Source organism: Chiloscyllium plagiosum, unplaced genomic scaffold (assembly GCF_037043375.1).
Source record: "Chiloscyllium plagiosum isolate Xiang-an unplaced genomic scaffold, Cpla_swu_hap1 HiC_scaffold_5, whole genome shotgun sequence".
Taxonomy (NCBI): domain Eukaryota; kingdom Metazoa; phylum Chordata; class Chondrichthyes; order Orectolobiformes; family Hemiscylliidae; genus Chiloscyllium; species Chiloscyllium plagiosum.
In genome coordinates, this window is record NW_028270143.1 from 74,931,960 (window position 1) to 75,004,048 (window position 72,089).

Consider the following 72,089-nt stretch of genomic DNA (forward strand, 5'->3'; position numbering starts at 1 on the left):
TTTATCAGTACCAGTGGGTTTCCATGAAAAAAGTAAAATATCTTTGTATATTTTGAAATCGTTGTTTTCTTTCCTATTTTAAATAAGCAGGTGCAGCAATGAAGGGCTTTTGCATCCTAATCTTCATTGTTTATCTTCAACTACAATAGGTCACTCCTCATTTGTAACTCTCTAGTGTACAGCCTGCTAATCAATTAAGCTTTTTCTAGTACTGTACATTTTGGAATGTACTCACCCAGAAAAATAGCTATTCCAGCATGGAAGCATGAACTTGACAAACTTTTTGCTTCTTGTATCTGGTGTTTGTAAGATGTATGCTGCGAATTCAATTCATATTTTGATAGGTTAGCCAATACCTCAGGAATCATCTGCACAATCTTTTATCATCCTTGATGTCAGTGAGAAATCCAGTGCAACCATAAGGTAATGCTTTGTGGACACTCCCACGAAACTTTGAGATGTACAGATGATCATAGGCCATTAGAAATTCATGCAGTGCTTTCCTTTGCTGTAGAAATTGTATAAACGCTTGAATGGGCACTTAGGCATGTGCAGTCATGTTGCTTTGTACCATAGGAGTGCCACATCGTTAAAAGAAATACTGCATACTTCTTTGGTACTGCTGAATCCTAGTACTGAATTTAATGAAATGTAATATTCAAAATATCAAAGAATAAGAAGTTGTGGTATATGTCGATGTCTCACATCCATAGTGCATTCCAACTCAGACTGAATACGTTACTTTAGACAGTAACAGTTGCTGTGTAAACAAACAGCAGAATCAATTTATATGTGAGATCCCATTAATAGTAACAGAGATGAATGATTAAATAATTTGGTTAAATTAAGAATGCTGACCAGGATGTTAAGAGAAATCTTTCATCTTCTTTGAATAGTACAAAGATTCCTTTTCATTGGTCTGACTAGGCAGATGGTTCCCCTGTGTAATGTCTATTAAAAAGAAAGTATCACTGACAACAAAAAGGTCCTCCCCACTTGTAAGGGTGTCAACCTAGGTTATGCATCTGAGTTCAAAGGTGGTAGTCCTTAACAATTGAACCATGCAAGACAGACCATTTTGTTAAGGTATTGACAATTACTAAACCAGAAACTGGCTTCATCCTGTTCACTTCTCCTGCCCAAATACTTAATTGCAGGCCGGTTCTGTTTTGGAACTGGTCAAATGGTATAGGGTTTATGACCACTTTTCAGCAACAACTACAATGACTTTAATTTATTTGACACCTTTATCATATTTTTAATTCATTCAAGGGATGTGGGCTTGGCTGACTTGTCCAGCATTTATTGTTCTTTCCTAGTATCTATCTTCATTATAGTTAGTGAATAGAAGTTCATTTTTACATCAGATTGACAACTGAAGAGATGTAAAATCTTTGAATGAGTTTTATGAATGACAATGTTTTCAGAATGAAAATACTCCACGTATGAATCAGAGCTCTCTTAGATAGTTAAAAACTGTTTTTTTTAATCCTTGAGTGGAATCTGCAGTCTGTCCATGGTAGATACTGGCTGAGTGACCACACTGTTGCCATAGTGTTATGAGCTTACGTGGTGTGGCATTGGAGTATTGGGAACATGGAAGTGGTGTTGAGGTTCAGAGAGGTATGATGATAGCATAAGGGATATGAAGTGGGATGGGTCGGGCAGAAACAGGAAGAATGAGGGCTAAATGGTTTAACATCCTTTCATAAAAGTGGATCAAGACAGGCCTTCTAACCAACCCCCACCTACCTCCAGCCAACATGTGCCCCCCACCCCCACCCCAACCCTCCCCGCAACTCTCCTGGGCACTTGCCTACATCCATGGGTGCTTCTGAATTATGGTAGTCGTGGGAGTCTTAACTTGATCACATCCCACCTCATGGAAACTGAGGCAGAAGTTTCCCAAATGGAACTTCCCACCTTCATAGTGAAAATCTGTCCCTAATTGTTCACTTGAAATCTAACACATAGAGAATTCGGTCTCCCACATTCCCTCACACTCCAATCCTTATCTTCCTGTAACCCTCATCTGACTTCCAACCCTGGTTCATTGTATTCCAGAAGTTTCATTACTTGAAACACTTCCTCCCAAATTCTTACCTCCCAATTTGAAAGGGAACTGACACTTTTTATTTGCCAGTTAGATTAAACTTGACTATTACTGAAATTGATTTGTTGCCCTATTTCCAACATTTCTATAAAACATTCAATCAAATATACAAACATTGTTTAATGCACCTTATGATTTTTCTCCTCTGTTCCTTACAGCAGTGTTGTGAATATTAGTCCTCAATTCCTGGATGCTCTGAAATAATTCCAAAGGGTTGGTAACTTGACTAGTAATGCCCACCCTTTCCCACCCCACCGTAAATCTTTAAGTTGCAGTAGTCTTGATTATGTCAATCTATGCTGTGTTAAAATGGGAAGGAGCTTTCCCAGCTGGCTGAAAGTAGAGCCTGAAACCAGACTAAATGTTACTGTGATGATGCTACGGGTTAATTTCTAAATGCTCCGCATTGGTTCAGTAAGCGATTCAATAATGCTCTAATCTAAACCACATGCACCATTGTCATCCTCCTGGGGGCTAAAACAGCAGATTTAAAATGGACAACACATTTACAATACAGATTGTAATTATACGTTTCTTAAAGGTGGACTGAAAAGTTATATCTCATCCATATACAGAGGAACCTCGATTATCCGGCATTAGATTGTCCAAATATCAGATTATCTGGCAAGATCACAAGGTCCCAGTGCTTGGCTAGACTATGTTATCCGTCATTTGATTATCCCGCATTCAACTAACTGAACAAAATACTCCCCATCTTTTGGATAATTGAGGTTCCTCTGTAAAGCTAAGGAGGTAAGGTTTGCTGGAGAGTAAATTATGGATGCTTCTACAATATTGAGCCAGATTTTGTAGTGAACAATATTTCATGATATTTGCACGTGATCAAATAATTCTTTTATGAACCTTTATGGAGAACCTACCTTAAAACAGTGACCCAACTGAACCAGCATCACCTAGAGGGCATCTGGAAATTTTCCAGAAAGGACAATATATTTTCTAATCAACCTGTTCAGAGATATTATTACACACCTTAGATGGGACATCAACCTGGGCCTCCCACCTCAGAAGTAGGAACTCTACCATTACGTCACAAAATGCCCCCTTCCAAACAGGAAAGCAACTATGTATCTTCTTAATCAATCAGATTTAAGGACATTAATGAGCAGCTGAACCAAGATGTGTTATCAGGAATACTTACTTCAATGTCATATCAAGTACAGGTAGTGAAATAAGAGAAAGGCAAAAACGTTGGATTGATGAAGTAGGATGAAATGGATAAAAAGGAGAGAGGTTTTCTACAATAGTAATTACTATATGAAAATTAAGATTCACAATTATTTAATAAAATCAATGACAGAGAGGCTATATAGTAGTAACTTAGACTTAATCACACTGATAACTGGATCCTTAAGTTCTAATGCTTACTTGTGTATTTAATCACTACAATTCTATGTGCATGAAGAAGACTGTTTGCAAGATACCAGTATGGAATAGCTGCTAGAGGAGTAGAACACTTCAGACAGCAACTTCCAGATTATGCATCAGTTTGGAGGATTTAGCTGTTTTTATCTGCACTGATACTGCCTACGTGACCTGCTAAGTGTTCAAACATTTTCTGTTTAAATTTCAGATTTTGAACATCCATTTTTTTTATGAGTGTGATTTTCTTTCCTTAGAGGTTGTCAGATATGGTGAGAAGGGGAAAAAATGGGGCAAATTGGGCTTGGAGAGAAACTCACCCTGTCAGTCCAGTTCACAAATTAAATTCTGGGTGAGAATGTTCATGGGCAACCTTCTTGACTTGCAAGCAATTTAAAAATGTGGACCAATATCACCCCATGTTAGTGGAAAAGAAATGAACACTGGCAGATGCTATACAAAAAGTATCTTAGTGAGGCAAAATATCGGCTTTAGAACAAGGTACAGTGTATTCAATTTTTATTTACAGTTGTTGCAAGTTGTTATATAATACAAATTAAGTTTACCTATTTTGCTTCAAGCAGACACATATTCTCCAAATGAATAATTAATTAAAATCTATATCTCTCTGCTTTTCAATGTTTCTCTGCAATCTCAAGTAGTTCCCTCAAGGAGTGAGCAATTTTTGTGTTTGGAATAGGTGTGAAGTAGGACGTGTTATTTCCTGCACTCACCTTAGTTCCAAAGCAGATTGGTCTTGAATACTCAGGCAAAGAACCATTAGACAGAAGGAGTTGTGAATTTTACAGGAAGTAGGATTTGTGTAGAAGCCACAAGTCAAAGATCATCAAGAAACTAATAGCAGTTCACTGGGCCCAATTTTAATTTTGTGCAAGTGAATAGGCTTTGAATGAATAAAAATCTGGTGTAGTGAGGATGATTTAGTTCATTTCTCAAGTGACCTTCTGGCTCCTCAAGCTTTAGATGATGTACTTGTGGCTGGGTAGTCAGAATACTCTGAATAAAGTGATGAGACTTGTAGTTATAGACCTCTTAAGTCAGTAGATCTGATCCAATTTTTTCTCCACTTCATTGATGAAAGGCTCTTCTGGAGGCAAGTCGTGATTGTGCCACACAAATAGTTAGTGCACACAGGAACTGATAATAACTCAGCTTGATCTGGTGTAGTGTATTCCAGGCATTCTGAACTCATCAGTGTCAGGGACAGTGGGCGTAGGGGGAGGGAGTTACAGGAAAACAGGGGTGGGGGTGGGGGGGGGGTTGCACAATGCAACCGGTGTTGACCCTGTCTCAAAAGTAGCATTCTCAACCCTTAGTCAGATGATTGTTTAATTAAAGTCCTATGCCTGATACTTTAGTATAACCTCTTGTAGCACTTGAACACAGGAGTAAGGAATTGTTCACCTGTCAAGTATATCAACTTTTCAATGAGGTCAAGTCACCACAGTCTTACTAGATCATAGGCTGCTCTCTCTTTAGAGAGATGACTGGTAAGGGAAGAGGTAGAGAAGGACAACCCTCAGCCAGTGCAGGAACTGAACCCACACTGTTGGCATCACTCTACATTACAAAGCAGCTGGCTAACCAAGTTAATACATTATAACAATGACCACTCATCATGAGTATTGAGCTGGTTATGAAGCACTCTGGGATGTTCTGGAGTTTGAAAATATCTAAATAAATTCAAAACTGTACTTCTAATAGCTCTACTGTTTTGTCTTGGGGTCTGTTTCCGATCTGTGAAGTACTTTAGGATAATAACTACATTTATGTCACTGCATAACGACTTTGTTGTTTAAGGTGCAAATTCACTCTGTGGCTCTTTGTTCTACATAATGCTTTACCAAAGGACCACTATATGTGTCAGTGCCAATAGGTAGTGTGTTCAGGAGGCATCACAGAAGAATCTTCTGTTGTATTCAGTCTTCACACATTCAGTCTTTGCTAGAAATGATTGAATAATGATGACAAGCAGGGAGCTCCAATTGATATTTATCCTCTTCTGTGGACACATCCTATTAGCGTCATCCTATTGATATCAATTTTCTTAAAACAGACAGCAGATGAAATCTGGGACCTTTCCGGTCACATTAATGTTAAGTCCAGACCTTATCAATGTTCTGCAATTTGTCATAGTTCCAGATGGGATACTCCAAATTGTTAACATCCACATCAATTTAAAAAGTGCATCCTTTTCTTGTGGATACCTTTCTCCCAGACCCAAATGAACTTGTGTTTTAAAAGCAGCCAATTTAATCAGACCTTCTTGAGTTAACTATGAGTGAGCTTATTTATGACTAAATGCAAAAACAATTGTACACACAGATTAGAATTAGAGGTGAGCACAAAATGAGAAAAGTTAACAAAATAACAAAAAAAATTGATATCTGGATTAGACAGAGTCACAGAGATGTGGAAACAGACCCTTCAGTCCAACTCATCCACGCTGACCAGATATCCTAAATTAATCTAGTCCCGTTTGCCAACACTTGGTCTATATCCCTCTAAACCCTTCCTATTCAAATACCAAACCAGATGCCTTTTAAATCCTTTAATTGTACTAGCCTCCACCACTTCCTGTTGCAGCTCATTCCATATAAACACCACCATCTGCGTGAAAACCTTGCCCCTTAGGTCCCTTTTAAATCTTTCCTCTCTGACGTTAAACCTATGTCCTCTAGTTTTGGTCTCCCCTACTTTGGGGAAAATACCTTTACTATTCATCCGATCCATGCCCCTCATGATTTTACCTCTATAAGGTCACCCCTCAGCCTGTGACACTCCAGGGAAAATAGCCTCAATTCATTTAGCCTCTGCCTATAGTTCAAGCCCTCTGAATTGTTTGTGGAAACTGTTGAACATTGCAGCTGATGCAGTGGACCTTATCAGTAATGTTGACATGTATAGTAGATCAGTTGAGTTCAAGATTCTTTGCTTTGCCAGTTGGTTAATATTCTGTTGTTCTGATTCCATTTACCTATGATGGAGTTGCAGCAGCATTCATAATGAGAGAGTGGCGGGGGGGGGGGGGTGGAGAGAGAGAGTTTGTTTGTTGTTCTGATGCTTTTTGTCTGGCCTACTAACTTACATGCAGAGTGAGTGACATTTACCTGCAACACAGGGATGACAAGGGGTTAGTTCTTAAAATTGATTTTCACAGCATGTTAATGCTCATGCCCAGGTTGATATACACAAGTATCTAAGCTCACTGATACACATAAGAGCACTCAGTCCTACAGGCACATGAGTAGAACTGAAACTGGCTTTTTAACCCTTGTTCTTGTGTATTGTTCAAAGGAAAAAAAAAAATGCACATAATCTGCAGTGGGTTTGTTGCAGTTGAACTGTGGATCATCATCTCTTTTATGCTTTTATTGTCACAAAAATAATAGGCCATGCTGTATTGACTTCCTTTTCCTTTTTTAAAGTGCCCTTCTTGTCTTTAGAAGAATCCTTTTCTCTCTTAATTTACCTTTGCAAACTCTTTTGGCTTTATTAGCCCTCTTACAAAACACATTTTGGAAGTATGCCCATTGTATTTTGAATTTTGTCCCATGGTCATGACACTTATAGATTAAGTTGCTGGCAACATGTGCAGGTGCAAACATGTCAACTTTGGGAGAAATGTGGCAACATTCAATGAATCCATGGTCATAGTTTCATTTTCAGTGTACATGTGTGAGCCACAGAACTTTTCACTGTTCTTGTGATGCTCATTTAGTGCTTTCTAAATGGTTACAATGATTGAAACATTTTCATATCTATTTATACATATCAAAAAGAGAACTTAAAAAGAACCAGCAACAGGAGAACTAATGCGAAGAGCAGGCGATTGTGGGAACATCACCTGAAGTTGGAAGTTAGAATAGATCCTGAAAACTCATAAACTCAAACATGTCTATTCAAACAAACCTTATAGTTAGACTGTTCCAGAGACTTTTGATAAAGAAGGTAAAATGCCTTTTTGCACTTCTGCTCTTCAGTTTAATTGTTCTTATATTTGTTCTTTAAAACCAACATTTTAATCATAAGAGGCACCTTGTTCATTTTGTCTTGTATCTGAGAACATTGCCTTTCTCTTGATAGAATCACCTATAGCTGAATAAATGAAGTGCTTTAATATTACCCTCGCTGACTTGCTACCTGAGGGAGGGGCAGAAACAGGAACTGTTGGAGAGAGGAAAGAAGGATAAAAGAAAGGGAATAAAACGTATTCAGTAACACAATGTAAAATACCTGTGTATAAATGCTCGCTTTATAGTGGAAAGTTGAAGAACTCTGTTACATTGCCATACCGGAATGTTTGTGGATTCATGATTTATTAGGAATTCTCACACAGTTGACAGCAATCAATTTGAATTCTGTACAGCCACTACTATTTGATGGATGTTGCAGTAAATATGAGTGGATACTTCAATTATTATTAGGTTCAGGGGAGAATTGGAGTCGTCATTACACATAGTTTTGCAGCCAGAGAGGTCACATGAGCCCTATTGTGGAAATGACTAAGAGCAATCTTGCTTACCTAGCCATCAATCAGCCACCTTGAGTGCCTGGGAGTATCAGACCGACTGGATCTTCAGCATCAATCTTGACAATAATAATGGGTTTACCATCCTGTCTGCACAGTGATGGATTAAAAACGCCGACTTTATGCCTGTCTTCCCAACACTTCCCTGCGGGTTCCACAACAAAATAACATATCGCCTTACTTTGAGTTTGGTGAGGTTGTTCTTTCTCTTTTAAGTCTTCACTGTGGACTCCAGTATCACACATTATTCCTGACCAAAGTGGAAAGCCAGCAAGGTGCTTCCAGGCCTCTGCTGAGCTTCCCTTATAACAGTGCATGACTTAAATAAATTGCCTTCCTTTTTCCCATCCTTACCTGCAGGAAAGCACTTGATTTTCCCCGGCCTTCTCCCCTCATGATGAAGCCGAGTTCTGGGCTCAGCTCTGCGTGCTGAGCTTCAAACCTGCTGTTTGAAGAGGTGTGGGCAGGAACCACAATCTATGGTGGGCATGTACTGTGGTGCTGCTGCTCACTGCTTTCATTAGTTACCTTATCAAACAGCACGTTATTCGACATTAGGTTAGACCATTAAAAAAAAGTATTTTGTAATACATGAATAAGGAATTTTCAGGGCATTCTTTAATTGCTTCCTATATTTGTAAAATATTTCTCCCAAGAGATTTGGACAAATGCAATTTTGGCATTGGAGCTATAATAACTCTTTGAATTTTCTGACACTTTGGAGTATTACCTCCCCTGGGGGTAGCATAGCAGCCTGGTGATAATGATTTCCTGTCCTTTAAAGTTCTTTAGATAACAACCAGAGACCCCATGGCTTCTCAAGAACTCAACCGCATGGTCAGATTGCAGGCCACAGATTCTGTTAGCCATTCTTAAAGAACAGCATCAGTCAGATATTGGTGACATTCTCAAGTACTCAAATGGCTTTGATATTATTATACAGGCACCAGGTTTTCAGTATCTTCACAGTACTCTGTCTTTGATTTAACTTATAACTCATGTTTTATCACCCCTATTCTTTAATGACAGATTCCGACTGGCCTTGAAATCTGTGAACTACAATTAAACAATTTAACAATTTGTGCAACTGATATTTCTCATTTAAAACGCCATCACTGTAAAAGTTGTGGCGGTGTTCTTTTTAACTTAATTTTCAATTTTGAAAATGGCTTAGTGCCATCTACTTGGTATGATGTGATGTGATTACACGTAGCCTAGCTACTGCTGGAGAGAGACTCATCATGGGATGTTGAAGCTGCAAGAATGAATAAAGTAAGTAACTAGATTCAAGGAGCTGCAGTTCATAAATTCAGCATTGTATTAACCTCTTTGAACCTCAGAGACTTCAGTGGATACATTCACATTGAGCCGGGTATTGATTTTTTTCATCTTCATCACACAGCTGCAATCATCCTGACATTTTATAAACACCTTTCTAGATTTCGGATTGAATGCACACAACAACCATAGCACCAATGCACAGAATACTGACAGGGTACTGCTTTCTTTCCAAACTTTGTCAGCATTTCCTTTCTATCTTCACGGTTTTCACAAAAAACTCTTCTGAATGCTGCAAAATGGGATTATCCAAGCACATAAAAGAAATTCCTAAGTCAGTTTTTTTAAAATTCAACTATAGGATGTAAGCATTGCTAACAAGGTCAATCCCTCACACCTTTGAGAAGGGGAGGGTGATGAGCTGCTTGAAGCCCTGCAGTCCGTATAGTGCTGGCACATGAGTAGGAAGGGAGGTCCAGCAATTTGGTCCAGCCGTAGTGAAAGAGTAACAAGATGCTCCAAATCAGAATTGTGTGTGACTTGGAGAAGAACTTGCAGTGGCTGCTGTTCTCATGAATCTACTACTTTGTTCTGGATGGATGAAATCACAAGTTTGGAAGGCGCTGTCACTGCACCTTTTGCAAATTGATGCAGTCCACTGTATATTCGGCACATCCTGCTGTCAATTTGTGCCGGTGGTGGAGGGAGTAAATAAGGTGACGGGGATAGAGTGCCACTCAGAAAGGCTACTCTGTCCTGGATGCTGATGAGCAAATCTTGGTAATCAATGTGTAACTGAATGTATGCACCAGGAATAGAGATTTAATATTTAAACAGAGATTAGGAGAGACATGATCTGATTGTAAATCAAGGTCCTTTTACCTTACTCCTGATTCAGATGGGTGAACTTTTACACCTTGAATATCTGATACATTTATTGCAAGACTAAAGTAACAATTATTTTTCAAAAGCAGTAGGCCTTCGCATTTGAGTCAACATCCGGTAGCACTTGGATGCTGTGGTGAATATTTTCCTCTTTGTCAGTTATATTTAAAGAAAATAAATCATTATCAGACTATCTGCCAGTCAGTAAAACTGTCAGTTTATTTCAAAAACCTGTTTGGACGGGAGTCCAAAGTTATTTTTCCAGATTTACCTGGGGAATAATAGTGGCAGCACTTAACATTTTGTGCATTTGAGTTATGTACTGTTGGTGCCCTTGTTGTGCTTTGGGATGTATTGGAAAGCTTATATGCGAGTTCATAATAATTTGAATATTCACACAGATTCCTAACAGGTAGCGACAGAATAAAGCAAGATCAACCTTGTGATGTACAGTACCTGTATAATTTATAACACATGTTGATTTAGTATTGACCATTCATTCGAAATAGAAAAAATAGAGTGTAATCTTGGGCTTGATTTTTAAGTTTGCAGACACAAAGATTGGTGAAGTTGTGGATAGTGTAGAAGGTTGTCAAGGATACAGCAGGATATAGATCAGTTGCAGATATGGGCAGGGAAAAGGCAGATGGAGTTTAAGTGTGAGGTTTTGCACTTTGGGAGCATTGGGTATTGCGTTCAATTCTGGTCACCACATGACAGGAAGGTGTGGAAGCTTTGGAGAAGGTGCAGAAGAGGTTTACTAGGATGCTGCCTGGAGTAGAGGGTAAGAGCTATACGGTGAGTCTAGAAAACCTTGGGTTGTTTTCTCTGGAGTGGCAGAGGCTGATGGGAGAATTGATCAAAGTCTAAAAAATTATGAGATGCGGGGGTAGGGTTGACAGTCAGAATCTTTTTCCCAGAGTTGAAATGTCAATATTAGATTAGATTACACATAGTGTGGAAACAAGCCCTTCAGCCCAACAAGTCCACACCAACCCTCCGAAGAGCAACCCACCCAGAACCACTCCTCCACATCAAACACTACGGGCAATTTAGCATGGCCAATTCACCTAACTGCACATTTTTGGACTGTGGGAGGAAACCGGAGCACCCAGAGGTAACCCACGCTGACACGGGGACAATGTGCAAACTCCACACAGATAGTTGCCTGAGGCGGGAATTGAACCCAGGTCTCTGGCGCTGTGAGACAGCAGTGCTAACCACTGTGCCACCGTGCCGCCCACAGAAGGCATTCATTTAAGGTGAGAGGGTAAAGTTGGCACAACATCATGGGCCAAAGGGCCTGTTCCTGTGCTGTGCCATTCTATGTTCTATGGATATTAAAAGCCCCTATCAGATGTGATTTTTGGCCAGGGGACTTTTATCACAGACCAGCATGCCACCTTCTTGCTCACCCTGTCATACACAAGGTGGGAAGGCACTGACAATGACATGTGTCATTGACATGACATTATCATGTGTAAATAAACAATGAAGGGTCATGTGAGCTTACTGACAGAACCTGACACCGGATGCCCATGGGCTCTAGGAACTAGGAACTGTGAAATTCTGGGGCAACTATATTCTTCTTCCTGCAGTATTGACAGTGCCCATAACTGAGCTCTGGTGTTGCTAGGAGTGATGGAACTGCTAACCAATCAGATTGGCCAGTAGCACTTAATGGTGGGACTTCCTCCTGAATGATAGGACATGACACCAGCAACCAATTTAGCCCACTCTCAGTGGTGCCAGACAGGCTTATAAGAAGCAAGGCAGCTTCTATCTGCTAGTCCTTCAGGGTAGGAGGGGTGCATTTCCCCTTCCTATCAATAAAATTCTTCCCCTCGTTCAGCAAATTTTCATTGATTGCTGTTCCTGTCCTTCCTGATCCCAAAGCAGAATGTAATAATTATTTGGAAATTGCCCAGACATGAATGTTATTTTTAACTTATCAATCTGAGCCAGTGTTGCAGCATATGTGGACTGTTTCATAATCTGAGGACTGATAAATGGCACTGAATACTATATTCATCATTGACTATCATCACTTCTAATCCTGTTGTGAAAGGGCATTGATGACAAAAAGGTGAAGATGGTTGGCTAAGACTCCCTCAAGTAGATTAGTTAAAGTGAGACTGAGGTCAGTGAATCTGCAATGAAACATAATGTAGCACTCATTGCAACCTCTGGAACATGACACAATTATCAATGGGATGATAATTGGGGGGAGTGAACTAATTAAACACCTGTTAAACTGTTTGTGGCTTTAATGGGCAAATTAAGGATTTTCAATCAGCAAAGAGGATGACAGGTGCAGAGTCAACAGGGCAAATGGAGGTACCAGTCACTCACACAGAAGATGGACATCAGTTGTCCACCCAGAATTATGGAGCTATATTGTTAGTGATAGGTGGCTATCTCTCACTACTGAGTAGTCAGAAGCCCCCAGAGAGTGTCAGACTGCTGTCTTTACCTGGGCAGCATAGGAAACCATCAGTAGCTCAGGTACTGAGGTGGGAAGATGTTGTCCCTTGATATTGGGAAGAACAGGGAGAAGCAGCCTCAACAGAGGACTTCCCTTGGAGGAGGTTACAGGAGCACAGAGAGAGGCTGCAGGGAGAAGAAGGCTTTTCCCCTGATGTTTGGTAGATTACCTAACAGTCAGCTCCTTTATTCTATTTCCATGAGATGTGGGTGTCACTGGTCTTAAACTGAGTGACTAAAACTTCATTGCATCACATTTATCCAGCATATAAGATATTGTTTCCATTCAGGTGCACATTGAAGGAGACAAGAGTTGTAAAACCTGCTTTTTTTCATGTTTGATAATTGAACTGAGCTAGGCGCCAGCTAATTTGAAAAGGGGTTTGGTACTGATTTGGTGAGCTGCCAGAGGCACCAACCAGACAATAAATCTCAAATGAGCAATACCTTCAATGGCCTGCTAGAAAAGTGATCATCCAATGACAACCTAGCATGGCAGCGGGCTGATTGCAGGAGTAATTATAACCTGTAGAATACTAATCTAGTTATACAACTACTGGCTGTTTTATTCTCTGTACATAATAGTCTGGCATTATTCACGAGTTAAAAAAAAAAGCACAGATTGTGAAAAATTGCAATGAAACAATAATGCTGTTGTATCTAGATTGGCAGAACATGGCATCTCCCATTTTAAATTATTTTCATACTAGGTGCACATCTGTTATCAAGTTGCTCCATCTGTCTTTACAAATGTCACAAAAACACAGGGTTCTAACATGTGATTCTTTTAACTGTGAGGCACCTGACTCAGTCCTTTATGAAAATAATAGGATACATTGATGTTGTTCTTACACCCTCCAGACAAGGATTTATCAGTTTCCTTTTTTAATGGTCTTTTTGGTGTCACTCTCTGTCGCTCACAGCCATTAGGTTTTCGTCAATTTGAAACCAACGATTTTGATCTCAAAGGATTACAAAAATCCATTGGATAAACCTTCAAGCAGATTTCAAACCAAGAGAACCACCTTATACACAAATTACATCCATCATCTATTTTGCAAATGGTAACTGCTGAAAAATAAATGCTCAGCAGCCAACTTGTTACTGCCAGTCAATGTTATTCAAGAACTGCCACCCTATTTCTTATGAATGTAGCAGCAAGAAGCATGTATAAATGTGAAGCAGCTGTTAATGTGGAATTACTGTATCCAGAGAGCGGGACACAAAATATGAAAAATGTCTAGCTGAGACTTCGTCATAAGCATGTGCCAGCAAAACAAATATGGATGCCTGAAATGTAACATGGTTATACAAGCTTTTAGCTAACTCCATGTGAACATATGAATTAAAAGCAGAGCTTGGCCATTTGGCCCTTCAAATTTTCCCTACCATCCAATAAGATCATGGCTGACCTGTTTGTGGTTTGAATTTCATGTTCCCATGTACTCCCAATAACCTTTTATTTCCTTGACTGACAAAAATATATCTATCCCCTTTGAAATAATCATTGAGTCTCAACTCCACCATCTATTGAGAGAGAGTTCCAAAGTCACACATTTTTCGAAGGGAATAAATTTCACATTTCTGTCCGAAAAGGCAACACAATTTTAAGACAATGCCTCCTAGTTCTGGACTGATCCACAAGAGAGAGACCTTTTCCATGTCTACATTGTCAAGGCCATTTAAGATCTTAAACACTTCAATTCAATCATTTCTCACTCTTTTCAACCCCAGTGGAAATAAGCCCAGCCTCTTCAACTTTTCCTCATAAGGCAAACAGCTCATTCTAAGAATCAATCGAGTGGGTCCACTATGAACCACGTTTAATTCATTATCAACCTTTGTTAAATAAGGAGACCAAAACTGCACGTAAGATTTAAGATGTGATCACATTAATGCCCTGTATAACTAAAGTGGAACATCCCTACTGTTATATTCAATTCACCTTGTAATACTCCAAGTAGTTCAAAAATATATATCTCTATGTTTTTTATGTTGTTTTACTATAATTGTATGAATTCTGCAATATTGTAGATTAGTAAGCATTTGCCATAATTGTTGGAAATGATTGAAAACAAATAATGCCTGACTGTAGCAAAAAGAATTGAGCTGTCATGTAAGTATCACAGAATTTCATTAATCATGCTGAGAAAACTGTGTGGAGTAAGCTGATGCTTGCTGTTTTCCAGGCTCAGGTTCTCAGATGATTAAACTTTGATGAGTTCCTGCAATGCCTAGCATTGCCAATGACTGAAAGTTATGGGCTATTGTTTATTCTGTATCTTATCAGTTGCTTATGCATTGAGTTGCTCGCGGGCCAGTTGTCCAGTCTGACTGTTGTACTCATTTATCAGACTATTTTAACATGGAATGATACACAAAGTGTACAAAAACAGCATCCCTTCTATTTGTGCACACTAATTAGCTAACTATGAACAAACAAGTTGGTTAAACAAAGTGAAAAGTAAATCCTGGCACAAATCTATAATTTAGATACCTACTCTGCTACCATGTATGATCTGGCCAAGTTGTGGCTCCTGGGCTATTGGTTTCCATGAAGCTGTGACAATTGTCATTTTTCAAAATAGTTATTCTACTTTCTTTTAAAAACGAAACCTTTCAGTATCAATCTAACTTGTTACCTTACCCCAGACCTTATAATTTACCTTATAAATTATCATCTATAAATATTCTAGAAAATTTCTAAAAACTGCCAGAAACTTCTAGAGTTCACAAATATACAGATAAATGAGGAAATTTAGAAATTGCTGTCAGTAATTCCAAGCTTCCCTGGTCTCTGTTAATTGTAATTGAGTAGAAATCACAGAACTGACAAAAATAAAAATCAGCTTTTTGTGCTATTCATCTCATTGTAAAGAACCCTTGAATAGTTGAACTATATTGAGTGAGATGTAACTCGATTCTCAATAATGTACTAATTTTATTATTTCTCCTAAAACCTTTTCTGGCTCTGAAAAACTAATGTTATATTTAAAGTGTTTTCTTCAAGGTTGAATGGCCAAAACTGTAGTTTTGGCACTGTTTGCAAAATCCTGGCAATTATATTAGAATATTCAATTTATCAGCAGTACAATATTTATGTAGGTACACAGTCAATTAAATAAGTCCACAGCAAAAACAGCAGGCTGAGTCTTACCATATTCTGGCAAAATGTCATTTTTGTGGAATTTTTTCTCTCCCTGAGGTCTAGTGCATTTTCTCATGCTATTTCTCAAACTCACCTCATTAAATATCTACCACGCTCTTATGGTGCTCCTCAGTGTGACGTTAGCCCAATTCTCCTGCTTGCCGTAGCCAGCATTACTTGCCATGGTGGGAATGGCCAAGAATCTCCACCTTCAACACCATGTTTGGACTGATGTTTTGCACTAAGTAAGCAATGGGAATCCTGAAGGACTGGCTGTACATGTATTTGGAAAGGCAAGGACTGATTAGGGATAGTCAACATAGCTTTGTGCATGGGAAATCATGTCTCACGAACTTGGTTTAGATTTTTGAAGAAGTAACAAAGAGGATTGATGAAGGCAGAGCTGTAAACATGATCTATATGGACTTCAGTAAGGTATTCAACAATGTTCCCCATGGTAGACTGGTTAGCAAGCTTAGATCTCATTGAATACAGGGAGAACTAGCCATTTGGCGTGAAGGTAGAAGACAGAGGGTAATGGTGGATGGTTATTTTTCAGATTGGAGACCTGTGATCAGTGGAGTGTCACAAGGATCGGTGCTGGGTCACTGCTTTTCATCATTTATGTAAATAATTTGGGTGTGAACATAAGAAATGTAGTTAGTAAGTTTGCAGATGACAGCAAAATTGGAGGTGTCGTGGACAGCGAAGAAGACTACCTCAGATTACAATGGGATCTTGATTTTGAGTGGCAGATGGAGTCTAATTTAGATAAATGTGAGGTGCTGCATTTTGGGAAAGGAAGTCTTAGCTGGACTTATACACTTAATGGTATGGTCCTAGGGAGTGTTGCTGGACAAAGAGACCTTGGAGTGCAGGTTCATAGCTCCTTGAAAGTGGAGTTGCAGGTAGATAGGATAGTGAAGAAGACGTTTGGTATGCTTTACTTTCACTGGTCAGAGTATTGAGTATATGAGTTAGGAGTTCATGTTGTGGCTGTACAGGATATTGGTTAGGCCACTTTTGGAATATTACATGCAATTCTGGTCTCCTTGCTATCAGAAGGATGTTGTGAAACCTGAAAAGGTTCAGAAAAGATTTACAAGGATGTTGCCAAGGTTGGAGATTTGAGCTATAGGGAGAGGTTGAATAGGCTGGGGCTGTTTTCCCTGGAGGTTGGAGGCTGAAGGGTGACCTTATAGAGATTTATAAAATTATGAGGGGCATGGATAGCATAAATAGACAAAGTCTTTTCCCTGGGGTTGGGGAGTCTAGAACAAGAGGGCATAGGTTTAGGGTGAGATGGGGAAAGATATAAACGAGACCTAAGGGGCAACTTGTTCACTCCAAGGGTGGTACGTGTATGGAATGAGCTGCCAGAGGAAGTGGTGGAGGCTGGTACAATTGCAACATTTAAGAGGCAGTTGGATGGGTATATGAATAGGAAGGGTTTGGAGGGATATGGGCCAGATGCTGGCAGGTGGGACTAGATTGGGTTGGGATATCTGGTTGGCATGGACGGGTTGGACCGAAGGGTCGTTTCCGTGCTGTATATCTTTATGACTGGCTGAGGATTCCATGACACATCAGTGACTGCCTGATCCAAGGTTGCTCTCCATGTCAATGTGGTTTCAGCCATATTGAGGAACACTCAACAGTGTGGGAAGAAGTTCAATGATTTCTCTGTTCTACTACTCTCTCTGCTACATCACATTTACTATATCTCTGCTACTGCATCCATCTTTCATCAAAGCCCATGCTCTTCTACTGTCACCATTGCCTGCAGCGTCTTCTTTCCTTCACTCTCACCTACCTCAAACCATGAGACTACTAAACCTGCATGCCTTCTGCACTGCCTATTGACTCACCCTTTACCACCATTCACCCATTTGTACCAGCTTTAGCATCTGTACCACTCACTTCATCTCATTCATCTCTCCCTTTATCTCATTCCAGGAGAAAATAACTCACAATAGGACAGAAAGAGCCAAGGCAAGTGGGGTGCCCGAAACCTGGTTCCTCACCTACCATGACGAGGGGAGTCTGACACTAACCTGCACTGAGCATCCAAATGACCATGCTCAAACCTGTGGACTGATGTCAGAAGCCCCTAATGCACTATGCTCAGACGTCTGACTGATGGCTACCTCCCTTGTCTTTACTGAAGACTTCTGCCCTTTACCTTTGAGAAGTGGCCATTTGATTAAAGCACATGCAGTGTTTTTGCTACTTATGCTCTTGCCGTATGGTTAAAGCATGAGATTAATATAGCACAAGCCTTATTTTTTAAAAATGTATTCATTTGGAAGATGTGAGCATCACTGGCTAGGCCAACGTTTATTACCCACCCCTAATTGCCCTGAGAGCCGTTACAAGTCAACTACATTGTTAAAGTCTGGAGTCACATGCAGACCAGACCAGTTAAGGATGGCTGTTTCATTCCCTAAAGGACATTAGTGAACCTGATGAATACTTTTCCAATAATCAGCAATAGATTTGGGTACATCATTAGACTGTTAATTCCAAAATTTTACTGAATTCAATTTCAAACAATCTGCCATGGAGGGATATCAGCCTGGGTTCCCGAACATTTCCTGGGTGTCCTGGATTAATAGATTAGCAATGATACCACTAGGCCAGCATTTCCCCCATATTGTACTGTAACATGTCATAGAGATGTACAGCATGGAAACAGACCCTTCAATCCAACTTGTCTGCACCGACCAGATATTCTAAATCAATCTAGTCCCATTTGCCACCCTTTGGCCCATATCCCTCTAAACCCATCCTATTCATATACCCATCCAATTCTCCTAGTTGGAGGCTAGGACAATTAAATGTTGTAATTGTCCTAGCCTCCAACACCTCCTCTCGCAGCTCATTCCATACACGCACCACCCTCTGCATGAAAAAGTTGTCCTTCAGATGCCTTTTAAATTTATCCCCTCTCACCTTAAACCTATGCCCTCTGGTTTTTAACTTGCCCACCCCAGGAAAAAGACCTTGTTTATTCAACCTATCTATGCCCCTCATGATTTTATAACCTCTAAAAGGTTACCCCTCAACCCCTGACGTTCGAGGGAAAACAGCCCCAGACAATTCAGCCTCTTGCTCTGGCTCAAACCTTCTAATCCTGGCAACATCCTTGTAAATCTTTTCTGAACACTTTCAATTTTAACAATATCTTTCCTATTGAAAATGACCAAAATTGAATAGGGTATTCAAAAGGTGGCTTCTCCAATGTCCTGTACAGCTGCAACATGATATCCCATCCCCTATACTCAATGCATTGACCAGTGAAGGCAGGCATATCAAATGCCTTCTTCACCATCCTGTCTCCCTGTGACTCTACCTTCAAGGAATTATGCACCTGCACCCCAGGTCTCTTTGTTCAGCATCATTCCCCAGACATCTACCATTAACCATTTAAGTCCTGCCCTGGTTTACCTTACCAAAATGCAACACCTCACATTTATCTAAATTGAACTCCATCTGCCACTCCTTGGCCGATTGGCCCATCTGACCAATGTCTCGTTGTACTCTGAGGTGATCTTCTTCACTGTCCACTATACCACAGATTTTGGTGTCATCTGCAAATTTAATAACTATACCACAGCTGAATAGGCTTCCTGGCTTTCTGTCAAGTCAGAAGTACTGTGTACGTGTTAACTCTGGCTGTAAGTGTAAAGAATGGAAAAGAGAGCAAGGCAAGTCAGCGATGCTGATATCCAGGTGAGCAATAAGTGACTGAAGCTATGAACAAGTGAGCAGCTCTAAGATGTATCTTGCTCCAATCTGTGAGCTGTGTGTCTATGCCTGTGCTCAAATTATCCTTGGGAAACTTTCCAATGACAATCACCAGCATGTTCCAATGTGTAACATTATGATACGGAAACATTCTGTAAATGAATCAGATGATGATGCAAAGAGGTTGGCATGGGTGGATGGCAGCACCCGTGGATGTGGATTCTGTGTAGCTGTCTTGCAAGTGTGTATGAGACTTTGGTGTTCAAGATGGAGATCTAGAGCAGCATGCAGTGAGCTGATTCACCAAGTACCTCAGCCTGATTTTCATGTTGGGAGTTCTTAGCAGCTAGTTTCTATCTGGCGGGTAATAGAAAAGAAGTGTGCATATTAGTGAGGCAAGGATAAATAATAATGATGGTAAAAATCTATAATTATAGGCCTCTCACTGCTCACAAGCAAGAATCGCATCTTGATGACCGGATAATAGTTGGAAAATACAACTTGTTGCTCCTGATGTCAGGAAAGGACTTCTTTAAATTTTTATGTGATTCTTCCAAATTTCTCATCACAACCCATGTTGTCCAGGGCCTGGGAAGATTCTTCCCAGTATGCTTGACATAACAATTAGCAAATTTAGAAGTGCAAGACAAATAGATCATGAACACCGTAAATAATTTGATTGTATTAAAAATGATCTGTGCGTGAAGGCAATTTGGCTGTATAAAGCTCACTCGCTTTAAAATCTATGCACAATTTTCATGGATTCCATTGAATTCAATCAATCTCCCATGGGATATAATTCATTATAGGTAAACCCACATAAAAGCCAATGCTCTAAAACTCTCAACAGTTCCTGTGGGCAAATGAAATCTGAGATTTGATTTCAATCACTCCTGCTTCTCTGGGTCCACAGTCAAATGAAGTAAAAGTTGTGGCTGTTGGTTTGGCTGCCCTTTGCCTTATCATTACCAGACATTATAAATGGGATAAGCTACAGTCATTTTGAACTTTAGTTACAACATTAAGAAAAAATCAAAGAACTGAGAATGCTGGAAATCAGAAATTGCTGGAAAAACTCAGTAGATCTGGCAACACTGCAGGGACTCTGAATTAATTGGAACAACATCAACTACTTTGGGTGAAGCCAATTTTGAAGTTAACTATATTTTAAAAAATATATATTTGTCACTTGAAAAGTAATGGGTGATATAAATTCCTTCCTTCATTAGGTATGACGATAAAAAAAAGTAAATTGCACTTGCCTTTTCAAAATTGAAATAGAGATTACATTTTATATCATTTTTAAAGGATTCATGAGAACAGTGATTATTTTTGTGCTTTATTAATTGACAACAATTTCTATACTTAGCCTTATGAGAACCAAAAGCAATACATTTTGATTTAATCATCAACCATTGGTTCAGTGATTGAGAATGCTGTACTTTTAGATGTCATTGCAATATATATTGTTATACATTAATTGCTATTGGTATATTTTCCATTCTTTATTGTAAAGAAGGTGGCATAGTCATAAATTAGAGAATGACTTTTAATATTTCTGTTAGTCTTTACACGAGGAATTATTTCTTGATTTCACTATCCTACTGGATATTAATTCCAGACAGTTAGTAAGTTTGCAGATGACACCAAAATTGGAGATGTAGTGGACAGCGAAGAGGGTTACCTCAGATTACAACTGGATCTGGACCAGATGGGCCAATGGGCTGAGAAATGGCAGATGGAGTTTAATTCAGATAAATGCGAGGTGCTGCATTTTGAGAAAGCAAATCTTAGCAGGACTCATTCACTTAATGGAAAGGTCCTAGGGACAAAGAGACCTTGGAGTGCAGGTTCATAGCTCCTTGAAAATGGAGCCGCAGGTACATAGGACAGTGAAGAAGGCGTTTGGTATGCTTTTCTTTATTGATCAGAGTACTGAGTACAGGAGTTGGGAGGTCATGTTGCTGCTGTACAGGACATTGGTTAGGCCACTGTTGGAATATTGCGTGCAATTCTGGTCTCCTTCCTATCAGAAAGATGTTGTGAAACTTGAAAGGGTTCAGAAAAGATTTGCAAGGATGTTGCCAGGGTTGGAGGATTTGAGCTATAGGGAGAGGCTGAACAGGCTGGGGCTGTTTTCCCTGGAGCATCAGAGGCTGAGGGGTGACCTTATAGAGGTTTACAAAATTATGAAGGGCATGGATATGTTAAATAGGCAAAGTATTTTCCCTGGGGTAGGGGAGTCCAGAACTAGAGGGCATAGGTTTAGGGTGAGAGGGAAAAGATATAAAAGAGACTTAAGGGGCAACTTTTTCACACAGAGGGTGGTCTGTGTATGACATGATCTGCCAGAGGAAGTGGTGGAGGCTGATACAATTGCAACATTTAAGAGGCAGTTGGATGGGTATATGAATAGGAAGGGTTTGGAGGGATATGGACCGGATACTGGCAGGTGGGACTACATTGGGTTGGGATATCTAGTCGGCATAGACGAGTTGGACTAAAGGGTCTGTTTCCATGCTGTACATCTCTATGACTGTATCAGTACCATGCGACTATCTGGTCTGGTGAAACCAATTCATTTGAATTTAAAGTACATTGAGCTTTCTCCATCAATTCATTTGAAGCTCGGGTTAAAATATTGCCAAAATGTCCAAATTTTTGGAAAAATGACAGATATGGTCTATCAAATAAACACAGCTATCAAAACGTACTGGGAGATGACAGTGACTGAAAGAAATACCCTCCAGTGAATCACTTGCCTTGTATTATGTTGGTCACAAGAATTCATCCAAATACTCTTTTGTTTGCAACAAGTCCATTCCCTGCATATACTGGCACCTTAGACCATAAGACCATAAGACCTAGGAGTGGAAGTAAGGCCATTCAGCCCATCGAGTCCACTCCGCTATTCAATCATTGGCTGATGGGCATTTGAATTCCACTTACCCCCACTCTCCCCGTATCCCTTAATTCCTTGCGAGATTAAGAATTTATCAATCTCTGCCTTGAAGACATTTAACGTCCCGGCCTCCACTGCGTTCCGTGGCATTGAATTCCACAGGCCCACCACTCTCCGGATGAAGAAATATCTCTTCATTTCCATTTTAAATTGACCCCCTCTAATTCTAAGGCTGTGACCACGGGTCCTAGTATCCCCGCCTGATGGAAACAAAGTTCCAGCGTCCACCCTTTCTAAGTCATGCATTACCTTGTAAGTTTCTATTAGATCTCCCCTCAACCTTCTAAACTCTAATGAATACAATCCCAGGATCCTTAGCCATTATTGTATGTTAGGCCTACCATTTCAGGGACCATCTGTGTAAATGTTTGCTGCACATGCTCCAGTGCCAGTATGTCCATCCTGAAGTGTGGGGCCCAAAACTGGACACTGTATTCTAAATCAGCCTAACCAGAGCTTTGTAAAGTCTCAGTAGCACATTGTTGCTTTTACATTTCAATCCTCTTGAAATATATAACAACATTACATTTGCTTTCGTAACCACGGACTCAACGTGCAAGTCAACTTTTAGAGAATCCTGGACTAGCACACCCAGATCCCTTTGTACTTTGACTTTGTGAATTTTCTCACCTTTTAGAAAATAGTCCGTCCTTGTATTCTTTTTTCCAAAGTGCAAGACCTCACATTTGCTCACATTGAATTTCATCAGCCATTTCTTGGACCAGTCTCCTAAACTGTCTAAGTCTTTCTGCAGCCTCCCCACCTCCTCAGAACTACCTGTCCGCCTAACTTCGTATCATCGGCAAACTTCGCCAGAATGCCCTCAGTCCCTTCATCCAGATCATTAAGATATAAAGTGAACAGCTGTGGTCCCAGCACTGAACCCCGCAAGAAACCATTTGTCACTTGCTGCCATTCCGAAAAAGAACCTTTTCTCCCAACTCTCTGCCATTTGTCGAACAGCAAATCCTCAATCCATGCCTCAGTCTTGATCCAGCTTTTGAAGGATGTGAAAAACAAAGTTTCCTAACATCAACGAGGTTTATGAATACATAAGTTACACCGATGTTCCTTGAGCCTCACTAACTTACAGAGGCCAAAGAACTAACCAACATGGATGTTTCATTATTTTAAAGATTTCTACCAAAATGCAAAGAAGGCTTTCAAAAAAAAAGGTGAATCCTCTAAATCTATAGTGATGACTCAGAAGATATAAGCTCCCATTCTAATGGTGAATCTTCTGGACCTTTCCAAGTGCTAAATCAACCATCGTCCCAAAATAAAGATGGTTCTCTTGATGGCATCTGACCAAGGCCATACACAGGGACAGGATGATGTAGTTTGTTTTTCATTCTTTGTTCCAGATATCCATTCTGACATTTAACACATTGGCCATGAGCTTTCATTAACTCACACTTAATGCTTCCAAGTATTTGTTCACACACCCTTGCATGATGTTTTCCTGTACATGAGTGTGTAGTGTCACATTTCTCCATAATAAAAGACATCTGCCAGATATAAGCCCATTCCCCCGTCACATCTGCCTTCAATCTATTTTTTTTCATGGAAATTCTCAACATTCATGCACAACTTTGTTTCATCCACAAATTTAAAGACAGTCTTCCTACATCCTTCATCCAGATCATTGATACAATCCTCTAACCCAACGCTTAAAATCTGTTCAATATCACCAACTAAGCTGGTGCTTGGGAGAGACAGGTCACATGACTGTGCACCTTCAGGAACATTGCACTGCTGTTTCTCCATTGTCTGAAGATGTTAAAACTCTGAATTATAAGAAAAGGACAGATGTTAGCTTGTGGAATGAGAAAAAGTTGGAGAAAAATGAAGCATCTGCAGTTTGTTATGTAGAATGTGTGGGGTAAGGGAGAGGTCAGAAGAGAAACAATGCATTTGGCCTTAGGCAAAAGCAAAATACACAGATGCTGGAGTTATGAAATAAAATGGGCGGCACGGTGGCACAGTGGTTAGCACTGCTGCCTCATAGCGCCTGAGACCAGGGTTCAATTCCCGCCTCAGGCAACTGACTGTGTGGAGTTTGCACATTCCCTCCGGGTGCTCCGGTTTCCTCCCACAGTCCAAAGATGTGCAGGTCAGGTGAATTGGCCATGCTAAATTGCCCGCAGTGTTAGGTAAGGGGTAAATGTAGGGGTATGGGTGGGTTGTGCTTCGGTGGGGCGGTGTGGATTTGTTGGGCCGAAGGACCTGTTTCCACACTGTAATGTAATCTAATCTATTCAAGTCCAATATGACCCTTCTTTGGATTCCACATTTTCTTTCACTGTTGACTTGTTGCCTGACCTGCTGAGTTTCTCGAGTACTTTTTGCTTTTATATTAAATCTAAAGGAACTACTGCAATGTGCTCTCAATATTCTCAATGGTGATGACCTCCACTCTGTCCCTTTCCATTATAGTCAGGACTCTCTATCCAAGTAGATCATGAAGACATTCTCTTCCATCCTGTTGCTGGTGTTGTGTAGGATCTTCTGCAGCAAGAAAGGTCGAAGTATGTATGTCTTCTGGTTCCCAGGAGATTTAAAAATAAACACACTTTACCCTTCAAATGCCAGAGCTTCATCAAATGTGCTTATTGTCCCTGTATGTGACTGGTGAGCTGACACGTTCTTATTTATGCAGCAACAAAATGTGACGTGTTGAATGTTTTGGTTTTACTGATAGATAGTCACTGTCACCATGTTACGTATTCTGGTTCCAATAAATTTGAACTGCTGGAACTTCATAGCATATTTCTTGCAAGACTCCATGTAGCTGGTGAACTCAGCACATGGCTACAATGCAGTGGTAAGATGTGAAAACCTGGATGTACATACATCAATTTGTTCCTCCATCTTTAGGAATAATACCAAATTATGTGAGGAAATTCAAAAATGTGGTTGTTATGGAAATATACATGAACTGCTGATTGTGGTTAAAAGACGGTTAAGATGTTGGTGAGTCTAAAAACATGAGGTCAAGAAACTTTTATTAGGCTGAAGGAAGGTTTGTAATGGACTTCCCCAAGGGGACAGTATTAGGATCCCTGCTGGTCCTGATATATATTATTGATATTGGTTTTGGGGAGGCAATTTCAAAGATTGCAAATGACACAAACCTTGGAAGTATTGTAAACTGTGTGAATGACTATAGGGTTTCCGAAGAACATAGGGAAATTGATAGAGTGGTCAAGTAGGTGGCAAATGATTTTCAAAGCAGAGAAGTGTAAGGTGATTTGGAAGAAAGAACATTGAAATACAGTATAAAGTAGGGGGTACAATTCCAAGGGGGTCCTGCAGCAGAGGGACCTGGGTGTAAATGTGCACAGATCATTGAGACATAGAAACATAGAAGACAGAAGCAAGAGTAGGCCATTTGATCCCTTGAGCCTGTTCTGCCATTCAATATGATAATGGCTGATCATTGAGATAAATACCCTAGTCCTGACCTCCTCTCATATCCTTTGGTCCCTTTAGCCACAAGAGCTATATCTACCTTCTTCTTGAATACTCACAATGTTTTGGCCTCAACTACTTTCTGTGGTAGTGAATTCCACAGGCTCACTATTCTCTGGGTGAAGGAATTTCTACTCATCTCAGAACTAAAAAGTTCACCCTTATTGTTAAACTATGAAACCTGATTCTGGATTCCCCCACCATTAGGAACATCCTTCTTGCATCTAACCTGTGTGGTCCTGTTGGAATTTTATAGGTTTCTATGAGATCTCTTTTCATTTTTCTAAACCACATTGAATACAATCCCAATTGACTCAATCTCCTCATACATCAGAGCTGCCATGGGAGATAACAGCGTGATAAACCTTTGCTGCACTCCCTCTATAACAAGACCAAATCTGCACACAATATTCCAAGTGTGGCCTCGTCAATGCCCTGTATAATTGCAGCAAGACACCAATATCATTTCTCTACTAGTACAGATTTGCTTCAGTTCCTCTCTCACTAAACCCTGTATTCCTCATCATTTATGGTATGTAATTTGCGTTTGTCTTTGTGAAGGTAGAAGTGAGGTATGAATTTATTTAGTCCGCTTTTTCTTTGTCTCATTTCTGACTGTAAAGGGCCTACACTAGTGTTCACTAATCTTTTTCTCTTCACATACATATAGAAATTTTGACAGTCAATTCTGATGTTCCCTGTAAGCTTATCTCATACTTTATTTCCAGTTATTAATTAATCTCTTGGTCCTCCTTTGCTGATTTCTAAAACCCTTCCAATGCTCAGGTTTGTTGGTTTTTTCCCTTGCCAATTTATTTGTCTCTTTTTTGCATCTAATACTATCTCTAATTTCCCTTGTAAGCCATAGTTTGGTGACTGTTCTCTTCAAGGTGGCAGGACAAGTAGAAAGAGCAGTTAATAAATCATACAGTGTCCTCAGTTTTATTAATGGGACACACAGTATAAGAGAAGGAGGTAATGTTGAACTTGTATCAGATACTTGTTAGATCTCAGCTGAAGTGTGGTGTACAGATCTGGGCACCACATTGTAGGAAAGATGTGGACGCCTTGGTGAGAGCACCAAAGCAGTTTACAAAAGTGGTTCCAGAGGTCTTGACAATAAATTAAAGAATTGAAGACTGTTCTCCTTGGAGAGCGGCAGGCAAAGAGGAGATCTAATTAAGTTTTCAAAAATCATGAGCTCAGCAGAGTAACTACTCAAGACAGGATAAAGAATGAAATGGGCATGGATGTACAGTGATGTGCAAAAGAAACAAGAGTAATGTGAGAATATTAAATTTTTCACGCAGCAAGTAGTTCAGGTATGGAATGCACTGCCTGGGAATACGCTGAAGGCAGATTCAATTGAAGCGTTCAAGAGGCATTGGATGAATTCTTGGATAGATACACAGTACAAAGGTGTGGGGAGATGGCTGGAGACTGGCACTATTCCTTCTGTACTGTAACAAATATATGATTATGAGAAGAATGCTTGGAGATGGATGGTGCACTGATGACATTTATTTGAGTAGTGCTTTATATAATTATACTGCTACAGCTGTGATGCAAATGTAGTTTAGCAATCTTCCTACGATTCACAAGTCTCGTTAACTCAAATCAATTAATGCATTGGGGTGGGGAGAGGGACACCGCTCCCACATTGATGTTCTCAGCAACTTCCTCCCAATATTTGCTGAAAAAGTACTAGAGAGATTGTTGCAACCAGGATATATAAAGATATCCCTCCTCTTCAGTGACTGCTTTTAGTGTTACCTCACTCTTTTCTTCAGCTATATAATTGGGTTATTGTTATTTGCAACCAAAATGCTATTTAATATCTGGAATTCTGATATTGCTTTCTCATCCAAACCTGATAGGTGTGCTGACAATGACTAGTGTTGCAGAGCAGCGGCTGTACTTGCAAATCATTTTAATCAGTAGGTACTACAGATAGTGTGTGTTGCCTGGATTAGTATAAATTAGTAGTCCCCTCTGCTGCTCTGCTTTCAGGTATGATTCAGTTTCTTTGGACCCAATTTCCAAAGTGATGACCTTTTCCAAGTTCAGTTGAGTGGATCTATTCCAAACCTTACATAATCCTGGTGTTTCTGATTATTCTTTATTTTGGAAAGTGTGTTGTTGAGAGGGTACAGCCACGCTATTCGAAGAAGCAAATCCCTTAAATATTCTGTTGATTATATTTCAACTTACCAACTTGAGTGAATACAAGTAACATCTGCAAACACAAGGTGCAGTTGATATCATTCACAGGGTCTTTTGCTGACAGTTTTATCAATGCAACTACAGATTCATCCATCCTGTACCAAAACACCAAATGATAACACAGACAAAATTCAACATTTAATTGCACGTTATACATTTTGGACATGCTTAGCTGACAGAGATGAATGCATTCCTGGAAAAGAACACCATATATAACACATCTAGGAGTTTAAATTTAGTTTAATTGAATGTACAGTAAGCTAACAAATTCATGAGAAACAATTAAATATTTAGATGAAAGTAGTTATTGAACTAGAGGGAAAACAAAAATATGGAAGAATTGAAGGCTCTGAAAATGAATTTGAGCTGAAGAAGTGGGTTTATTGGAAGCAATTTGAATGGTGGAGGGGGATGATACGGTGGAAGGTTGTGAAGAAATATATCTGAATAGCTAAATTATTATTTCGTATGGTTTTCACTGAAGAAGATACAAAACAAATCCCAGAATTAGAGATCCAAATGATTATGGGAAATGAGGAATTGAAGGAAATTAATTTTAGTAAGAAGGTGTACTGAAAAAATTAATAGTGCTGAAAGATAATAAGTCTCCAGGACCCGATAGTCCAAATCACAGAGTGTTAAAGGAGTGACTGTAGAGATAGTCACTGCATTGATAATCATCTTCAAAAATTCCTTCGATTCTCGAATGATTCCAGCAGATTGGAAGCTTGCAAATATCACCCCACTATTTTAAAGAGGAGCAAGGGGAATAAATAGGGAACTGCAGATGTGCATCAGTATGAGGGAATGTGTGAGAAGCTAATCTGATGGATGTGATTAATAGACAAAATAAAAACCAAAAGAAGCGGATGCTGCAAATCAGAAACAAAAACAGAAATAGCTGGAAAAGCTCAGCAGGTCTGACAGCATCTGTGGAGAGAAATTAGAGTTAACATTTACGGTCGAGTGACCCTTCTTCAGAAAAGAAAATTATGTTTGACAAACTTGGAGTTTTTTGAGGACATCACTCACAAAATTGACAGGAGATGAGTTGATAACTGTAGTATATTGGACTTTCAAAGGTTTTGGATAAGGCTCCCCCATTGGAGGTTGGTTCGCAAACTAAAATAACATAATTTAAAGTGAATGTGCTGGCATGGATTAAGGACTAGCTAACAGATAGACAACAGAGTAGGAATAAATGGGTCACTCTCACACCTGCAGATTGACTAGGAGAGTACCATAAGGATCAGTACTTGGGCTTCAGCTGGTCACAATATATATCAATGATTTTGATGTGGGGATTAAATATAGTGTTTCCAAATTTGCAGATGATCTAAGCAGGAATTTGAGTTGTGAAGAGGATGTAAAACATTTTCAGGAGGAATTAGACAGGCTTAGTGTTTTGGTAAGGACATGGCAGATGGAATATAATGTGGAGAAATGTGAGGTTATCCACTTTTGTAGGAAGAATTGATGTGCAGAGTATTTATTAAATGGTGAGAGGTTGGAAAGTATCGATGTGTAATGGAACTTGGATATCCATATTAAAAGTCATAAGGGCTAACTTACAGGTGCAGCAAGTTATTTTGAAGGTTATTGGAATGTTAGCTTTTATTGCAAGATGATTTGAGTTCACGTTTAATAATATCTTGCTTCAATTGTGTAGGAGCTTGGTTTGACCAAATCTGCGGCACTGTGAACAGATTTGGTTTTCTTATCTCAGAAATCAAAGAAACATAGCCAATAGGATCAGGAATAGGCCATTCGGCCCTTTGAGCCGCCGACATCATTCAACATGATCATGGCTGATCAGCCAATTCAGTACACTGTTCTCTCTTTTTTCCCATAACCTTTGATCCCTTTAGCCTGAAAAAGCATATGTAACTCCTTCCTGAAAAAAAAATGTTTTGACATCAGCCATTTTCTGTGGCACAGAATTCCACAGACTCAACACCGTGTGGTTGAAGAAATTTATTTTATCTCAGTCCTAAAAGGCCTACACTATGTTCTTAGACTATGATCAATGGTTCTGAATTCAGCATTTACCATCTGTAGTCCTGTTAGAGTTTTATAGGCTATGAGATCCCCATTATTCATCCCAACTCCAGCGAATATAATGATAACCAATCCAGTCTGTCTTCAAATGTCAGTCCTTCATTCAAGAAGTCAGTCTGGTAAACCTTTATTGTACTTAGCCAAAACATTCGTCCTCAGATGAGGAGATCAAAACTGCATACAACACTCTAGGTGTGGTCTCACTAAGACCCTGTACAATTACAACAAGATGTCCCTCCACCTATGCTCGAATCCTCTCACTATGAAGGCCATCATACCATTTGCTTCCTTCACTGCCTGCTACGTCTGTCATCTTACTTTCAGCAACTGATATACAGGGATACCCAGGTCTTGTTGTACCTTCCCCTTTCCCAATCTAATGCAATTCCGATAACAATCTTCTTTCCTACTTATGCTACCAAAGTGGATAACCTTTCACTTAAATACATTATACCTCATCTGCCGTGCATTTGCCCACTCACTCAACTTGTCCAAATAACACAAAAGTATCTCGGCATCCGCCTCGCAGTTCGCCCTCACACCCAGCTTTGTATTGTCTGCTTGAAAGATGTTATTCTCTACAGGAAATGCAACAAAGGTTCACTAGGCTTTTTCCCAGGTTGTGTGGACTGTCCTATGAAAAGAGATTGGATAAACTGGGCCTTTATTTTCCAGCGTTTCAAAGATTATGAAGTGATCTCATTGAAACTACAAAATCCTTGAAGAGGTAGATAGAGTGGTTGTGCATAAAACATTTCCCTTGGTTGAGGAGTCTAGAAGCAGGGGATTCAATTTTAAAATTAAAGGGTATGCCATTTAGGACCAAGCTATGAAGAATTTCTTTTTACTTAGAAGGTGGTAAATGTTTGTAATTTTCCAACCGAGAGTGTTGTGGAAGCTCAGTTTTTGAGTAAGTTTAAAGTAGTGGTTGATATATTTTTGATTATCAATGTTGTAAAGGGCTATGGTATAATTTGTTTTTAAAAAATTGAATCCATGAACATATAGCCTTCACCTAGACCAGATGGGGCCCATACCCTGGGGGGAAATTTGTTAGTGCTCTTTGGGTGAGTTTATACTAATTCAGCAGGGGGATGGGAACTGAAATTATAGTTCGAGTATACTGGAGGTTGAGAGTAGTGAGGTCCAAATTAAGATTTCAAGATCGCAAGAAGGCACCAGCAAGCAACAAGTTGGTTTGAAGTGTGTCTACTTCAATGCCAGGAGCATCCAGATTAAGGTGGGTGAACTTGCAGCATGGGTTGGTACCTGGGATTTTAATCTTGTGGCCATTTCAGAGACATGGGTAGAGCAGGGACAGGAATGGTTATTGCAGGTTCCAAGATTTAGATGTTTCAGTAGGAACACAGAAAATGGTAAAAGAGGCGGTGGTGTGGCACTGTTAGCCAAGGACAGTATTACGGTTGCAGAAAGGATGTTGGAGGACTCATCTACTGAGGTAGTTTGGGCTGAGATTAGAAACAGGAAAGGAGAGGTTACCCTGTTGGGAGTTTTCTATAGGCCTCCGAATAGTTCCAGAGATGTAGAGGAAAGGATAGCAAAGATAATCCTCGACAGGAGTGAGAATGGTAGGGTTGTTGTTATGGGGAACATTAACTTTCCACATGTTCACCAGGAACACTATAGTTCAAGTACTTGAGATGGGTCAGTTTTTGTCCAATGTGTGCAGGAGGATTTCCTTAAACAGTATGTAGACAGGCCAACAAGGGGCGAGGAAACATTAGATTTGGTACTGGGCAATGAACCTGGCCAAGTGTTAGATTTGAAGGTAGGTGAGCACTTTGGTGATAGTGACCACAATTCAGTTATTTTTAATTTAGTGATCGAAAGGGATAGTTATATACCGCAGGGCAATTGTTATAGCTGGGGGAAAGGCAACTACAATGTGGTTAGGCAAGACTTAGGATGCATCGGTGGGGAAGGAAACTGCAGGGGAAGGGCATAGTTGAAATGTGAAGCTTATTCAAGGATCAGCGACTACAGGTCCTTGGTAAGTATGTACCGGTCAGGCAGGGAGGAAGTTATCGAGTGTGGAAGCCGTGGTTCACTAAGGAAGTTGAATCTCTTGTCAAAAGGAAAAAGAAGGCTTATGTTAGGATGAGATGTGATGGCTCAGTTAGGGTGCTTGAAAGTTACAGGTTAGCCAGGAAAGACCTAAAGAGAGAGCTAGGAAGAGCCAGGAGGGTACATGAGAAGTTGTTGGCGGATAGGATCAAGGAAAACCCTAAGGCTTTCTATAGGTATATCAGGAATAAAAGAATGACGAGTAAGATTAGGGCCAATCAATGATAGTAGTGGGAAGTTGTGCGTGGATTCAGAGTGATAGGGGAAGTGCTAAATGAATACTTTTTGTCAGTATTCACACTAGAAAAAGACAATGTGGTTGAGGAGAATACTGAGATGCAGGCTACTAGACTAAATGGGATTGAGGTGCATAAGGAGGAGGTGTTAGCAATTCTGGAAAGCGTAAAAGTAGATAAGGCCCCTAGGCCAGATGGGATTTATCCTAGGATTCTCTGGGAAACCAGGGAAGAGATTACCAAGCCTTTGGCTTTAATCTTTATGTCATGATTGTCTACAGGAATAGTGTTAGAAGACTGGAGGATAGCAAATGTTGTTCCCTTGTTCAAGAAGGGGAGTAAAGACAACCCTGGAAATTATTGACCTGTGAGCCTTACTTCGGTTGTAGGTAAAGTATTGGAAAGGATTATAAGAAATAGGATTTATAACCATCTAGAAAGGAATATGTTGTTTAGGGATAGTCAACACGGTTTTGTAAAGGGTAGGTCATGCCTCACAAACCCTGAACTTGGACCTAATACAGCTGAACATCCCTTTTAAAGCATTTAAAACATTATGGGGCCTTAATCAAAGATCATCTCAAACAAAACTGGATGGTCAAAATGATGAAAAATGCACAGAAAATAAGCCTCCTGTGTAAATGTTATTTGGCAATTACTAACATTTCTCATGTTGCTGAAAATTCACTTCGGTCTGATAGCATTAGCCCTACCATTTTTCCAAATGTTTAGTGGGTACCAAATGAATAAATATCACCTCCTGCTTGAGTTTGAAAGTTGAGACAAACAGTGAGGCACTGCTTTATCAAAGTTTATGGTTGCGCTCAGAAAAACAACTGTCTGATTTTGGCATTTATGCTGCACACATGTGGATGCTGGAATTTGCTTTTCAACTTACTCTTTGATAAACAGTGAACTCTTGACAGCCTCACTGTTATTTTTACTGCAAAATCTCGGCTTATTAAACCAGCATATCAGAACTGTACTTGGGATATTAGTGGATTAGTGTGATTCAGTTTATAATATTTTATTTAAATACAGATACTGATTACTTTCAGTGTCAAAAATTCCATCTGTATGACAGTTAATATGATAATTGTAGCATGATGAGATTATTAAATTCTTGGCTCTCAATCTCTGCAAGGGAAGCCCTTGTAGATTGTGGAGGAAAGATTCATAATACTTGGATGAATACTTCAAATATTATAAAATTCAAGAATATGGGACAAGTGCAGAAAATTGAGATTAGTGCATTTTTAATGGTAGTTATGTCAGTGCAGATTTGATGGGCTGAAGGGTCTTTTCTGCACTGTATGAATCTATTATGGCAATATATGTGCTACCATTGACCAAACCAGCCTCAAAGTACACGACTTCAGGAATCCATGGGCATAATTAAATAGAAGACAGCTCGTTTCCTCTTTATCTTAACTGCCAATTATGTCATGACATATTAAGCAAGTTGTTATTTAAAGTATTTCACATAAAGGATAAAGAAAGCTGAGGGAGAGAACTTTTAAATACAGAGAACTGCCAGATATGTAATTTCATTTTTTTTTGGAAAGTAAGGATCATATCTTAAAATTATTGAACCATTTTATGCTCCAGTGGAGACACAAAATGACTCATTTGCAGGGAAATCACTCCTTATGTCATAGCAGGCAATGTTTTTTTTTAAATATGACAAAGGTTGTGCCTTGTACTCAAAGTATTTCATCAGATCTTCATTTGTTACTGAACTAACAATCTGCAGTCAGCATGCATTCCAGAGAACAGCAAGTCATATGCAGTGATTGCTGATGAGGGAATATAACAATTTAACAATACCACAAAACAATTATATAATTTACTTTTTCATCCATAGGTATCACAACAACTGTCTGATGATGAAGGAGCAAAGAAGCAGTGGAAAAGAGCTCCCATTAGCATATTTTCACATTAGTCCTTTAAATGGAGGTCATTCCTGCGAATTCTTGAAGTCAACCACAATGTTACTGGACTAATGTTGCATGTGAACCAGATGAAACTAAGATGGGAGGTTTCTCTCCCTAAAGGATATGGTGAAGCAATTGGTCTTTCACAGATTCATGATCACTTTTATATTAATTTCAGCATTTTCTAACTGCCAGGATTTTTAAAACTGAATTGCAATTCTTAAACTATAAGATTTCAACTCACATTTCTGAATTATTCATTCAAATTTCAGTATTTTTCACTCAACATTTAAGGCCTAATCTTGAATTCATTCCATCTTTCCTGTCAGCTAAGTTTCCTTTTACTCTAACTTTTCACTTATGTTAACTAATTTTCTATCCATCTGTCTTTACCCTTCTTATTTTATGTACTATTGTGGTCACCATAAGATTCTTACGTGGCACCTTATTAAAGGTTCTCTGACAAACTTCAAGCACTGAAAATAATTTAATCTCTTAATTCTGTTCTTTCTTCAAAGAGTTCGATAAATCGCAACATTCAGTTTTAGAAACCCTTGCTGTCTCGCCCTAACTATTCTTCGCCAAGTGATTACTAAGTTCATTCCATATTTTAAACTCTCGGAGTGTTTTGCTACACCTCCTTGCTGTTGGCAGAGAGCCTTATTTTAGGCAGGGCAAATTGATAATTTGGGTGTGTAGTACTCATGATATTCTAACCATTAATTTCAGGGTGTTTCTGGAATGAGAGTTGCTGTCTGTCAAGGAGACAACAAAGAGAGAGAATAAGCAGCTGTTCCTTTCCAAGAGACAAAGACTCAAAGTTGGGAAGCAAAACCTCACCAGCGGTGTATCCAATCCTGATGTCCAGAATCCAATCAGGCAGTTTAACCATTCGCCATTGGAGCTTCCACATTTGTAAAACCAGAAGCTGCCACCCATTCGGATGTCTGGAATCCCTTTCATTCCGGAGTGCCTCTGGGAATGGTTTGCCAATGGTGCTGCAGCAAGCAGCCAGTATGGTGGAGGCCCCAGACTGCAGGTTAGTAGGTTGGCTGAGGTCATGCCAGATAGGCAGATCCCGGGTGAGAAAGGGGACTATTATTGTGGGAAACATTTGTGGCAGCCCTTGTAACTGAAGGGGTCCATAGTGAGCCACATATCCATTCAGGAGGTCATCCCCTTGACTAGGACCTGCAGGGAGCTCAGCGTTTACTGAGTAGCCTTGCCACATGCTCCTTATTCCCCGCCCACCCCCCAGCTATCCTGAAGGTCTCAGTTTGTCTCTAGACAGCAAGGCCACCCTGGATATTTCCTATCGCTGTCGTAATCAGGGAGGGGATGGACTTTGCAACCATACTCTCCCTTCCAATTCTATGACTGCTCACCTCCTAACCTAATCTTAATGAGAGGTAGGAACTAAATTCCACACAAAATGTGTAAACACAACCCACCCCATTACAGACGCTCCTTTGCCACTTGCACATTAGCAGATGTTGTACATGAGTCAGAAAGCGTTAATACTGAGGATTGTCATAAGCACCACCCATTATGATGATATCATATAGACTTGCAGCAGAACAGCTTAGGATCTCTGAAGAGTGAAATCTAACAATGTGGACGTGATGAACTAGTGGTATAACCACTATACTCATGACTTTTAGGGTAAGAAACTGCCATCATTACCTGGTCTGGCCTAAATGTGACTCCAGACCCATAGCAATGTGGTTGACTCTTAAATGCCCTCTGGCAATAAATGCTGGCCTAGCCAGTGATGCCCACATCATATGAATGAATAATAATTTTTAAAACTCCTGGTTCTCCTGACAGTCTCTGTAATGATGTCATGCTATCAATATAACCTGTAATATGTTACTAACATGAAATAAGCTGTTTCTTGTTCAGTACACGGGCTGCTTTAGTTAAATCAATCAGTATTTTCCATGGCCACAACAGACCAGGCAGAGGATTCTAGCAGCAAATCTTTCACACACTGAGGTACAAAACTGCTTTGCCTGTACATATAACCGTGGACATCAGGGAATTTGAACACCCTGTCTATTAGAGGAAGAATGTTTAGAGATGGGAGTTAGTGAATATGTAGATGAGCCTCTGAGATTGGCTCTGATATGACTATGATCTCAGTGTTTGTTTTATGAAGAGGTTGGACCATGGACGATACTGTCCAGAGCTTTGCCATTGTGTTCACTGTAATAATAATCATGGTTTAACAGTTACTAAACACTCAGACTTCATCTCATATTAAGATCCAAAGAGTCTATATGGGAGCATGATAAAACATGGTGTCAGCAATGGAGATGCCATCTAAGGCAGATCATGTTTTTTTTCTCAGAAGAAACATGAGGCAAGATTGAGCAGCCATGAGGAAAGGCCAATCTACAAGTGAAGAATATTTTCAGAAGACTTCCCGAAGAGAGTGCCTTAACAGTTTCCTGAAGTGAAGTGAAGTCTTACCTAAGCAAAGCACAGTGAGCTATGGTCTGACCGGGCATCAGGTTACCGCTGGCTCCTCAATCGCAGCCCTTCCTGAGGCTCTTTGATGCGGACGAATACCTAATGCAAGTACTTAGACAGGAAATCTGGAAGACACAGTTCCACATGTACAGATCCACCTTAGGGGTCATTTGAATTGGCAACTGCTCCAGGTCAGTACATTCTCATATGCAGCATAGTTTCACCAAAGAGACTTTTATCAGGCAAGGTAAAAATGAACTCAACAGCCCTGATTGTAATTCCTCTAGTGCAAGCAAAAAATCCTGAAAAGATTCTTCACTGATTCTTAGCAGTCCTCGTGCAAATTCTTTAAAGAATTGATCCATACTCTGCATTCTTCCCAATGATTTACTCATCTCTTCATCCTAGAATTGAAATATAGCATGGGAAACTCAAGATGTTGTTCTACTATTGCAATTCAATGGTGATACTCCTCAGTTCTTGTTTAATGAATCAACTTCTCCATTCAGTGTGCTTTCGTTGTCAGTTAGCATGAAAGAAATAAAAGTAACTGGCATCCAGTCAAGAGGAAACAGTAACCTCTAGATGAGCATCCACTTGTCTTCACACTAATGCAGTAGTTACTGACCGAGTGTTCTTTCAGTGCTCCGAGCTCTGGGATACTGTTCCTAATCTCAACATTTTCTTTTCAGCAGCTACAAGCATGTTTCCAGGCCAGCCTTCCTGCCATTGCCCACTCATGCACAACACTTGGTTCTGTGATAAATGGACTTGGGGAGGAGTTGTGGGGTTGGAAGTGCAGTCAATTCCTATGAGGAATGCCTTCAGCTAAATGTTTCTGCTAATAATGTTACGAAAGTACATTTTATTGAAGACTGGAAAATAACTTGAAGGGGGTTGGCACCACATCCACAAGCAGTGACTCCCCCCACCACTGACACTCATAAGAGCAGTGATGACATGGGAACTGAACTGAAGTCCAAAGGTCACAATCTAAATGTTGTCGACAGCTTTGAGTGGACAGGCAGGATGCTGGAAGAACGCAGCAAGCCAGGCAGCATCAGGAGGTGCGGAAGTCAACTTTTCGGGTGTAACCATTCTTCAGGACTGGGGGTGGGTGTAGGGGGAGCTGCAGATAAAGGTGGTGGCGGGGGCAGGGTGGTGAAGTGGGGTTAGTTGAAGACAGGAAGAGGGTACGACCTGGTTGGTCAATCAGAGGAATGAATCTGGTTGGTGGCAGGGAGTAGTGGAAGGGAGGGGTAGGGACTGGGAAGGGAGTCAGGAGATGGGGAGGGAGGTTATTTGACATTGGAGAACTCAATAGTAAGTCCTCCGGGCTGTAGGGTGCCTAGGCAGGAGATAAGGTGCTGTTCCGCCAATAGGAAATGTGATTTGTTTTGGCAATGGAGGAGACCAAGGATGGTCATGTCAGAAACGGACTGGTTGGTCAAATTGAAATGGGCAGTGACTGGGAGGTCCGGTCGGCCCCTGCGGACCCGGCTGCGATGCTCAGTGAATCGGTTCCTAAGTTTACATTTGGTCTCCCCGATGTAGAGAAGACCACATTGGGAGCACCTGCTGAGGTAAACTAGGTTGGAAGAGAGGCAGGTGAACCTCTGTCTCACCTGGAGGACTGTTTGGGGCTGGTGTACTGGCAGATTTTGCCTCTTTTCTGGTTCCAGGGGAAGGTACATAGGGGTTAGGTGGCAGGGGAGGTGTGAACCAACAACTGCCAGAGGGAACGGTCCTTGAAGGCAGAGAGAGATGGGGAGGGGAAGATGATCTTCGTGGTGATGTCGAGTTGGAGTTGATGGAAGTATTTGAGGAAGATGTGTTGGATGCGGAGACTAGTGGGATGGTGGAAGAGGAGAAGGGGGACCCTGTCTTTATTGGGTTGAGAGGGTTTGGAGCAGTGGAATGGGGAATGGAGGGGGTGCGGTGGAGGGCTATCTGGATGATGGAGGGAGGTAAAGCACATTGTTCAAAAGAGGTGGACATTTGAGATGCTCGTGAGTGGAATGTCTCTTTGTCCGAGCAGATGTGGTGGATGCGGAGGAATTTGGAGAATGGAATGGAGTTTTTGCAGGATACTGGATGGGAGAAGGTGTAGTCCAGGTAGTAATGGGAGTCTGTAGGGTTGTAATAGACATCCACCTGGAGACTGTCGCCAGAGATGAAAATGGAGAGGTCAAGAAAGGGGAGGTAGGTATTCGAGATGGACCGAGTGAATTTGAGGGCAGGGTGGAAGTTGTGGGTGAAGTGGGGAATATGATAGCTAGACTGACCACTAGATTTTAAAACAGATAAACATTTATTCACAAAATTACACAATGATACATAAAGAACAGAATAAAGAATCCCTAGAGAACTCAGCCTATCCAACTAGACTTAATTATGTCATAATAATCCCTTTAAAAACCAGTATAAATGGAACACATGCTTACATGTTGAAGTTGAAGGGCAGAAAGAGAAAGAGAGAGAGAGAGAGAGAGAGAGTTTCCACACAGCTCCGTGTTGAACTTCCAACCAGTTGAAGGCTGAACTAAAACTGTTCAGCTCAACTAGCTAGAGAGCTGACCACACCCCTCACTTTATACAGGTCACTTAGCGTCATAGAGTCATAGAGATGTACAGCATGGAAACAGACCCTTCGGTTCAACCCGTCCATGTCAACCAGATATCCCAACCCAATCTAGTCCCACCTGCCAGCGCCCAGCCCATATCCCTCCAAACCCTTGCTATTCATATACCCATCCAAATGCTCCTTAAAGTTTGCAATTGTACCAGCCTCAACCACTTCCTCTGGCAGCTCATCCCATACATGTACCACTCTCTGTGTGAAAAAATTGTCCCGTAGGTCTCTTTTATATCTTTCCCCTCTCATTCTAAATCTATGCCCTCTAGTTCTGGACTCCCCCACCCCAGGGAAAAGACTTTGCCTATTTACCTTATCCATGCCCCTCATAATTTTGTAAGTCTCTGTTAGGTCACCCCTCAGCCTCCAACACTCCAGGGAAAACAGCCCCAGCCTGTTCAGCCTCTCCCTATAGCTCAAATCCTCCAACCCTGGCAACATCTTTGTAAATCTTTTTTGAACCCTTTCAAGTTTCACAACATCCCTCTGATAGGAAGGAGACCAGAATTGCACGCAATATTCCAACAGTGGCCTAACCAATGTCCTGAACAGCCGCAACATGACCTCCCAACTCCTGTACTCAATACTCTGACCAATAAAGGAAAGCATGCCAAACACCTTCTTCACTATCCTATCTACCTGTGACTCCACTTTCAAGGAGCTATGAACCTGCACTCCAAGGTCTCTTTGTTCAGCAACACTCCCTAGAACCTTACCATGAAGTGTCTAAGTCCTGCTATGATTTGCTTTCCCAAAATGCAGCACCTCGCATTGATCTGAATTAAACTCCATTTGCCACTTCTCAGCCCATTGGCCCATCTGGTCAAGATCCTGTTGTAATCTGAGGTAACCCTCTTCGCTGTCCACTACACCTCCAATTTTGGTGTAATCTGCAAACTTACTAACTGTACTTCATACGCTCACATCCAAATCATTTATGTAAATGAGAAAAAGTAGAGGATCTAGCACTGATCCTTATGGCACTCCACTGGTCACAGACCTCCAGTTTGAAAAACAACCCTCCACCACCACCCTCTGTCTTCTACCTTTGAGCCAGTTCTGTTTCTAAATGGCTAGTTCGCCTTGTATTCCATGAGATCTAACCTAGCTAATCAGTCTCCCATGGGGAACCTTGTCGAACTCCTTACCGAAATCCATATACATCACATCTACCGCTCTGCCCTCATCAATCCTCTTTGTTACTTCCTCAAAAAACTCAATCAAGTTTGTGAGACATGATTTCCCATGCACAAAGCCATGTTGACTATTCCTAATCAGTCATTGCCTTTCCAAATACATGTACATCCTGTCCCTCAGGATTCCCTCCAATAACTTGCCCACCACGAGCGTCAGGCTCACTGATCTATAGTTCCCTGGCTTTTCCTTACCACCCTTCTTAAACAGTGGCACCACGTTAGCCAACCTCTAGTCTTCCGGCACCTCAACTGTGACTATCGATGATACAAATATCTCAGCAAGAGTCCCAGCAATCACTTCTCTAGCTTCCCACAGAGTTCTCGGGTACACCTGATCAGATCCTGGGGATCTATCCATCTTTATGCATTTCAGACAAGGATGCCCCGAGGCATGGTGCATGGCGAGACCAAGCAGAGGTAATGGATGAATGGGCACCACACAACAAACTCCCCAGCCCCACCCGCCTTTCATTTATCTCTCCAGCCTGGAGGCTCCCTGCCTTCAGTCCTGATGAAGGGCTTTTGCCCGAAACGTCGATTTTCCTGCACCTCAGATGCTGCCTGACCTGCTGTGCTTTTCCAGCACCACTCTAATGTAAACTCTGATTTCCAGCATTTGCAGTCCTCACTTTTGCCTAGTTGATTTTAACCTTACTGCGAATCCTCTTGCAAGGATGCCTACCTTGAAGAAGTTCTCCTCCTCTCTCTACAGGAATCTCAGTGTGTCTCTCTCTCACTGCAACCCCCAGGTCATCTCCTCTGCCCTGAAGCTCTTCAATCATGTACTGACCTACCTGCCAGTCTTCCTTCCCACCTATCCACTCCACCTTCCTCTCTGACGTATCACCTCCATCCCCACCCCCATCCATCCACTGTACTCTTTGCTACCTTTCACCTTCATCCCCACCCCATCCACCCACTGTACTCTTTGCTACCTTCCCTCATCCTCCTCTCTGACGTATCACCTTCATCCCCACCCCCATCCACCTATTGTACTCTTTGCTACCTTCTACCCAGCCCACCACCCCCCCCCCCACCACCCCCCCCCCCCACCACACTTATCTCTCCACCCTGGAGGCTCCCTACCTTCAGTCCTGATGAAGGGCTTTTGCCTGAAATGTCGATTTTCCTGCTCCTGGGATGCTGCCTGACCAATTGTGCTTTTCCAGCACCACTCTAATGTAGACCGCACAACAATCAACAGACAGGAGTGTTCCCTCCCATTCGGAGAACACTTTAGCAGTCTGGGACATTCGATCTCAGACCTTCGGGTGACCGTCCTCCAAGGCCGAGTTTTGGACAGGCAACAATACGAAGAGAAGGGCTCTTTGAACTGAAGAAGGGCTCATGCCCGAAGGGCTCATTCCTGAAGAAGGGCTCATGCCCGAAACGTCAATTCTCCTGCTCCTTGGATGCTGCCTGACCTGCTGCGCTTTTCCAGCAACACATTTTCAACAACACAAAGAGGTCAAGCAGAGGCTGATAGCCAAGTTCGGTACCCATGAGAATGGCCTCAATCCGGACATTGGGTTCATGTCACACTACAGGTTACCCCATTGCACTATACACACACTTAGACAGACGGACACACATATATTCCTACACACAAACACACTCCTACACACACATACACACACTCCTTTAGATGCACACACTCATGCAGACTGTCTCTCATACGCTCACACATATACTCCCACACTCACACACACACCCTCTCACAGACTTGTACCCCTTTACACTCACGCTCACAAACATATACACACTCTCTCACAGACACCTCTAATCTCCACCCCCAACCGCACGCGTGCACACACACACACACACATACACATATAAGTTTGTGGGGTGAATCTGTACTTGCACAATTACATTTTATTTTGCTCAAAAACTGCATGAATCCATGTAAGATTCAGTAAATCAATTTTTTAGATTAGAATCAGTCTGACCATTGTGGCACAGGCAATCTCACACAGGGAAGCTCAAACCTTCAAAACATTATCTGTGTCAACATGACACCAATTAACGTTCACTTGAGAATGTAACTTTTAAAACGTTTTGCGACTTACATATGAAAGAAGTGAAACTATCATGGTCATTCTAACAGATGAGAGATTTAACAAATAATCAAGGTATTTTTCAATTTATAGTTTCAGTTACATCAGACTGTAAACTTTTGCTGTAAATTCTGTGTCTTACAATTGTGTACTCCACAACCACCTGATGAAGGGGCAGCGCTCCGAAAGCTAGTGCTTCCAATTAAACCTGTTGGACTATAACCTGGTGTTGTGTGATTTTTAACTTTGTACATTTTCAAAGTTATAGTTGAATATCCTTTCAGGCAGTGCATTGTAGTTCACAAAATTGTGCGTTACCTTCTCTCTCCTATCACTTCAGGTTCTCTTGTCAATTGCATTAACTTTATGTTCTGAAGATGTGTTGCTGGAAAAGTGCAGCAGGTCAGGCAGCATCCAGGGAACAGGAGAATCGACGTTCGGGCATAAGCCCTTCTTCAGGAACTTTACAGTGAGATGTAACTGAAATTATACATTGAAAAAGACCTGAGCCTCATGCAGGACACCTCACACTTTCAACCCTTTAGGAAAAGCTTCTCCTGATTCCCCTCTCAAATCTCCCCTTAGTCTTCTGGGATAGCAGGAGACTATTTCCCACCTATTTAGAACAAGCAGGCTTCAGTTCCTTCATAATCATTGGGTGCACTGCCCACTACAGACCACCCAGGCACTGATTCTAGCCTCCATGTAAAATCTCCCGCCTGCGGATGTCCTAATTTCACTACAAATGCATGCGACTGTGCAGAGGAATCCTGGCTAGCTTCCAATAACAAAGTGTGCATATTGTGGTTTTCCAACTTGTTGAGGAGTCAAATTGTACTGTTCTTTTATTGTAAACATCTGTCCCAGATTGCGGCAGGCAGACTACAGTTCAAAGATGAAGTTACGTAACATATATACATCAATAAAAAAAGTTAGTATATTTCCTTTGAACTCACTGTTAGTGTACATCTGTTCTCAATTACAAGTTTTTTGATAATTCATAACTGACAGTACAACCACATTACACTGCAAGGCCATACTATATTTGGGTGCTGTTTTCAGTCATTCTCGGCATGCGAGTGTCACTCACCAAGGCATACATTTCTTGTTTAAAATTCCAACACCAGGTTATAAACAGGTTTGTTTGGAAGCACTAGCTTTCAGAGCACGGCTCCTTCATCAGGTTGTTGTGTAGTATAAGATCATAGGACACAGAATTTATAGCAAACATGTACAGTGTGATGTAACTGAAATTATACATTGAAAAAGACCTGGTTTGTTTGTTAAGTCTCTTATCTTTTAGAATGACCAAGTTGGTTTTAGTTCTTTCATATGTAAATCCCAGAACTTTCTTAAAGTTACCATCTCAAGTGAACTTTAACAATATATTGGCCCATTGAAAGTGTGAGGTGTCCTGCGTGAGGCTCAGGTCTTTTTCAATGTATAATTTCAGTTACATCACACTGTAAACATTTGCTATAAATTCTATGTCCTGTGATCTTGTACTCCACCATCACTTGATGAAGGAGCAGCGCTCTGAAAGCTAATGCTTCCTAATAAACCATTGGACTATAACCTGGTGTTATGTGATTTTTAACATTGTCCACCCCAGGGCAACACTGGCTCCTCCAAATCATACATTTCTTGTATGTCCCTTGTTATCAGTAGACGCATCGGAGTGGGTCAGCTCTTAATCAATGACGAGACCGAGTACAGGCAGGAGATAGAGAGCTTGGTGGCATGGTGGAAAGACAACAATCTCTCCCATCAATGTTAGCAAAACAAAGGAGCTGGTCATCGACTTCAGGAAGCAGAGTGGAGGACACGCCCCTGTCTGTATCGTGGGGCTGAGGTGGAGATGTTTGAGCATAACTTCTTCACTGCTGTTATCAGACTTTTGAATAGACCTCTCCAGTTACAGCAGGAGTTATAGTGAACAATTGCATTAAAGGATTATCTTGTGTTTGAAAATTGGCTCAATGCATTCCAATATATCAGACAAGGGAGTGGTTCTCAGAGTGAGCTAATGAACACTGACTTGGTTCACCTCTATGATGCACATTCCAAGCTGGCCTCAATGAAATTCATGTGAAATCAGACGCTCAATGTGGGTTGCCTTTCAGCGGTTCCTCCTCCTCCAGCCTTCTTTGTAGGTTTTTACTAGTGACCAATCACTTACTCTCTCATTTATCCACTTATCCAATCAGTTTTTCACTCACTCACCCAACCTATTGACTTACTCATTCACTCACTTACTCACTCACCCACCGCACCTCCACTATTCTACCCCACCAGTCACTCACTCACTTTCTTACCCAATACCTCCGGTTTCTCTCATTTAGCCACCTAATCAATAACCTATTTATTCACCTATCAGTCACTCATTTACTCACTCACCCACTGTCACTCATTTATACTCCAGTCATTCAGTTATTTACCCACCAATCAGTCACTGACTCACCAACTCACACCCTCAGTCACTCACTCACTTACACACTCACTCACTCATTTATGTATTCATTCACCCACAGTTCCAGTCACTCATCCCCACATACCCTCATTCACCTTCTAGTCACGCATTCAACCATCCCCAGTAACTCGCCTTACATGATCCCATTCCTGCAGCCAGGCAGCCTGACTAAAACATCGCCTATGTCCTAGCCTCGCTGTCATTTCTCCCCATGTCCCAGTTTCCCACCCCAGCATCCCTAACTGTCATCCTCCACACCGGTGTCTCACTAAAAGCCTCTTAGTCTCCATGACGCAGTGTGGCTTCAGGCTTTGTACTGAGTTAAATGTTTCCCATTGCATTGGTCCTCCAGTCATAGATTGTTTCTCTCCCAGCCTCTGATTGGAACAGCAGCTCTTTACAACATCTTACACTTGGATTTCAGCAATATTCTGAACAATGACTCGGGGACCACAATGGAACCATTGGTTGGACAGCCTGCTTTGAGATTGGAATGTGCACCCAGTAACACAGCATCCATTTTATGGCAGCCAATAACTGAAAGGAAAGAAGAACATAATTTGTCAATGAGAATTTGACCAAGTTCCCAATGCCATTTCAGTGAGATGCAGCCGCCTTATACTAGACTTAATATGTTAGGTCTGTGTCCAAGAAGATTCTGCAAAACCTGGAGTCCTCACTGATTATCAGATGCTTAATTCCAGAGTCATTGTTTTGAACCCCTATCTGAATTATGAGCTTTTCTTAAATATGTGATAGAAATCACTTGTTTAGACAAAGGATTTTTTTAGTAAAACAGAAATACTGCAATCAATGCTCCACATGAGCATTTGAGAATCACATTGACTGAATGCCTTTATTATCTGTGTTCATCAGAAACATATTTTATAAGACAACACTTGACAAATCATTGGTAGAATGGAAGAAAGTGAGGACTGCAGATCACAGTCGAGGGTGTGGTGCTGGAAAAGCACAGCTGGTCAGAAAGTGGCTGAGGAGCAGGAGAATCGACGTTTCATCAGGAACCTGTAATTGATTAAGGATTGCACAGTAGTAGAAATGAGCAACTTTTATTTTGTTAGTCTACAACAAGCCAACTTGATGCACTTGAATAAAATCAAAATACTGTGGAGGCTGAAAATCTGAAACAAGCACCAAGAATGCTGCAGAAATTCATCACATCTGTGAAGAAAGAATAGTGCTAACATTTTAAGTCCAGTATGACTTTTCTTCAGAACTGAATGCAGCAGTCTCTGTGTTTGTTTGTATTAATGCTGCCAATTGACACTCTCATATTGACATTGAGACTGCAACCGAGCATGTGCAGAAATGGCTCCCATATGTCTTGCAGTGTAAAGAAACAAAGCTTTCAATTAGATCACAATTGATCATACTTCTATCTACCCATATTTCTTGCTTGTCAAAAAAAACCTGTTAATTTGAATTTTACATTTGACTAGCCTCAATCACTTATTGAGAGAGGATGTTCCAGATTTCCACTAGTCTTTTGGGGTGGCACAGTGGCTCAGTGGTTAGCACTGCTACCTCACAGTACTAGGGACCTGGGTTCAATTCCCACCTCAGGCAACTGTCTGTGCGGAGTTTGCACATTCTTCATCAACTGGCCGTGCTAAATTGCCTGTAGTGTTAGGTGCATTAGTCAGAGGGGAATGGGTTGCTTTTCAGAGGGTCGGTGTGGACTTGTTAGGCCAAGGGGTCTGTTACTACACTGTAGGGAATCTAATCTTTTTATAAAATACTGCAACTGAATGGTATTGTTCTAACTTTAAGATTTCATCTTCCTGTTTCAGACATCACCAGCAGAGGAAATAATTTATCTCCATTATCTTAAACAATTAGGTGATCCTTAACCTTCTGCATGCAAGACAGGTCTTGTCTATGCAACCTGTCTTCATAATTTACCTCTTTCAGACAAACTGTTGAAACAGGCCATTGAAAATATCCAAGGCAAGTTTGTTAGCAGATTAACACATATATTTAATGTTCCTTTTAGAAATGAATTAACAGAAAAAGAACATTTTGCATTACAAGAGCAATTGCACTTGTTTACAAAAAAGGGATTTACAAAGTTACGAACAGATGAAAAAGGATTAGACTCCCCTCTTTTAACTTGTCACTCTCAGTCCATTGCAACAACTTTGTAGAATTTCTTTAGCATGTGGCTAATACTCCCCAATTAAATTTAGTAAATCAAATCAACAGTGTGACATGGACTTAATTCTGAAGTTTCCTTGGGGTGAAAGAGAGTGAAGTTTTATTACTTACTACTATTACCAAAAAGATAATAAAATGTGACAACAAACACTCAAAACAGTTTACAAAGTGGTTATGGGGGAAGGTTGGGGAGGACAGAGGAGGAGTATCCAGTGGACAGCAAAGTAATAACAGTACGGTTTAGTTTGGTAACATCATCAAATTGTGAGACCAATGTTGCAACTTAGAGCTGCTGTCCTTTTTCGTCAGGAGGATTGAAGCTTGCCGACATCATTGATTTCTCAGTCAATGGGGGTCTTTCTCCCAGCTAGTTGTCTTTTCACTGACACTGACTTGCTGAGGTTAGTATTAAGAGAGGAAGAAGAATATTTTTGTACCCTTGATGTTAACAATATATGTTATTTTTTCTCTCTTTACTGTTCAAAAACAACCACTGAAATATAGTTTGGATATTTCAAGTCTAACTCTATTGTATTTTTCAAGTAAACTTTCCAAAGATAATATTTGTCTTTCAATATTTGATGTTATCATCCAATTGTGAGTAAAACGAGGGATGTGAGTTTATTGATATCTCACTGAATTTCAGGGCCTTTGATTACAATGTTAATTTCAAGGTAGCCAGTTTCCTGTATTCTACGTGTGAACTTGGCAGGTAATGACAGCAACCATTTTACATTGAGGGTCCTTTTTAAAACCATTTCTAATCTTCTGAAAATTAAAATCAGATGCTGCAAGTTGAGTATTGATCGTCTATTTTCACCACAGTCATAGTGGCAAAGGAAATAAAATTATGTTCACAATTAAAATGTCTTTTAGTGATTTCATTTAGTGTATTCTGTATTACAATTACTTCTGAGGGTTGAATAGACTTGTCTGAACAAAAATATTGAAAGAGGCCTAAAAGTCATTGCATAAATATCTAAAGTCAGGAAATAAAGGGAACAATGAAAGGAAACAAATCAATGAAAAGCCTCAGGCTTCTCCCCAGGTTGTGTATTTGACAGCAGTTGAGTTCCTTCACCGGCTGTTTTTATTTCAAATACAGTGTTTTGTTACATGCCATACTGACCATTTGGTGCACAATTATGAAACATAACACTGCATTACATTTAAACATAATAAAAATATTGCAAAAACTGGAAATGTGAAGTAAAAACATATAAACTAAGAGTACTCAATAGATTATGCTGCATCTATGCTACATTATAGTAGTCAAGATCATATCTGACCAAAGTCCCCTGGACCTGTTTATGGGCAAGGCTTTTCCGTTCTTGTCATGCTGACATGATTGATGGGCTTATGCCCGAAACATCGACTTCCCTGCTCCTCAGATGCTGCCTGACTGGCTATGCTTTTCCACCACTACACTCTTCGACTGAGAAAATTGATGGGCAAATAATCTTAATCAATCAAGGACAAAAAAGTCAGATGCCCATTGTCAAGATAAAAGTCAGCGATTAGCTTCTGCTGTTGAAATGTCAGGGCAAGTATGTCTCCTACAGGTGATGAGAGGCCCGTCTTCTTTTATTTACATCTCATTAAAAGCGCAACTTGTTGAACTGAACTTTCCTTCCTATTTAACTTCAACCCAGTCAAATGCCGAATGGTTCAGAAATGTGACAGCAGAAAGCAAGCATATGCCTGAGGAGTTGCCTTTTCACCCAACTCAGGGTAAGCACTTAATTCTTTGTCCTTGTAGTGATATGGTTTTAAATGATGCTCACAGTTACTGGTGCGCTTACTTCTCCAAGTACAGTCAATGTGTCCAAGTGGACCCAGGCGGTTGGTGTCCCTCGGCCATCTCCAAACCAAACTGGCACAAGGCAGATAGGGAGCAGCTTATGGTGCAAAGTCAGGCCTTAGAGTACAACGTAAATGGGGAGCTGCATATGGCTGAAGGGCAGGCATTTGTGAATGTTCTAAAAGGTTGGAAATTGATGAATGACAAAAGTGGTAAGCATGGAATAGCAGTGTCTGTGTAGTATGGAATCATGAAAGCAGTGAAGTAGAGGAAGGATTACCTGGGCAACAGTGAGCTCCATTCACTCTGGAAAAAAGTTGAGTGAATGAGCTGGGAGCAAAAGCACTTTGCAACACTCTACTGAAGTATTGCATTCAAAATGGAAAAGGTTTTCACTAAAAGGGAACAAAGTTTCAATTTGCATGTTTTGGATAATTGAAATAGCTCTCTATTGATCAGGAAGCTAGTGATGGTCACTCCTGAGTGAGACACGATCAAAATGAATGTGTGTTTCTGGGAATCTGGAGCAGAGGAGCAGGGGGGTTTTTTGTTGTTTGCTTTTTTTTGATTTATAGTTTGTGGTCCTTTTTGTGTTTAGAGTTTGTAAGGATTGCACTTGACAACAACGAAGGCCTGGGAATATGGGCCCGAGAGTAATTGATATTAATTAGAGTCATAGCGCCACAGAGATGTACAGCATGGAAACAGACCCTTCAGTCCAACCGTCTATGCCGACCAGATATCCTAACCCAATCTAGTCCCACCTGCCAGCACCCGGCCCATATTCCTCCAAACCCTCACAATCATATACCCATCCAAATGCCTCTTAAATGTTGCAATTGTACCAGCCTCCACCACTTCCTCTGGCAGCTCATTCCATACACGTATCTCCCTCTGTGTGAAAATGTTGCCCCTTAGATCTCTTTTATATCTTTCCCCTCTCACCCTAAACCTATGCCCTCTACTTCTAGATCCCCAACCCCAGGGAAAAGACTTTGTCTATTTACCCTATCCATGCCCCTCATAATTTTGTAAACCTCTATAAGGTCACCCTTCAGCCTCTGAGGCTCCAGGGAAAACAACCCCAGCCTGCTCAGCCTCTCCCTGTAGCTCAAATCCACTAACCCTGGCAACATCCTTGTAAATCTTTTCTGAACCCTTTCAAGTTTCACAACATCTTTCTGATAGGAAGGAGAACAGAATTGCACAAAATACTCCAACAGTGGATAACCAATGTCCTGTAGCGCGGCAACATGACCTCCCAACTCCTGTACTCAATACTCTGATCAATAAACGAAAGCATACCAAATGCCTTCTTCACTATTCTATCTACCTGCGACTCCACTTTCAAGGAGTTATGAATCTGCACTCCAAGGTCTCTTTGTTCAGCAACACTCCCTAGGACCTTTCCATTAAGTGAATGAGTCCTGCTAAGATTTGCTTTCTCAAAATGCAGCACCTTGCATTTATCTGAATTTAACTCCATTTGCCACTTCTCTGTCCATTGGCCCATCTGGTCCAGATCCTGTTGTAATCTGAGGTAACCCTCTTCGCGGTCCACTACATCTCCAATTTTGGTATCATCTGCAAACTTACTAACTGTACCTCTTATGCTTGCAGCCAAATCATTTATGTAAATGAGAAAAAGTAGAGGACCCAGCACTGACCCTTGTGGCACTCCACTGGTCACAGGCCTCCAGTCTAAATAACAACCCTCCACCACCACCCTCTGTCTTCTACCTTTGAGCTAGTTCTGTATCCAAATGGCTAGTTCTCCCTGTATTCCTTGCTAATCAATCTCCCATCGGGAACCTTGTCGAACGCCTTACTGAAATCCATATAGATCACATCTACCACTCTGCCCTCATCACTGTTGCCTCACAGCACCAGGGTCCCCGGTTTGATTCCAGCCTCTGTGTGAAGTTTACACATTCTCCCCGTGTCTACGTGGGTTTCCTCCGGGTGCTCCGGTTTCCTCCCACAGTCCAAAGGTGTACAGGTTAGGTGAATTGGCCATGCTAAATTGCCCATAGTGCAGGGTGCATTAGTCAGAGGGAAATGGGTCTGGGTGAGTTACTCTTCGGAGGGTTGGTGTGGACTTGTTGGGCCGAAGGGCCTGTTTCTGTACTGTAGGGAATCTAATCTAATCTAATCAATCCTCTTTGTTACTTCCTCAAAAAGCTCAATCAAGTTTGTGAGACATGATTTCCCACACACAAAGCCATGTAGACTATCCCTAATCAGTCTTTGCCTTTCCAAATACATGTATATCCTGTCCCTCAGGATTCCCTCCAACAACTTGCCCACCACCAGCGTCAGGCTCACTGATCTATAGTTCCCTGGCTTGTCCTTGCCACCCATCATAAACAGTGGCACCACGTTAGCCAACCTCCAGTCTTCCGGCACCTCACCTGTGACTATCAATGATACAAATATCTCAGCAAGAGTCCCAGCAATCACTTCTCTAGCTTCCCACGGAGTTCTAGGGTACACCTGATCAGATCCTGGGGATTTATCCACCTTTATGCACTTCAAGACATCCAGCACTTCCTCCTCTGTAATTTGGACATTTTTCAAGGTGTCACCATCTATTTCCCTACAGTCTATATCTTCCATATCCTTTTCCACAGTAAATACTGATGCAAAATATTCATTTAGTATCTCCCCCATTTTCTGCGGTTCCACACAAAGGGCGCTTTGATGATCTTTGACGGGCCCTATTTTCTCCCTAGTTACCCTCTTGTCCTTAATGTATTTGTAAGAACCCATTGGATTCTCCCTAACTCTATTTGCAAAGCTATCCCATGTCCCCTTTTTGCCCTCCTGATTTCTCTCTTAAGAATACTCCGACTTTCTTTATACTCTTCTAAGGATTCACTCGATCTATCCTGTCTATACCTGACATATGCTTCCTTCTTTTTCTTAACCAAAACCTCAAATTCTTTAGTCATCCAGCATTTCCAATACCCACCAGCCTTCCCTTTCACCCTGACAGAAATATACTTTCTCTGGATTCTCGTTATCTCATTTCTGAAGGCTTCCCATTTTCCCGCCGTACATTTACCTGTGAACATCTGCCTCCAATCAGCTTTCGAAAGTTCTTGCCTAATACCATCAAAATTGGCCTTTCTCCAATTTAGAACTTCAACTTTTAGATCTGGTCCATCCTTTTCCATCACTATTTTAAATCTAAAAGAATTATGGTCGCTGGCCCAAAGTGCTCCCCCACTGACACCTCAGTCACCCGCCCTGCCTTATGTCCCAAGAGTAGGTCAAGTTTTGCACCTTCTCTAGTAGGTACATCCACATTCTGATTCAGAAAATTTTCTTGTACACACTTAACAAATTCCTCTCCATCTAAACCCTTAACAACATGGCAGTCCCAGTCAATGTTTGGAAAGTTAAAATCCCCTACCATAACCACCCTGTTATTCTTATAGATAGCTGAGATCTCTTTACAAATTTGTTTCTCAATTTCCCTCTGACTATTAGGAGGTCTATAATACAATCCCAATAAGGTGATCGTCCCTTTCTTGTTTCTCAGTTCCACCTGGATGTATTTCCAGGAATAAATTCCCTGGATGTATTTCCAGGAATATCCTCCCTCAGCACAGCTGTAATGCTATCCCTTATCAAAAATGCCACTCCTCCTCCTCGCTTGCTTCCCTTTCTATCCTTCCTGTAGCATTTGTATCCTGGAACATTAAGCTGCCAGTCCTGCCCATCCCTGAGCCATGTTTCTGTAATTGCTATGATATCCCAGTCCCATGTTCCTAACCATGCCCTGAGTTCATCTGCCTTCCCTGTGAGGCCCTTGCATTGAAATAAATGCAGTTTAATTTATTAGTCCTACCTTGTCCCTGCCTGCCCTGACTGTTTGGCTCACTTCTGTTCTCAGCTGTACCAGTCTCAGATTGACTTCTTTCCTCACTATCTCCCTGGGTCCCACCCCCCCACTTTACTGGTTTAAATCCTCCCGAGCAGCTCCAGCAAATTTCCCTGCCAGTATATTAGTCCCCTTCCAATTTAGGTGCAATCCGTCCTTCTTGTACAGGTCACTTCTACCCCAAAATAAATTACAATGATCCAAAAATGTGAATCCTTCTCCCATACACCAGCTCCTCAGCCACGCATTCATCTGCTCTATTCTCCTATTCCTGCCCTCACTAGCTTGTAGCACCGGGAGTATTCCAGATATTACTACTCTCAAGGACCTCCTTTTTAAATTCCTACCTAACTCTCTGTAACCTCCCTTCAGAATTTCAACCTTTTCTCTTCCTATGTCATTGGTTCCAATGTGGACAATGACCTCTTGCTGGCCCCTCTCCCCTGTAAGAACATTCTGCACCCTCTCTGAGATATCCTTGATCCTGGCACCAGGGAAGCAACGCACCATTCTGATTTTTCGCTGCTGGCCACAGAAATGTCTGTCTGTACCTCGGACTACAGAATCCCCTAACACAATTGATCTCTTGGAACCCTACGTACCTCTCGTTGCATTAGAGCCAGTCTCAATACCAGAAACTTGGCTGTTCGTGCTATGTTCCCCTGAGAAGCCATCACCCCTACATTTTCCAAAACAGCATACTTGTTTGAAATGGGAATTGGCACAAAAGACTCCTGCACTAGCTGCATACCTCTCTTACCTTTCCTGGAGTTAACCCATCTATGTGACTGTATCTGAGACTTTCCCCCATTCCTATAACTGCCATCCATCACATACTGTTGTTGTTGCAAATTCCTCATTGCTTCTAATTGTCTTTCCAACTGATCCATTTGATCTGATAAGTTTCGCAACCAACTGCATTTATGACAGCTTTAATCCGTTGTAATCCTTAAACTCTCTTTAAACTCCCACATTTGACAAGAAGCACATTTCACTCTACTAAAGGCCATTTTTGTTTCTTCACAATCTACAGACTCAGAAAATAACACCATCTTTTTCCTCTACAAACACGGCCCCAGGTTAAGTTAATAGTTATGGCTTATATTTTAAGTCTAATCAAGAGACGTATCTCCCAAAACATTTAATCAAGAAAGAACCCACTCTACGTACTACTGCAGACTTTCTGTAGGTCACACTTAAACCAACAATATACTTATCTGTTTCTGTGCTATGAACTTCACCCAACAGTTCCTCCAAGATCAGTTGTGAATTTCACTGTTTGTTAATTTTCCCAGACACACTCCGATGTCCAGTGATACATGAATTGAAACAACAAAGGCAGTGTCAGTTTCTTCCTTTCTCTCTCTCCTGCACTGACCTCACCATTTGCTTGATACTAAGCATCTTCCAAAAGGTTTGATTTTTAGGGGTTAGTAATGGCAGGAGAACTGAAAGCCGTAGTGTACTCTTCCAGCCCTGTGTGGGAACCCTGGAACATTTCCAGCAACTGGGCTAGCATGTATGCAGGAAGTGTCTCCAGTTGTAGCTCCTGAAAGCCTGGATTTTGAATTTGAACTAGTGGCTGGCAACATTCTGAAGCATCCATGAGACAGAGAGTGTCATGGATAGCATGTATGAAGAGAGGTGGTCACATCAAAGCTAAGATTCCATAGGCAGGAAGGGACTACCAGGCAGGCTAAGATAACTCAGTAAATAGTGCAGAGTTTCCTGTGGCTATACCCCTATAAGACAGATGCACCACTCTGGACACTTTTGAGGAGTATGGCCTCTCGGAGGAAAACAGCATCAGTCAAAGTTATTGCACCAGCATTGCACAGAGGAGGAGTAAAAAGTGTGAAAATACAATAGTTACATGAGATGCAATTGTATGGGGAATGGCTATGCATTTCTGTGACTGCAACTAAGACTTCAGGATGGTTTGTAGCAGAGATGTACTGCTGAGGCTGTATAAGACTCTGGTCAGACTGCACTGGGAGTATTGTTTGCAGTTTTGGACCCTGTGTCTAAGAAAGGAAATGTTGGCATTGGAAAGCTGCAGAGGAGGTTTACAAGAATGATCCCAGGGATGAAGAACTTGTCATAGAAGGAACGGTTGAGTACTTTGGGTCTGTACTTGATGGTGTTTAGAAGGATGAGGGAGGATCTGATTGAAATTTAGAGACTACTGAGAGGCCTGGAGCAAGCGAACCTGGAGTAGGAGAGACTAGGACACAAGGGCACAGTCTCAGAGTGAAAGGATGGCCCTTTAGAACTGAGACGAGCTGGAATATTTTCATCAGAGGGTGACGAATCTGTGGAATTCATTGTTGCAGAGGGTCATGGAGGCCAAGTCATTGATCATATTTTGGACAGAAATAGATAGGTTCTTGACTGGTAAGGGGTCAAGGTTTATGAGGTGAAGGCAGGAGAATGAGGTTGAGAAGCATACCAATCATAATTGAATGGCAGTGCAGACTCAATGGGCCAAATGGCCTAATTCTACCCCAATATTTAATAGTCTTATATAATTAAGGAATATCTGTTATCATGGATGTCTTTACTCTGCAAATAGATTGGGCAAACTGAATAACAATGTAGAGAAGGCATTCTTCTAGTGTATGCAAGATGAATGTCTGAACCTATGCATTCAGGAATCAGTAAGACACTGGGCCATCTGCGACTGGGTTTTGTGCAATTAGAAGGGAATAATTGGCAATTTGGCTCTGTGGCTCACAAGGGAAGAGAGGAGAATAAGATAGTGATAGGAGATTCAATGGTAGGAGCAACAGACAGGGGATTCTGTGGTTGCAAACGAGACTCTTGGATGGTATGTTGACTCTCGGGTACCAGGATCAGGAATTGCTCAGATTGAGTCGACAGGATTCTTAAGGGGGAGGGAGGGCAGCCAGAAGTTGTACACATCGGTGCCAATGACATAGCTAGGAAAAAGGATGAGGACCTGAAAAGTGAGTAAAAGGAATTAGGTTGGAAGCTAAAAGGCAGGATGAGCAGAGTGGTAATCTCAGGATTGCTACTGGTGCCACAGACTCGTGAGGTGAGGAACAGAGAGCGAGTGCAGATGAACACGTGGCTATAGAGCTGATGTAGGAAGGAGGGCTTCAGCTAGATGAATCATTGGGATACCTTTTGGGGAAGGTGGAACCTGTTCAAGGAGGACAGGTTGCACCTGAACTGGAGGGACACCAATATCCTGGGCACGGGTTTTGCTAGAGCTCTTCAGGAGCATTTAAACTAGTTTGGCAGGGGGTGGAAACCGAAACGACAGATCTGAGGATGAAGTAGCTAGCGTACAACCCGATACAGTGTGCAGAGAGTCTGTGTGGAGGGATGAATAGTTGATAGGGCATGGTGCAGTCAGTGTGATGGGTTGAATGTGTCTATTTTAATGCAAGAAGTTTCAGGAATAAGGGTGATGAACTTAGAGCATGGATCAGTACTTGGAGCTATGATGTTGTGGCCAGTACGGAGACTTGGATATCACAGGGGCAGGATGGTTGTTGGATGTTGCAGGGGCTAGATGTTTCAAAAGGAATGGAGGTGGGGAAGTGCAAAGAGGTGGAGGAGTGGCATTGCTAATCAGGGATAGTATCAGAGCTGCAAAAAGGGAGGTCGTCGAGGAGGGTTTGTCTACAGAGTCAGTATTGGTGGAAGTTGGAAACAGGAAAAGCACAGTCACTTTATTGGGAGTTTTCTACAGACCGCTAATCGCAACAGAGACACAGAGGAGCAGCTTGGGAGGCAGATTTTGGAAAGGTGCAGAAGTAACAGGATTATTGTCGTGGGTGACTTTATCTTCCCTAACATTGATTGGAACCTCCTTAATTAAAATCATTTGGATGGAGCAGTTGTTGTCAGGTGTGTCCAGGAATGATTCCTGACTCAATATGTAGATAGGCTGACTAGAGGGGAAGCCATATTGGATTTGGTACTTGGCAACAAACAAGGCCAGGTGTCAGATGTCTCGGTGGGAGAGCATTTCGGTGATAGTGATCACAACTCCCTGACTTTTACTATAGTAATGGAGAGGGAGAGGACAAGATGGTTTTGGAAAATATTTAATTGGTGGAGGGGGAATGCAATGCTATTAGGCAGGAAATAGGGCACCTAAATTGGAAACAGATGCTTTCAGGAAAATGCACGACAGAAATGTGGAGGTTGTTTAGGAAGCGCTTGTATAGTGCTGGATAGTTTGTCCCTCTGAGGCAAGGAAAGGATGGGAGGGTGAAGGAACCTTGGGTGACAAGTGGTGTGGAGCATCTAATCAAGATGAAGAAGGAAGCTTACTTAAGGTTGAGGAGACAAGGATCAGACAGGGCTCTGGGTGGTTACAAGGTAGCCAGGAAGGAATTGAAAAATGGTCTTAGAAGAGGTAGGCAATGGCATGAAAAAGCTTTAACAGGGCAGGATTAATATAAGCCTTAGGACATTCTACACTTATGTGATGAACAAGAGAATGGTCAGAGTGAGGATAGGTCCAATTGGGGATAGTGGAGAGAACTTGTGCCTGGAGTCAGAGGAGATAGGGGAGGCCTTTAATGAATATTTTGCTTTAGTATTCACTATTGAGAGGGACCTTGATGATTGTGTGGTGTAATGAAACAGACTGATATGCTCAAACAGGTTAATGTTAAGAAGGAGGATGTGCCAAAAAGTTTGAAAAACATAAGGATAGATAAATCTCCTGGGTCAGATGGGATATACCCTAGGTTACTAAGGCAAGTGGGAGAAGAGATTGCTACACCTTTGTTGATGATCTATGCATCCTCACTGTCCACTGGAGTAATACTAGATGATTGGAGGGTGGCAAATGTGATTCTCTTGTTCAAGAAAGAGAATAGGGATAATCCTGGGAATTACAGGCCAGTCAGTCTTAAGTCAGGGTGGGGAAATTATTGGAGAGGATTCTGAGAAGCAGGATTTATGATTACTTGGAAAATCAAAGCTTTGTGAGGGGCAGGTCATGCCTCACAAGCCTTATTGAATTCTTTGAGGATGTGACAAACTACAATGATGAAGGTAGCACAGCGGATGTGGCCTGCATGGATTTTAGCAAGGCGTTTGACATTGTTCCCTGTTGTTGAGTCATTCAGAAAGTAAGGAGGCATGGGATAGAGGAAGATTTGGCTGCTTGGATATAGAATTGGCTAGTGCATAGAAGACAGAGCGTGGTAGTAGATGGAAAGTATTTAGCCTGGAGCTTGCTGACCAGTGGTTTTAGATTTTTAGATTACTTTACAGTGTGGAAACAGGCCCTTCGGCCCAACAAGTCCACACCGACCCGCCGAAGCGCAAACCACCCATACCCCTACATTTACCCCTTACCTAACACTACGGACAATTTAGCATGGCCAATTCACCTGACCAGCACATCTTTGGACTGTGGGAGGAAACCGGAGCACCCGGAGGAAACCCACGCAGACACGGGGAGAATGTGCAAACTCCACACAGTCAGTCGCCTGAGGTTGGAATTGAACCCGGGTCTCTGGCGCTGTGAGGCAGCAGTGCTAACCACTGTGCCACCGTGCCGCCCACTGTGCCACCGTGCCGCCCATAGGGATCTGTTCTGTGGCTTCTGCTGTTTATGATTTTTATAAATGACTTGAATGAGGAAGTAGAAGGGTGACTTAGTAAGTTTGTTGATGTAACGAAGGTTGATGGAGTGGTGTGGGCTGTTGTAGGTTGCAAGGGGACATTGATAGAATGCAGAACTGAGCTGATAAGTGGCAGATGGAGTTCAACCTGGAAAAGTGTCAAGTGATTCATTTTGGAAGGTCAAATTTGAATGTGGAATACATGATTAAAGGCAGGATTCTCGGCTGTGTGGAGGAATAGGGGGATCTTGGTGTCCATGTTCCATAGATCCCTTAAAGTTGTCACCCAAGTTGATAGGGTTGTCAAGAAAGCGTATGGTGCATTGGTTTTCATTAGCAGGAGGATTGAGTTTAAGAGCCATGAGGTTATGCTGCAGCTCTATAGAACCCTGGTTAGACCATACTTGGAATATTGTGTTCAGTTCTGGTGGCCTCATTATAGGAAAGATGTGGAAGCTTTAGAGAGGATGGAGAGGAGATTTACCACGATGGTGCCTGGACTGGAGGGCATGTCTTTTAAAGAAAGGTGAGGGAGCTAAGGCTTTTTTCAGTGGAGTGAAGAAGGATGAGAGGTGACATGATAGAGGTGCACAAGATGATGAGTATAGATAGAGTGAAGAGTCAAAAACTTTTTCCCAGGGCAGAAATTGCTATCACATGGGGGCATAATGATTTAAGATGATTGAAGGAAGGTTTATGGGAGAGGTCAGAGGTAGGTTCTTTACACAGAGTGATAGGTCCATGTAATGCACTGCTCGCAGAGATAGTAGAGTCAGATATATTAGCAACATTTAAGCAACTCTTGGGTAAGCATATGGATGATAGTAAATTGAAGGGTATGTCAGTTAGTTTGATCTTAGAGTAGGTTAAAAGGTCGGTAAAACATCAAGGGCCGAAGGGCCTATACTGTGCTGTACTGTTCTATGTTCTAGTTGTGTGAGGATGAGTGATCATAATATGATAGAATTCTTCATCAAGGTGGAGAATGAGTAGTTATTGCTGAGACTGGGGTCCTGAATTTAAATAGAGGGAACTATGATGGCATAAGGCATTCTGCAAACGGCCTGCTCTTGTTGCCGTGCCCGATACCAATGACCCCAGCACAAAAGGCTTTAAAGAAAAGAAACCGAAAAAGCAAAAAAAAAGTAAAAGAGCAAAAATGAAAAGTAAAAGAAAAGTAAGGAGAGCAGACGGAAGCAAATGAGCCCCAGGTTTAGAAGCTCAAACGTAAGCCCTTCCAACATCTTGAAAATGGAAAAGCTCACACAAAGGAAGTTAGAAATATTATCAGATTCGAGGAAGAGGTGCTCAGAAAAAATAACAACAGACCTGAGGAGTGGGAACAGTTTAGAATTCAGCAAAGGAGGGCAAAGGGATTAATTAGGAAAGGGAAAACAGAGCATGAAAGTAAACTTGCAAGATTGATAAATACTGATTGTAGAAGTTTCCGTAGGTACGTGAAGAGAAAATGATGACAAAGATAAGTCTGTTACAGTCAGAAACTGATGAATTTCTAATGGGAAACAAAGAAATAGCTGACTAATTAAATACATACTTTGGTCTGTATTAACAAGGAGGGCACAAATAACAAGCCAGCAATGTTGGGGAACACAGAGTGGAAAATACACAGCAGGTGCAGTGCATTGTGGAGAAATGTGAGGTTATGCACTTTGGGAGCAAAAACAAGGAGGTTGATTATTAATTGAATCATTAGAAATTGTGACAGGGGAACATACAATGACACTGGGGTGTCCTCGTACATCAGTCACTGTCGGTAAGCACTCAGGTACATCAACAGAAAAGAAGGTCTATTGGCCTTCATAGCAAAAAGGTTCAAATATGGGAGCAGAATGTCTTGCTACAATTATAAAGGACCCTGCTGAGATAACACCTAGAATGTTGTGTGAAATTTGGGTTTCTTTATCTCAGGAAGGGTGTCCTTGCTGTAGAGAGAGTGCAGCGGTTCAAGAGAAAACTATCCTTGAACTTACCATGCATCATTATGTGGTGTCATTCCAAATGTACCTTTTTACTTATTGATACACCTTTGGTGACGTACAAGGCAAATACCTTTTACAGTTGTGAACAGAAATTTATTTCTAATTACATGCAGAAATTGTGCTTTTTTGCTTTTTAAATGGATTAAGTTAATGGTTCATCATTATTGTTTCACTTTGTGGTTTGTATTGCCACTCTGACTCTGGGTCATGCAGCAGGCAAGCCTCTGGGACATCCAGAATGCAGCTGGCTGCTTTCAACTATGAAAGGATGGAGGTCACATCTGCAGTCGCCATTCGATTCTGGGGTACCTGGTTGCTTGTGTTCCTTGGATATTGCAAGTGGGTGCAGCAGTGTTCCTCGTAATTTTTCTTCAGAAGACACAGATCTACAGGTCAGCAGTGGAGGAAAAAAAACTGATGGTGTACAGAAACTGAACACAGGAGCCAAACTAGCTGAGCTGCTGTTGCAGAAAGTCCACATGAACATGTAGGCTGAATTGTCTCCTATGTTTCCAGTACTGGCTTCACGCATGAATCACAAGTAATATATTTTCTTACTCATTCATTTGCATTACCATTATAAAATGTAATTTATCCTGCAATGACAATCCATCTGGACCTAACTGATGCAATAAGCTGGTGAAACCTGTGAAGAATATACTCTTTTCTCTAGGCACACAGCTTCCAGAAACAGACGTCATGCAGCAGCATGGCAGTTGGCCTGCTCATGGCAAGGGAACACGAACAGGTGGTGAGGTCAACTGTCAGAGACTTTGCAATTGACCAGTTGATCATGATCCATGTGCTGGAGACCATGGGTCTAGGTCTGTCTTTGTAGCTGTATCACTCCAGCCCAGCCAATGTCCTGAAGAATCTCCACTGCACCGTCTCTGGTGTAATCACATCTTGCCTATAACTCCAGCTGTGGCCTGACTAGCATCTTATAGAGCTCCATCATAACCTCCCATCTCTTGCATTCAGTGCCTCGATTAATAAAGGCGAGTATTCCAAATGACTTCTTAACCACCTTATCCACCTGTGCTGTTGCCTATGAAGATCTGTGGATCAAAATTCCTCTGATCCTCTGTACTTCCAAGGGGCATAGCATTATTCTTTGCCTTGTTAGTCCTTCCAAAATACATCAACTCACATCTTGCATAATGAGATTCCATTTGCCATGGAATTCTGTCCATCTGCCCAGCCCATTTATATTGTCCTGTAGTCTATTGCCTCCTTTCTATTTAGCACATCACTGGTTTATGTGTCATCTTTACACTTACATTGATATGTAGATAATAAATTGCCTCCACATGCTCCTCACAAAAAAGATTTCTTCACAGCGACTTGCACCTCTGCTGAACTCTCATTCCTTGGAAGCTTGTATTGTCATTTAATATTTCTGCCACTATTATTTTCTATTTTGGTCTCTTCTGTCCTTCCAAAGTTATTCTTTTGTTGAAAGCAGTGCACAACAAAAAGAAGATTGCTTCCTAGTCTTGCTGTTTCCAATGAACCATCTATCCCTCTTTTAGATCAACATATTCCTTTCACTATGACTCTGGGGTAGATCTTGGGCATAAATTAGAGTGGTGGTGGAAAAGCACAGCAGGTCAGGCAGCATCCGCGGAGCAGGAAAATCGACGTTTCGGGCAAAAGCCCTTCATCAGGAATGAGGCTGGGAGCCTTGGGGTTTGAGAGATAATGGCAGGGGACTGGGGCTGGGGAGAGCCCCCACCTTCTCCCCTGCCCCACACCCTTCCAATTTATTTCTCCGTCCCCGAGGGTCCCAGCCTCATTCCTAATGAAGGGCTTTTGCCCGAAACGTCAATGTTCCTGCTCCGCGAATGCTGCCTGACCTGCTGTAATTTTCCAGCACCATTCCAATGTTGACTCTTATCTCCAGCATCTGCAGTGTCCACTTCTGCCTAGATCTTGGGCATTCCCAGCAAAATCAAAATCCTTATAACAAACAGCAACCATGGTAGATACATTGTGAGAACATTTTCTGACATAAATGTAAACTGAGCCTCAAAAATCCATCAAGTAAATTGAAATGCACTGCAAAATTCCTCCAGCACATTAATATACCAATTACCCTACTACATTTTATGAAGCTTCTTTCATCATCTCACAATATAACTGTAATATAAATAAGATGCATCGTTGAGCCCAATAGTTTATGACACAAATAAAGAGTGGAACAGACCTACAAAAAGACAATCCTTTGGTCTCATTAATTATCTGGCCCAATACAATTTTGTGGTTTATATTTTGGTTACCAATTCTGGAGTTACGTATTACTTCAGATTATGTTTTTCTCCCTTTCCAATACTAAACCAGCTGAGTTGCGCACTCAGAGTAGCATATGGTTCAAATCCTGACAGGATTTTCTCAACCATTCATCTGCCGAGAGGAATAGGGTAGCTACATCCTAGTCTGTAGGGAAGTAATACCTATTCCCATACTGGTATGATATCGTTGAGCTATTTAATAATGGTGCAACGATATTATGGCTTTAAGAGATGTGTTTTGTCTTGGTTTCTTTTAGAAAGAGATTGGGGACAGGTGCCAAGCAGGCTATGAGAAGATAAGCAACACGTGAAGCCATGGGTTTTGTATTTGAAAGATGAAACATTAGAAGCAGTCTGAATGGGTATGGTCAAGCTTCCAGCCACAGAAACAGGGATTTTAGGTTGAGCTTTCAGCAGTTGCTGTTGGGATCTGAAGAAGTGGAAGCTTTTGTTTTTGTCATTATCATGGTTAGAACCAGAAGCTGGGGGTTATCGGCTTGCTGCGAGAATTGCATGTGAAACAATCTGTGTTCTAAGTTTGTGTTTTGCCAAGAGTGTCTTGATGGGATACTACTATATTGAAATATTTAATTAGCAATAGCTACTGTATCTATTATTTTGTTTTCCAGTAGAATTAAGTTATTCCAATTCCTTCTTTCTTTTGTTGCATTTTAACTATAGTGCTTGAATAAATTGTGTTTTACTTAAACATTGAGTAGCTTGACCAATTGAATTGTATCTGAAACACAGCGCCTCACATTTACCATTAAAATAAAAAGGTAGGGTCTGGGCTACCTTCTTAATATGTTTTGAAGGGGTCTGGTCTAGTCCATAATAATAGAAATTGGAATCAGCACAACCGAATGAGAATGCACCCATTCAGGCAAGCAAACACTCCATCTATGTATGTCTGCTTCTACCTGTCTCGACTTCAGCATGAAGTACCGGATCACCTAAGGGATATTCATACCCCTTGTTAGTGGTATATTGTGTCACCTAATATGTGATTATTAGAAGAAAATTATCTCCTAATGTAAAATATTCAGTTCTTCATTGCAGAGTTATGGGTTGATCAGCCCTTTTAGCATTCTGTCTAATAGAATCATAGAGTCATAGAGATGTACAGCATGGAAACAGACCCTTCGGTCCAACACGTCCATGCCGACCAGATATCCCAACTCAATCTGCCAGCACCCGGCCCATATCCCTCCAAACCCTTCCTATTCATATACCCATCCAAATGTCTTTTAAGTGTTGCAATTGTACCAGCCTCCACCACTTCCTCTGGCATCTCATTCCATACATGTACCACCCTCTGCGTGAAAAAGTTGCCCCTTAGATCTCTTTTATATCTTTCCCCTCACACCCTAAACCTATGCCCTCTAGTTCTGGACTCCCCGAACCCAGTGAAAAGACTTTGTCCATTTATCCTATCCATGTTCCTCATAATTTTATAAACCTCTATAAGGTCACCCCTCAGCCTCTGACACTCCAGGGAAAACAGTCCCAGCCTGTCAGCCTCTCCCCAGAGCTCAAATTCTCCTTCCCTGGCAACATCCTTGTATATCTAAGTTCATGATTTTTAAAAAGCTAAAGGAACAATGTTTGGAAAGATCAAGTCACTTAAGTAAGATAATGATATCCATAGTCCAAAGTGAAAAAGAATTGATTAGTAATAACAGACAAAATAAGGAGGAAAATGAATGGTAGAAAAAGAAATAAAAAGCCTCAGACTGCTTGTTGGTCCATGTCAATAGGCAGCACTAGGCTTCCCTTTGTTGAAGCTCCTTTATGTTACTGTATCCTAACATTGTTAGCTGAATGTGATACAGTAGCATTTAGGTTATAAAGATGTTCATTGCTTAACAGATGGCATACATTCTGAAGAAAATTCTGAAGTCTATCTTCTGAAAAGCGAATAATGTCAAATTGAAAATGATACAGTAGTTTATAGCCCTGTTAGCTTTGAGGAAACTAGTGAGGTGGGTGGTTAAAAACAAGACAGTGACTTAATTGTTCAGAAAATGCCCTTCACTAATGCCCTTTAAGAAAGGAAACTGCCATCATGTGAATCCAGACCCACAGCAATATGGTTAGTTCTTAACTGCCCTCTGGGCAATTAGGGATGGGCAATAAATGTTGACCTAGCCAGTGATGCTCTCATTCTACGAATGCATTTTTAAAAAATGCCTTAATACAATGTATAACATATTCTAAATATATGGACATCAAAGTCTTAAGGGTGTCAATTCACAATAGATGCACAATGTGGAAGCAGGCCATTGACTCATTGAGTGCACACTGACCTCTGATGAGCATACCACCCAGACCCATATCCTTCTCTTTCCCTATAACCCTGCTTTTCCCATGGCTAATCTACCTAGCTGCACATCCTGGGATTCTATAGGTAATTTAGCATGATCAATCTACCGAGCCTGCACATCTTTTGGACTATGGGAGGAAACCCACATAGACAATGTGCAAACTACACACAGATAGTCCAAGGTGGAATTGAACCCAGGCTCTGGTGCTGTGAGACAGCAGTACTAACCACTGAGCCACTGTGCCGGCCCATTACTATTGCAAATAATATGTTTAATGAGTACCATAAACTAAAGTGAAAACAACTTACAGCAAAAGCAGACGTCACACATGGTTATGATAAGCTGATTGATACCCTACAAGCAAATGTATTTTGCCAGATATTCTCATTTTCATACATAAAAAACAAAAAAAATCATAGTAGAGAAATACATTTGGAGCTACGATTTATTCAATATTGATGGCCAGCAAAGGAAATTGTTTGTTAATTCTAGTCAATCCCACGTTCATAAGTCTCTACACATGCATTGCAATTGTAAATTTGAAATCATGTAAGATTTCTAATGGTCTGTGTATGTTTTGTCACTGGCTATTCATTTCATATTGTCCAAGGATAATGTTCCACCTCTGGGGAGAGTCATACCAGTGGGTAAGTACTATTACCATGGTGATTATCGTTGCTGATCCATTGCCCTTGTCACCCTTGCGTGTCTTTCAGACGAATGGTCATTTGGCTTCCTGGGCACTCTGTGTACATAGTGACATCATACATTCCTCATTAGTTCTCTGCAGTGAAGAGGCAGCTTCTTTAGTCATACGTTTCTGTCTGTAATCTGTTTTGATGATATAGCTGGTTGCACATGTTCAGCACATATGATTGAAGCGACAACTGCTCTCCACAGGTCCCATGTTGCCATGTGGTTTGACTCTTTTGAGAGTGTTAAATATCTGTACTCGGACTATTTTTCCAATTCTCAGCTCTTGCAATAATTTTATCAATGTCAAATTAGGCTTACTATTTTTTGTCCTTGACTTTGTCACTCATTCCTATTACTACTGGCTTCAGTAGTTTTTTTTCACATTTGGAAGTATAGTTTGAATACAATGTGACATTAGTAGTTGGACAGGACTGTAATCCATGGCTTAAGTTGATGTATTACTGCACTTAAGGATTACCTTCTCCAAATCTATGTTGAGTTTGCTTGACTTCTTTATGATCCCTTTAGTGATTATTTACTGCTGCCTCAGACTTTCCATTTGACTAGGGATAGTGTGGAGATAGAATATGGTGTTAAATTTCCCAATTATTAATGAGGTACCTGAATTCTTCACTCCTGAATTGAGGGCTATTGGTGCTCATCACAATGACTGGAATGGTGTTACAGCTGAACTGTGATTTCAGGCATTCTACAGTCTCACTGATGGTTATTGGCCCCTCTTGCCCTAACTTGCAGTGGTCAGAATAGTAGTTGATGGTCACAAAGTAATTAATCTCTGTGAAAGTGAAGAAGTCTACGTGAAGTTGCATCCACGATCTGACTGGGATGCATCATAAGCAGCTCTTTAGCTTGCTCAGTTTGGTATTCATCATAAAACCTGCACTTGCTGATGTGATCCTTAAACTCATTGCACATATTTGGCCGGTGCAGCACTTCTCTTACCTTCCTCAGAGTAGACTCAATTCCTGGATATCTTGCATGATGCAATTCATCATCTCTTTTCTAATCTCCTTTGGGAAAATTGCTTTAATTCCCTTGTAGAAGATGACCATCCTGGGCTATCACTTCGCCTGTAAGCCCAGTTCTTTTTTTATAGCAACAGCCGTGTCCTGAATGCTTTCAGAGCAGCTTTCCATCTTTATTTCTTGCAGGGCTTGGGGATTTGTGTCTTATTTCATAGTTTGCTTGATTTGAGCAAGACACTTGTCTTTCAAATTCAACATCTCTGCTGAATTGATGACTTCCAGAGCATGTAGAGCTTTGTTTCTCCTTGAATCTGATAGATTTCACACACTGTCTTAACAACCTCAACTGTCTTCAAATAGAATGATGCTCTTGTTAGCACATTAACAATTTAAGTCTGTTTCCCTTGCTTGAACCTCAGTTCCAAATGATATCTTTGCATGGTGAAGTAATAGCATTTGCTGACTATTTGGAGCAGATTGAAGCAGTTTGAGGAAGACATTTTGAGGTATGTTGTCAGACTTCACTGTCTTTTTGCCTTAGAATGATTGCCAATTTGGGCGCCACTACAGAGAATAAAAGTAATACCCCAGAAGTGGCTGTAAATCATGAAGTGGAAGGGAAGAGGAAAGCTTCAAAAAATTACAAACACCATGGAAATGGTACTGAGCAAGTTCCTGGAGCTGTGATCTGACAAGTATCTGGAACATGGTGGAATTTATCCTGGAATTTTCAAAGAAGTTACTAGTGTGATTATAGTGCTTTGTTTATAGTTTACCAAAATTCACTAGATTCAGGGAACGTTTCCAAAAATTAGAAATTTATAAATGTAACTCTTTTATTCAAAAAAGGGAAGTAGAAAGCAGAAAACTACAGACTGATTAGCTTAATATTTATCATAGAGAATATGTTCGATGGTAATATTAAAGATATTGAACCAGAGCATTTAGGAAAATTCAAGATAATCAGCATGGTTCATGTTTAGGAGAAAGTGAGGACTGCAGATGCTGGAGATCAGAATTGAGAATGGGATGCTGGAAAAGCGCAGCAGGTCAGGCATTCATCAGGATTCCTGATGAAAGGCTCTTGCCCGAAATGTCGATTCGCCTGGTCCTCGGATGCTGCCTGACCTGCTCTGTTTTTCCAGCACTACACTCTCATCATGGTTCATGTTTAGCCAATTTATTGGCCTACTTTGAAGGAGTAATGTGCTGTGTACAAAAGTGAGTTGATGGATGCACAAGATTTCCAGAAGTCTTCAAAGTTAATTGCTGAAAGTATAAGCCCATGGTGTAGGTGCATACATAATGGCATAGATAGAAATTTTGAAACAGAGAGCAGGCATAAATGGATCGTTTATGGTGAGCCACAGTTGTCAGTGCTGGGGCCTCAACTTTATTTAGTTCATATAAGTAACTTGGCTGACACTCCAAAAGGTAAGGTCACTAAATTTATGAATAGCAAAAAGGATGGATAGGAGAATAAGTTGTAAGTCGGGAATAATGAGGCTGAAAAGAATTATGGACAGTTTAGGTGCTGGGCAAATGTGGGAAAATGTGCAATTGTCCACTTTAGCAGGAAAAAATGAAAAAAAAGTGTATTATCAAAGTGTTGAGAAATTGTAGAGCTCTGAAATGCAGAGGGATCTGGAAATTGTATTATATGAATCAGACAAGACTTGTATTCATATACAACAAGTAATAATCAAAGTTAATAGCGTGTTATATTTTATTGGAAAGTGAACTAAGTGTATCAGCAGGGAGGTTATGCTGCAATTATACAGGACTTTGGTATGACCACATCTGGAATACTGTAGGTAGTTCTGGTCATCTCACTTAAGGAAGCATGCAAATGTGTTGGAAGCAGTTTACAGCAGGTTTACTACATCAATACCTGGAATGGGCAGATTGTCTTACGAGAAATTGTTGGATAAAGTAGGTCTGTATCTGCTGACATCTAGAAGAATAAGAAGTGACTTTGTGGAAACATACAAACTCCTGTGGATGTGTAAACAATGTTTCCTCTTGTGGGAGAGTCCAGAAGTAGGGGGTCACTGTTTAAATATCATTTTAATACAGAGATAAGAAAAAACTGCTTTTTTTAAGAGAAGTCATGGCTCTTCCTCAAAATGTGGTGGAAGCAGGATCTTTGAATATTTTTTCAAGGGGACATGCACAGATTCCTGCTAAGCAAGGAGGTGGAAAGTTACTGGGGCCAAGCAGGACCTTTCTTTAATGTGAGCATTGCTGACTGGGCCAGCCTGCCCCGAGTTGAGAAGGTGGTGATGAGCTGCCTTCTTCAATTAGCATTAAATAAAATTCCTGGTACAATAACCTTTTACCGCCTTGCTTATAATTAGCTGCAGCAATAGATCAGCCATGATTTTATTGAATTGTGGAGAAGGCTTGAGGAGCCAAGTGGTCTACTGCTGTTCTTTATTGGAATAGAGGCATGTGTTCCAATCCCTCTTCTGACACCACTTTTCAAGTAATGTGTTCAGTGGCTGGCAGCATTTGAAATGAAAGGAAGTTGCAGCAGACGTGGAGGTTCACGTGACTATGGGAAGCCGAACCCTATATACTATGTTCAAACAGTTACTGTTGCTGTGCAGGAAATTCCATCGGCTGACGCTTATTTGAAGACTTTTCATGTGCTAAAATTATGAGTGCAGTGTTTTGAACTAAGGGATGTAAATGAAACCATGATGCGGCAAAGTAGGATGAAAAAAATCACAATCAGATGATCTTAGTTAAGTGGAGTAGACTGAAGATGAGGAATTGAAGAGTTTTTTTTGGGAGTGGGGATCACGATTTGCGATCTGTCTAGATCAAGGCGGATACCATGTAGATTTGCTGCATCAATTCATCATCTGAAAGACTTAATGTTGGACATCTGTCTCCAAGCTGACTCCTATCTCGGTTCTCATCTGGGAGGTCATGAGCGGATGGTCCTGCCATCATTGTTTTCAGAAGCCCTGTGCTTAGATTGCTGCAGTGTAAATGCTCCAGGATTCTGGAGTGACGATGACAAATCTAAAGGTGCAGGCAGGCAGGAGGAGAGATGCCATGGAGTGGCCAGCAGATCCTCACTAATGAGCCTCAGAAGGGAATGGCAGTGCTGCTCGTTCCCAGAGTCTGTGCTCTCGGACCTGGCAGCTGTTCCACAAGAAGTCGAATGATTTCACACAGTTGGTCAACATCGGTGTATGCATCTTCACAAAACATCTCCTACAATGCCAGCTTCTCAGACTGCTTACTACCATCCATTACTCAAACATCAGCAGCCCATGCCACTCAATAGTCATGTCTGATCCACTCCATCCTCACACATGGTTCAATGATACTGTCCTCTCGTCTGCCACTCATTCCCTCCAAATACCTCTTGCTATTCAGCTGTGGCAATTACATCACTCAAATCTAGTGCTGTGATGCCACTGATATTGTATTTTACCTCCTGCATGGCAAGTTGCCACACAATGTAAGGGAGCAGAGCAGTAGTGGGGCATCTGGGGAGCAAAGGATCACTTGCACCCCCCTGAGCCCTGTGGAAAAGATGGTTCTCAGCATCATGGAGTCAATTGCAATGGGGCTCATAGCATCAAACATTACAAAGAGCATTGGTGATAACAGGGCGTGTTCCTGCCATATGCATTTTCTCCACTCTTAGCTGACACTCACCATATTTCTGGTATGACAATGAAGCTGCTGATGATATGACGATAGATCTCTGGTTTTACACTCTCTCCTCTCACACTAGCCTTTCCTTTTTAAGTTTCTGCTTTCATACACCCAGGGATTGCCATGGAGTCTCACAGGGAAGAGAAAGAGCATCAGTACAGCAGTGATGAAGAGATTCATCACTTGACATGATGTTCACAAGTTTGAACTTTATTGCTGGAACAGCACAGCAGGTCAGGCAGCATCCAGGGAACAGGAGATTCGACGTTTCGGGCACAGGCCCTTCTTCAGGAATGAGCAGAGAGTGTTCAGCAGGAGAAGATAAAAGGTAGGGAGGAGGGACTTGGAGGAGGGGCGTTGGAAATGTGATAGGTGGAAAGAGGTCAAGGTGAGGGTGATAGGTCGGAGTAGGATGGAGGCGGAGAGGTCAAGAAGACTGCAGGTCAGGAAGGTGGTGCCGGGCTGGAGGGATTCGGCTGAGACAAGGTGGGGGGAGGGGGGATGAAGAAACTGGTGAAGTCCAAGTTCATCCCCTGTGGTTGGAGGGTTCCCAGTCGGAAGATAAGACGCTCCTCCTCCGACCGTCGCGTAGTTGTGGTTTGGCGGTGGATGAGTCCAATGACCTGCATATCCTCGGTGGAGTGGGAGGGGGAGTTGAAATGCTGTGCTACAGGGTGGTTGGGTTGGTTCGTCCGGGTAGCCCAGAGGTGCTTTCTGAATCGCTCCGCAAGTAGGCGGCCTGTCTCCCCAATATAGAGGAGGCCACACCGGCTGCAGCGGATGCAGTAGATGATGTGGGTGGAGGTGCAGGTGAATCTGTGGCGGATATGGAAGTTTCCTTTGGGGCCTTGGAGGGAGGTGAGGGGGGAGGTGTGGGCGCAAGTGTTGCACCTCCTGCGGTTGCAAGGGAAGGTGCCGGGAGTGGAGGTTGGGTCGGTGGGGGGTGTGGATCTGACAAGGGAGTCGCGGAGGGAGTGGTCTCTACGGAAAGCTGATAGGGGAGGGGAGGGAAATATATCCTTGGTGCTGGGGTCTGTTTGGAGGTGGCGGAAGTGACAGCGGATGATGCGCTGTACATGGAGATTGGTGGGGTGGTAGGTGAGGACCAGTGGGGTTCTGTCCTGGTGGCGGTTGGAGGGGCGGGGCTCAAGGGCGGAGGAGCGGGAAGTGGAGGAGATGCGGTGGAGGGCACCGTCGACCACGTCGGGGGGGAAATTGCGGTCCTTGAAGAAGGAGGCCATCTGTGTTGTACGTATTTTG